Raw genomic sequence first — 63,195 nt, 5'->3', positions numbered from 1 at the left:
CTAAGAGGTTTGATCGACAAATTGTCAATTTTTGTTTCAATTTTATCCAACTGTTTTCCTATGGTATGTAGGCTTTGGTTGGTAAAATTGTTTTGTTCAATGACAGGTTTGACACCTGCATCTTCCTTTGGAAGTTTGAACGGTGATGCTAGGATTTGTGTATTCGCAGTACTAATAAGAATAGTTTCTTTTGGCGGGTGACTGGAGGAGACAATTGTCTTGTCTTCTTTAAGCCAATTTTCTTTGGTTATTACCTGTACTTGTTTTTCAGACTCATAATGGTTCTCAACGAAGTCGAAGAAAAATATTTCAAGTCTGTTAGTTTGCATGAAATCTTTCCATGCCTTATGGATTTTTAGTTTTTCTTTAGTAGTGTACTTACTCCTGAAGAAGTTTCGCCGAGAGACATTTTCTAAGGCTTCTATGTCTCTACAGAGTTTTTTACGATCATATTTAAAAGGTTCTTGTCTGGTTAATACCAATAGTTGGTGATGTACTGGTTCTGCATCAAAGTCAGAAGCAGTTGGGGATATTTGTTCTTCCTTATTAGGAATGGATGGGGTATGGTAAGTAGGCTGGACTACTTGGGCGTTTGTCTCAAGTGATTGAAGTTTAAAATTTAAAAGGTCATTTATTAATTCTTGATGGGTGACCAATGAGCCTGTATCTACTGATTTTAATTTCCTATTAGCTAAAGAATTGATTAATTCTTGGTCACGACCTTGCCTATCGTTTGGCATAGATCCAGAGAAAGAATTCCTACTGGAAGCAAAAGATTTAAGTGATCTATTAGAGTCGCAAGACTTTCTGGCAGGACGATCAAAATTAATTTTAACCGTTCCGTCAAAGTATTGTTCTATGTTGTCTAAATTGACGAGACTGTTTTGGATGGCTACCGGCCGACTTTCATTTATCAGACACCAATCTGAAGGAAGATTGATTTCTAACCACCTAATGGTTCTAGGTATTTTAATGTTGGCATTCTCTTGATTGGTTTGGATCAAGAGAGTATGATCCTTCGGACTTTTGGTTAAAGCCTGAAAGTTCATATTTGTGCCAGTGACTTTATAATAAATTCTGTAAATTAAGGCCAAAGGCTGTGTTCCTTCAAGGACTTTATATCCTGAAGTTTTGATATTTAGTGTAAGTGCTTTTAGCATGTGTGGGTCGGATAGACTTATGGTGAGATCTGGAAAGCAATCAAAATGGATAGGTCCATTACAGAGACTGGATTCAACCATACCAAGTATGCTATCACTGAAGTCAGTGAATCTAGCATCGCGGAGACATAAAAGGATAGAGGTATTAAGACCTCTACGTGTTAATGGTTTAGCAGCAATTTGCACTAAACCTATATGGATATAATTATGACCATCTTTCCTATGGGAATTAATTTGTTCTGGGGTCAATAATTGACAAGTCTCATGATCTTTACTAAGAGCATAAGCTTGTTCAACCGTTTTGACATGGTGTTCAGTTTTAAAAGAGGCTAATGCCCATTTCTTTTTATAAATATTTTTTGAAGATATTTTTGGAATATTCCATTCAGAAAAATCGAGACTACTGTCTGTTTGAAATTCAAATTTTTGTTCTTCATTGACAATGTCAGGTATTGTTCCTAAATTTGATCTAGAGCTAGTGCTGGCCATAGAATTAGATCTAAACAATCTACTCATACCAATAAATATCAGACAATCAAAATACAGAAATCTTAACAAGAAAATCTTACTAATGATTCTAATCACCAAGCTCTCTGGGTCACGCGCGCCGCTCAGGCCCTATCCTCCGGGACTTACTGTTTGGGTGACGTCTTACTGCTCAGACCTTATGGTAAAGAGATAACACTAAGAAGATTAATCAGATTAAGATTTACTGGAAAGTAACTGAATGAAATTTAAAAATATAAATGACAGTATTCAGATACTAATGGTATAACCAACCACTTGGCTCTGATACCAAATGGGTGCGGAAGCCATATATGTATATGGAAATGAGAAACTCAAGATATTTGATTAGTATCATATTAGGGTTAATTGGGAATTGTAGATTCATAGAATCAATTATAAGAACATAAACAAATAAAACTAGGTTGAAAATAGGTGTAGTATTCATGCTAAGATTATGAATTAAAATTAATGATGCTGAAATTCGATTGAAAATATATTTATTGAAAATCAAAAGACTTACAAAAGTTTCGTCTACTGACGATTTTTAAGAACAGAATCGGGAGCTCGCAGGCATCCTTGAAGATAAACTAAATTGTAGATATATATATATATATATATATATATAGAGAGAGAGAGAGAGAGAGAGAGAGAGAGAGAGAGAGAGAGAGAGAATCTGGTAGGTCGGTGAGACCGTGGTAGTGGGAAGGATAAGATAAAGTAATGTGGAGCTATGGGTAGAGCATTAGGTGAGCTATCATGATCGGAAATGTGGGTTTGTAGGGAGGAAGGAAGGGGACTCCCAGGTTGCGGTAGATTCATGGGGGCTAGTTGGAGACACAAGGTTTTTTTTAAGGGAACTTTAATGAAAAGCATCCGGTACTGTTCACTTTAACAAAAAACCACATTTTTACACTAAAAAGTCAATCCTGGTACTATTCACTTTACCCTTTATTTTGTCCTTATCATTAAAACTCAAAGTTTTCAAGCCATTTTCATTAGTTTTCCTTTTTTTTAACGTAAGGACAAAAACGATGAGTTGGTAAAACATAAGAAATATTGTGCTAAAAACCTTATTTTATACTGTTAGATTGAAGCCAAATATAAGACTCTTAATATATAAATTATAATATAAATAAATGACCACTTCTTCAATAAGCAATGGAAATAGATGGTATAATGAGTCATGCTCTCTTAACATTCTCATTTTGAGGACCTGTGTGAAGTCTAGGTTTATTATTTAACTTTCCTTATCAAAAGTTGTAAATGATACCACATATGCTCTTAGATAGCCTTTGGTTTTACAACTCTAGTATAGGTTTATCTTGCTGGACATTTTGTTCAAATGCATTGATCGAAGGCAATCCTTCATCACAAAAGGTTTGATCATTCATGTACATTCCATGCATAAACTGAGTTCACTTTGTTTAGTCATGTTGTCTAGTTAGAAATTCTCTCTGATGTCCAGCTGTGAGTCAGCCCATATGGGCTTTCTGACAGCTTTGTCCGAGGTTGAAATCTCAGCCTTAGATTTGCTCAGTTGAGCTATGCATTGACAAGTGTCATTTGTCCTTATGTGGATAGAAATCTGGCAGCTCTCATGATAAAACCCTAGTTGCCTTCTTTATTTTTTTGGCTAGAACATTTTACATTTGTCAAAGAGTGAGTTTGAGCTTAGTGCTTCTTTTCTTAGTTGCCTAGCCACAAACCGTTCTCATCCATTAAAACCCCAAGATCTTTGTGTATCTAGGTTACATTGGTTCTCTTGTTTTTGTGTTGTGTTCTTGATCTAGCTTTATGGGTTAAATTTCTCAATTATATCAAGTTTTGGATTATTGTTAGTTTCTTCCTTCAAGTGTTTGATTGGAAAAACTGACTGGTTTTAAATTCAAATTTCATATCAGTTGCATTGATCGTGTTGGTTCTTGGTGCCACAAAGTGATGAGCTCAGGAGGAGCTGCCACTTCATGAAGATCGAAGGAGTCCATCTTGTGTAAGGCAAGGTTGCACAAAGTATAAGCTGCTCCGGTGAGCTTGTGTGGATACTTTGTATGAATCTTGCTTACACTGTGAATTGGACTCAGTGAAGAGTCCCCGATTTTTTTAACCCAGAGGTGGGTTTTTCCAACCAAAAACATTTTGTGTTGATCATTGTTTTTCTCAGCTTTTATATCTCAATATTTGTATATGAGATGCGATCACCATAGACTGTCCTTACAACTAAGTTAATCAGTGTTTGAATTTGTACTGAATTGGATCTTAGTTAACTAGGAACTTTTCAGTAATTCAAGTCTTTAAATTGATTACTTTCGTTGTTAAACTAATACATCTGATCTTAGTTGACTGGTGTTGATGACTAGTCAGATAAGCATACATAGATTTTTAAGTGCAGGTTATTCTGCCTAGTATCAATTTCAACCTGTGAGACAAATGCATCTTAGGCACAAAATTATATTAGTTTAGATTCAAAGGCATATAATATTTGACAACTTAATAAGCAAAATAAGGAAAATGAGGTTTCTAATAGTTCACAGATTTTAAATTGGTTTTGATTTATTAAGTTATAAAATATTTAACGTTTTTAGATCTAAACTAATATAATCTTGTGAATAATATGCATTTGGTCTCCGCATGTCCTCAAAATGAGGACCTTAGGCCATCTCCAACCGAAACGGCTAAACATAGCCCGTCCAGAATAGTAGCTCTGAAAAAATATTTTTAAGTAAATCGTGTTAGACCATACTCATATATCGTCTCCAACTGAATGAGCTAAACATAGCCTCTTCAATAATTATTAGTTTTACGCTTATGTTTTAAATTTAGGGTGATTTGTATAAAATCAATAAAAAGTTACAATATTAACAATACATCAACAATATTTATGTTGATTATAAATAGGTCAATCATGTATTATAGTATTAGAATAGGGCTGGGTTCGGTTCAAATCGGTTCCCTTTTTTGCCAAAATCGAAACCGAACCGAAATTTTGGTTCGGTTCATTTTTTTTCGGTTCGATTTTTTCCGGTTCGGTTTCGGTTTTTCTTTCTTTTTTTTCAAAAAATGAAAAAAATTGAAATCTTAAATTTTGTCAAAGTGATAGTATTAGTGATAGTATTACTTTATCACTTTTCATTAGTGATAGTATTGAGCAAAAAAGGAACCTGGATGCTAAAAATAAAAAAATAAAAACCTTGAAAGTTTAAAGCGAGCAGCCCCCATGCAATCTGAGAGTCAGTCAGATTTTGCGTGTTTCCTTTTCACCCGTTGCCATGACTGACTGATAGGGATCTAGATTCACAGGGAAGCAAATTATGAAAAAGAACTGAATAGATTTTAATTAATTTACCACACTACAACTAATGCCACGTTTAACATATAAAACTAAGAAAAAGTACGTATTTTAGGTCAAACCAGTAAGTAGCTAGTCATCATTATCCGGAGAGACAAACAGATAATTAAATAAACAAAATAATAAAAAAAAATATTAATTTAATTAATTCGATTCGGTTTGGTTCAGTTTCTAGACCATTGAAATCGAAACCGAACCTGGTTCAGTTCGGTTTTTTCAATTCAGTTAGGTTTTTTTGTTCGGTTTAGTTTTTTTGGTTTTGGTTCGGTTCGGTTTTCGGTTTTTTTAACCCATCCCTATTAGAATGTATTTAAAATAAACAAAAATTACAGAATATGCCACTACATCTGGCATCCACTTCAACTGACACACCCTTTCTCATATTTTCTATATTTTGGAATAGGTCAATACAGATTAACGCAGTGTCTGTTTTCAGTTTTCAATTTTTTATTTTTTTAACTTGGATTCAAACGCTGCATTGCAAGCCGTTTCCTAATTTCGTTTTTTCATCACTCACACGTCCTTTCAAAAACACTCTTTATCACATGCATAAACACAAATAGTTGGTGGGCACACATTCCAAGTTACAAGCAAGCAGCAAGAATAGATCAAACTCCCTAACCTCGAATAATTTAACCTTTCAAACTCTTCCCTGGTCAACCCTCATACCTGCAGTTGCCCCAGTCTTCAAAGATATAACTTGCAAAACGTGTAGCAACCCAAGTTAGCGAAGCTTTAGTAGCCGTGTCCGTAAAAAAAAGTTTAAATATGTGGCGTATCAGTGCAGCGCAGGCTACAACACCAACATTTTTCGGCAAATTCAAAGAACCATAGGAGCAGTGTTGGTTGTATTACAGAGACTAGCACAAAGAACCAACTTCACGTGCAGAAAAGAGAGGTTTTTTTGGAGAAAATATCATAAACCTTTTTATGATTTAATGGGGCCAAGAAGTAACTTTGTAACTATTTGAATGGGCTTGAAACCCATGTAACATTCTTCATTGACTTATGCCTAATTAACAAAAATATTTCATTGATTAGGTCCAAAATAAAAGTTGACTATTAATATATGGTTCGTTAGTAAAGTTTTTATTGATTGTTTACTAAATTTCTTTTAAATTTATTGGTTATATCGTTGGATGGTTTCAAATCTAATTGTTGAATTTGAATCAATTATTGTGAATGAGGATCGAGGTCCCGAAAAAGGCCTAAGAGGATGGCTACATTGGCCAGGCTGATGTCATTATGGCCAAATAATGACATAGTAGACTCCATAAAATTATAATCAGCCATCAATTAGAGATGAATTTTCAAACAAATCAAGCCATTTTTTAATTTTTGGATCTTTAGCCTTTTTAATGGGAGATGTCTTATAAGAGTAGGACTGTGGTATAATAAAGGGTAAATTACACTTTACCACCTCAGGTTTGGGGTCGATTTCAATTCCTTACAACATCTTTAAAACATTTCACTTTCATACCTCAAGTACTATTTTATTTCAATATAATACATCCGTTACATTTTCCATCCATTGATCAGTTAAGAGCTGACGTGGCTGCCACATTTGTGCCACGTGGCACACATTTGGCAGCCACCTGGCACAAATGTGGTAGCCACGTCAGCTTTTAACGGATCAATGAATGAAAAATGTAACGGATGTATTATATTAAAATAAAATAGTACTTGAGGTTTGAAAGTGAAATGTTTTAAAGATGTTGTAAGGAATTGAAATCGACCCTAAACTTGAGGTGGTAAAATGTAATTTACCCTATAATAAATCAGTGTCCTCCTATCTCATTGAGGAACCAAGATCTTCTCTGGATCCATTCCCTAGGGATTTCGCAATCATGTCTGTTCATCGTATATCATGCGGTCAGAAATCATTTAAAATTTAAAATTCAAATATAAATAGTACCTAACGAAAATTAACCGCACGATATAAAATGAACAAACAAGATTGCGGAGAGAATCCTGGTTCCTCATTGAGGACCCATACTCATATCACGTGGCCCTCATGGCATCCCCATATTCTACTAACTTAAACTCCATCCACGTGGCTCACATGGGTCCACACCGATCTCTAAATAAAACTATACTGTACCAATTAAATTCCCTCTACGACTGAGCATATCGACACTTTATCAAACCCCCCAATCCCGATCGAACTACCAAAACCCACCGTGGCTTCTCTGTAATTAAAGACAAAACGAGGTCGTAAAACAACGGAAAAAACTCGTCTGGGAGCACACGTGGCGGGTTTAGCACCAGATGCAGCAAAAGCCGCTGTGCCGCACCGCAGAGAAGCCACGTCAGACAAAGGGGAGGTAGTTCCTTTCTGTCTGTTTCTATTTGGACACGTAGTAACCATTTTTCTTCTTCCTTCTGCGTAACCTCTCTCACTGCCACAACTCCGCAAGCAAGGCACTCAACTCTCAAAACGGTGCGTTTTCTTGGCTCGGAGTGGTTTCGCTAAATCTCAGATCTGGTTCTGGAGAACATCTCTGCCTGAGTTGTTGGTAAGTGATAACGGTTATTGATTATTTCTGTTTGGTTGCTGAGAAAATGAGGGAAAGTGAAGGAAAATGTGATTTATTTACAGGAATAGTAACTTTGCTCTTTTTCTGGTTTTGTAGGAGTTTGGTACCGGAGAATGTGATTTAGTTCCAGGAATAGTAACTGACTGTAGACTGTGGAGAGAAATTGGAGTTCGAAATGGCGACTGATAATGAATTTCATCAGTCTGATATGCTTTCAGACCGTCAACACTCCCAGGTACTAATTCTATATACTTTCACTTCCTGAATTTTCTGTTTGGTTGCTGAGAAATTGAAATTTTAAGTTTAGTGCATGAATTGTAAACTCTAACGTTGATCTTGTTGAACTTGAATTCTCTGTTTGGCTACTGAGAAATTGGAAATCTGAATTTAGTACGTGAATTGTTTGACTTGTTGCTTAAGATTTCTTATGACATTTTTTTTTTCCTATTTTAATTATGTTTTGTGGATGTTGGAGTTTTAGATTATGTGTTGTAGATGTGATTTGTGGGATTTAACCGTTCGAAGGTTGCTACCATATGATTTTGTTGTTTTCATATAAAATCAGGATGTATCTATCTCTCAAATTTTGGATCATGGTTCAATATCCTTTGGAAGATTTTCTGTAGAAACACTTGCGTGGGAAAAACGTTCTGTCTTTCGGCACAACAAATGTCAGGAGGAGCTCGAAAAATACAAGTCCAATGGATTGGTTGCTCAAAAGAAGGCTTACTTTGAAGAATATTACAAAAAAATTAGAGCCCTCAAGGTATTGCAGGCGGAGCATCAAGAAACCACTGAACCTGATCTTTGCCCGGATGGGAAGATCAATGCCTCGCAGTCCGAAAATGACAATTGTGATGACTTATCTCAAGTGACAAAGTTAGGAAATGAGACAATCGCTAACTTGGGAAGCGTAGTGGATAAACCAGTACAACTAAACTTGAGTGACTGTAATGACAGTACTAATAAGGTTACTGTGACGGAAGAAACCAGTAAGACTCTATCAATTGAACCGGAACATGATAGAATTGGGGCTTCCTTATCACCCACTCCATCGGTCACTAGGAGCTTGAAATCTTCCCAGCCTGACAGCCCTGTCTCTGACCCTGTCAAGAATGACGCTAACAAGCCAAAGAAACATGCATCTCCTGTATTAAAGTCTAAGGTATTATCTGGTCTCTGATATACATATCTCATTTCTAGAACAACCCAATCTTTGTCAACTAGGCCAAGGAACACAGATTACATCTATCTTAAAATGTTTAGTTTTGAATGTGGATCATTTAGTGGAGCGTTAAATGTCAATTGGTCTCCACAGTCAAAGCGTCATCTGGGCACAAAAAAAAAGGGCATACACAAAACATATTAGAACTAGACAGGTACTACGACAGGGTTATTAACACTTCCATAGTCATTTTATCTTCTGGAAAGAAGAAAGACAGAATTCAAGGTTCATTGACCTGTTAAATCGTGGTGTACGTTTTTACTTGTGCCAAGTGTCCTATGTATTGACCTCTGAATTAGCTTTCTTGAGTTCAGACTTTTTCTTGAATTCTTGTTATGCTTTTGAGGGGTAATTTTGGTTTGTTTTTTCCTAGGGTAATGCTGCTTTTCCACGGAACAAACCAAAATTGGACTGCAAAGTTACTAGAGCCAGAGATGATGTTAAGGCATCAGAGGAGTCAAAACCACATCCACCTCATCATTCTACTGCCAAAAGAGATAACAATCTTCTTCCTAGCAAGTGTAACACTCGTAGCTCAGCCACTGATAATAATTTCAACCATGTTTCCGCACGTAAACCGCTCACTGAAGTATGCTCCAGTGCCACTGTTCATCTTGCATCAACAAGAAGTAGATTGGTGTCATTTTCTCCTAGTCGTAGAAGTCATCCAAAAAAGGAAACTTCGAATGGCAAAAATTTGGTGGATACATTACGAACAAATCCACCAGTTCGTTCACGATCTGTCCAGGTTGGTCATCTAGTTTCCATTCAGAATTATAATTTCAAGCAGCTGTTATGCTGATAATTTTTTTTCTCTTTTAATCTCTTTATGCAGAATCCATCAGAACAGAAATCCGTTCCTGGTGGTTTGAAGAACATAGCTATAGTGAAACGGTATGGTTCTCTCTCTCTCTCTCTCTCTCTCTCTCATTTGACTAGTTGGCCATTTCAGGAGCTGTACTGGAGTTTCTAGAAAGCCCTTAGACTTGGGTAGTGAGCAGATGCGACCAAAGGTTGGCCTATCTGAAAACCAGAGACCAAAATCAATGTAATGCATGTTATTTTTTGACATATTGCTTCCTCTAGTATATCACATTTATTCTTCTGTATCTATATTTTTCACTCTCTCTCTCTCGCTCTCTCTCTCTGTCTCTCTCTCTCTCTCTCATTCATTAATTTGACTAGTAAATTTGATAATTTTCAGGAGCTGTATTGGAGTTTCTAGAAAGCCTTTAGATTTGGGCAATCAACAGATGCGACCGAAGGTTGGCCCATCTGAGAGCAAGAGACCAAAATCAATGTAATCCATGTTATTTTGTTATTTGTCGACCCATTGCTTCCTCTAGTTTCTCACATTTATTCATTCATGTGTTTCTATTGATGCTTACAAAGGTTTGAAAATGAAATAGTTGTGCTGTTAATAATTACAGGTTCACAAACAAACCTGCCAAAAATAAAGCGAACCAAAATTTTGGTGCTGACTATGATCGCAAGAATTGTGGAAAAGAACGAAAGCAAAAAGAGGTAATCATATAATGGATGTGGTTGGTTTATGCATGGACTATGTGTTGCTCTTGAAAGTTGTACATTCTCAGTCACTGGGATTAGTAACTTGAGAGTGCCCCATATTACTTTCAGCTTTTCTTGTCTAAATATGTTTTTCTAGTTTTTTTCTGTGAACATTTCTTTCATTATTTGGAGGATGTTCTTGTTTTCTGTGAACATTCATATAATGTTGTTCCCCTAAAAAGCTAAAAGCCAATTGACTTTAGCCCTATCTTTCTTTACCATGAATTATGAAGTTGTTTTGTCAATGTGTGGTGAAGCCATGGTGCTGTGTGGTGAAACCATGGTGCACTTACTTGGATATCAGGATATTGGAACTTCGCAATTGAAATACAGTTCTGGTTAAATGTTATCCGTGATGCTTCCCAAGTTTACAAGTTTAGATGGTTGAATTATCGATGCATTCATGATAACCTTGCGTGAAAATATAACAAATGAGTGATATAGAATTTTTCCTTATTTAGCATGTTAACTTGTTACTAAGATGGACCTTAAGTAGACGACTAGCTAGACGCCACATCCTATTGTAATGTTTAAGAACTTTTAAATGGGGATCGTTATTTACTCCAAAAAAGTCTTCCTGCACAGCAGCTCCCTGTGAATATTATGAAACAAGCCAAGATCTTATTATATTTGGTTTTGAAGTTGATAGTTGTTAGTGAATGTGCTTTTCTTTTCTCTATTTTTCTAAATTTCAGTACCATGTAAATCTCATGGGAGTGTTGTATAATGTGCAGGGAGATGAGGAAAGTAACACTGCACGCAGAAGATATCCAAAGTCTGCCGCAACTGTGGCATCCAGTACTCGGAAGAATGTAAAACTTGTGCATAAGGTTGTTTCTCAATCACAGTTTTCTATTTTACAACTTATTCGTGTGTCTCAGAATTGTTAATACTCGAAGATGTTTTGCTCCCGTAAAATTGAATTTATTCAGTCTTTATGTTTCTTCCGATAACTAACCAGATAGTGCCAGTGGGCACACATATTGTGACTTAGCAAAGTAACCAATTTGCAAACACTGTCATCAATTTCAGATTGCAGAATCAAGTTCTGGGACTCTCCCATATACTTGAAAGGAACCAAGGTACAGTTCGAGTTACTGTGTAGACTCAAGATGCTGAGCCGGGACAATAATCTCCAAAGCAGTGGTGATTAATGTCCTCTACGAAATCAGTTGGGCGCACGCAGCAGGATGACAAAGTGTCGTCACATTTAGAATGCAAAAGAGTGCAAGAACGGGCGAGAACCAGTGCAAGAAATCCGAATGTGCAGCTGGAGAGGTTAATGTAAGCCCTTCTGAAATGCCTGATACATTAGCCTCATATCATAATATGCACCTGAAACAGTTACTGGATAAGAATATAATTTCTATGTCTAACAAATATTTTGGAGGCTAACGTCAGATGAGATCCCGAAATTAGATTAGTTGATTTGTAATTTAAAGAATGTGTATACATAAAAGAAAAGGGAACAGAAACTGCGAGTGCCCTTCAAGCTTCTGGAGAAGCAAGTCTTAAGTGTAAAATTAGTGGCTCTATGTAACGCGTTGAAGATATGTTTGCGCCGCAAGACACGAATTGTGGACATGTTTCCCTTCGCAAATTGCCACCATCATGGCAAAAGACCCGCCATTTTAGCTTGAGTTTACAATATCTTGCGAGCAAGCTGTGAACTGAAGTGCTAGAGCAACTGTATTTAACAGCTACATCAATATTTCAAAGGTTATGCCATCAGGTTGACAATTCCTTTCTGGCAGTTGTTCATATGGTTTTGTAGCTTCAGCAAACTTATAGTTCTTGCATAAGCTACCACGTAGATAATTGTAAGTTTTGACGTCTGGTTCACAACCCGCTTGCCTCATCTCATCAACTATATCAACAACTCTGCCTAAATTTCTTCTCCGACAAGTTTCTCTTATCATGATCATGTAATAACATCTCTTCTTCTCCGTCGGAACCAAATTCGCGCACTGCCGCAAGTGGTGGAGATGCTCAAATCCGAGTAACCTGTAAATAGAAAACAACTGTGAGCAAGTACAAACACACTCTGACGTTCAAGTTAGTAAGCAAGTATAAGGCTTAAGTAGTAGGCAAGAGAATTAGAGTGTAGATTGCGTTGCCAGAGACGAACCCTAGATGAGTGTATTTATAACGGTTGGGAGAGAGATCTTTTTGAGGATAGAATCCTTGTTGCGAGAATCTTATAGGATATCTAGAAGTACATATTGCACCCTCTTAGGAGTTGTGATTACTTGCGGCGTACACCAATTCATAGTTTGTAAGAACTCTAAGGCATATCAAGATTTGACTGATTCCATACCCGGATCAAATCCTATGTCTTGCAGAACAAGGATGGTTGGTCTAGTGAAGTCGCACAAACTTCGCCAATTGCTTCGATACAGAGTAACGAAGCAGTCGAGTTTATGACCGGACTTCTAAGGTCATTCTAGAAAAGCACTTGAATGCAGAAAACCACTTTAAGTGATTCTAAAACCTAGAAACATTTGTTCTAAAAGCGCTTTCAATCATTTTGAAAAGCACATCAAAACGAGTTTTATATATTCACATTTAAAGAGCAAAACTAATTGTGTTTCATATTGGTGTGTAGGGGATGATCACTGCTAGGTTCATTCCAACATGTAAATAGATATCTAAAATTAACCAAGAAAACCTAATAACACCTAGTGGATGAAAATTTATAAAATCATATGAATTCATTCCAACCAGAATATTATACATCCCAATTTGGGATTCACAAACCTTCAACCAAATATAGCAATCTCATCAACTTTGTACGAATGCAGACTTATCCAAGTTTCGACATTGACGAATATCGATGATTTTTTATGTTTGGACATTGACATTTCTAACAAATTCAAACATTTTCGATTTGTTTTGCAGGTTTAGACATTTAGGTTTGACTATAGATGAGTTAGGTTTCAAGTCCCCCTATTTTTCCTTGTATCATTATTGTTTTCGTTTTTAGAAAGGTAAGGTTTATGTCCCACCTTCATGTACATGTGTGTTTTTTTTTTCTTGTATTATGATGGGTTAGGTTTAGGGATGGGCAACGGTCATGGTGAGTGAGTAACTGCGGTTATTTACCTATAACAATTTATGTTCATACCCGCATAACCGTTTACCCGTTAATTTATTGCATAAATGGTTATACTCATACCCATAACCGTTTATCAATGGTTAACCATACCCATAACCATGTACCAATTTAACCATAACCGTTTACCCATTTAACCCTAATCATTTACCCGTTTTTGAACCCGTTTATCCTTTTTTACCCATATTTTCACCCGTTTACATGTTTTTTTTTAACAACTTGAAAATTACAAAAAAAAAAAACAAAATTGTCATAATTTTCGTTTTCTGACAATTAAACACCGTTATATGTACATTTTAGCATGCATTTCCTTATTTTAATCATTTAAGTCCTCATACAATTCCAATAATTGAAATAATAGTTTACGAATGATATTTTTCTGCTACACTCAAGCAAGTCTTTAATTATAATTACAAAGTAAAGCTTCTAAAAACAAAAGGTAGTGATTATCTTGAATACTAGATTATTCAAATCTCCAAAATATTCCGATAAATACCCGTTATAACCGCCATCTCTTAGCTTTGGAAGATCGGTTAGTACTCCCTTATAAGCATTTTCAGAAGCTGAAACATGATTCGTAAAGACACAATAACCATTTCCGAATAGCATCAATGGCAACTGAAACATGATTTAAGAAAACCATTTCACTTCATTAGTCAAAACACACAATAATCATGTGCGCACCGATTATTTTGTAAATAGATACCCGTTATAACCGTGAAAAATTCAAAGCTCCAAAATTTTACATATATTAAATTAAAAGGAAAACTAATGAAAATGGCTTGAAAACTTTGAGTTTTAATGATAAGGACAAAATAAAGGGTGAAGTGAATAGTACCATGATTGACTTTTTAGTGTAAAAATGTGGTTTTTTGTTAAAGTGAACAGTACCGGGTGCTTTTCGTTAAAGTTCCCTAAATTAAATGGGTAAATGGATACCTGTTATAACCACGGGTAATACCTATAATCGATGGATACCCGTTATAACCGTCTATTTAAATTTCACGGATAAACGGTTATACCCATAACCGTTTGTTCGTCTAAATAGTTACCCATAACCGTAACAATGAACTTTAAATAGGCGAGTAACAGCGGTTGCTCAAACCCATAAGTATTTTGCCCCATCCCTAATTAAGTTTATGTTCTTCCTGACTAGATGTAACTCCTTTTATCCTTATCAAAAAAAAATTATTCGTACCATCGAAGTTTTATAAAAAAAAAGAATAATATTCCAATTCAATTCCAACTTGTCACGTTTCCATGGCAGCCGGATTTGATTCTCACGGAAAGAACGACGAGCAGTGAAAAGGACAGAGAGACAATAAGCAACCGGTTTTCAAAAATGGCACTATTTTAAAATTTGACAGCGACTCCGGCGACCCGTGAAAAGGGAAGGAGACGATGAAATATTTTGTAACGGCGACATAATATTCTCTGACAACATCAGAATATTTCGTCAACTTAACTCTAACGCGGTCGACTTCACTCGCCTTCAGCCACGATTACAATTTAACTTCAATAAATCTATTTACATAGTCTTAAGTCTCGACTAGTACGTTGGACCGCATCTTGTAATTAGATATAACAGGACTAGACCCAATGTAATTTGTGTTGTAAATGAATATTACCGAGAATGACTTTTCAAAGTAAAAATATCATTTTCGTTAAAAGTAAACATTATTGAAATTGTTTCGTTAAAACCCTCTTTTATAAAACTACATTTAAAAAAAAAATTAATCATTATAAATCGTTTGAGTAACTCCTCAATAATTTTGGTATAAATGGGAGCATAGCAAATAGCAATGGCACGAAAGATATTTCAATATGCTCATAATACAGGCTGATACCAAGTTGTCAAGTATTCATTCACTTGTGTATGACATATAATGTACATGCTTGTGTTTTGAACGCACTGAGAATCTCACCATTGGCGTCGAATTTATGGGTGTTGGGAGAGAGAAATGGGATTTTCGTCAGAAGACTATGGACTTGTTTGAAAATACTTTTAAAATGAACTGAAAATGTTTTTAAAATGACTAAATGTATTTTTGGTGAAATGAATTTTAAGTTCAAAAGCAATTTAAGTGTTTTTTAAAGAAAGCATCATGTATATACTTCTTCCAAAAGATATATAAAGTGTTTTTTCAAAATCAACTTAAATTTTTACTAAAAAATTAATTATAAAAATATTTTCGTAAAAATATTTTCGAGCATTTTAAAAATGTTTTCCAAACCAGCCTTAGGTTTTTTTCGTTCAACGTGAAAAGGCCCGAGGCCTCCACACGAACGGTCGACATTATAATCACGCTACGAAAAGTAAGCTCCACTCAAAACACGCCACGTCACCAAAACCTAGGGCCTGCGGCAGACCACGTTCCCTTCCTCGCTTCTTCGTCTGGAAGATTCCACGGAAAATAAATAAAATTGGAGAGAGTTCGTTGCGGTGCGTCTCTGTCGAAAATCAAAATCTCTCGTCTGCAAACCCTAACCCTGATCTCTCTCCTCTCCCGCTCTCTCTCTCTCTCTTTAGATTTCTCGAGAAATGGCGTCGTTTGCCGAAGCTCCACCCGGAGATGCCAAGACCGGAGAGAAAATCTTCAAGACCAAGTGCGCTCAGTGCCATACCGTCGAGAAAGGCGCCGGTCACAAGCAGGGTAATCTCATCTTCTCGCCCTTCACCGAACCTTGATTTTTTGGTTTTTAATCTCGATGATTTCTTGATTTTTGTTTGGATCTGACAATTATAATCCCTTTTTGGCATTTGGTTTTTGGATTTGTGTATTTGGATATTTGTTTCGATTGTTATTTGGATTACTGATTCGATCTCTGCGTGCTTGTTTAGATCTGATGGATGTCGTTATTAGGCTATTCATATTTCCATTTTCATTGTAGTTTTTTCAGTTTGGTGCCTGAGAAAATTGACGAGAACTAGATTTTCAGTTGTTATGGTTTTACGCCGATGGAATTGAGCGGTTCTAGTAGTTTTAGGTCTAAATGTTGATCAATTGTCCTTGTTTGTTCTTGAGTTTTCGATTTTGGTTAGAAATGATTAAATTGCTATGTGAATTGTGCAAGTAATTCATAAATCAATGACGAAAAAGGTTATTTTTCTCTTTGATCTGCGATTGATAATTCGTAATCTGAAGGAAAATTATGTTTGTTTGTTAAGAGTTATCGTGCTTTGTGATTGTTAATATACAGAACGTTTTGATGCTTCTCGACATTACTAGGAAATTGTATATGTTGCTTTAGGTTGACGAGATGAGCTTTGTTTATAACGTTTTCGACAAATTTTGATTAAGTTTGGTTGCATCATTAATGCTTTTCTTTTCGATTAAGTTTTGATGCTCCTTAGCATCCGTATATAAAATGAAACCCTGGCTTGGTGATTGCATAGACTTGCATTTATAATTTTTCTATTTATGCGAACTAGCTTGATTGTTCTGTTTCTATATCTATTGATATTGATACGTGCAGTCTTTGTTGGGTTCAGTTCAATTTGAAGTTTGTTTATTTTTTTATTTTATTTTTTTTTGGCTTGAGTAAATTTGAAGTTTTTTTTAAAGCTGTTAACTTAGAATTGTTAAAACGTTCAGGACCCAATCTGAATGGACTTTTCGGAAGGCAGTCTGGTACGGGTGCTGGATACTCGTACTCTGCTGCTAACAAGAACAAGGCTGTGACATGGGAGGAAAATACCTTGTATGATTACTTGTTGAACCCCAAGAAGGTATGCAATTTTCTCTATTTGACGTGCCTCATGACTGGCGATTTCAGTTACTTAGAGCATTAGCTTACAACACTTTTAACCTGTTAGGTTCATACTAGCATTTAAGGTAGACATGCATCGTCAGTTGACTGGTAATTGCACATATCAATCATTCATGCATGTAGGTTCCATATTGAATCCGTGTGACATATAGGTGAGCTCACAATAAAAAATAGTTGAGATGTACACGTGTAAGCGTGTTGGTAGGTGGTATGTTCACATAAAAGAACGTGTGCAAGTATGCATATGGAGGTTTTCTTTTTTCAATTGACAATTTGAATTTATACGAGCATGAAATAAAATTTTGGTTAACATATACAAAACTGTTGCTCTATATGAAGAGCAGCTGGGAAAAGGTTTGGCGAATTAACAAAATATGAAGGATTTCTTTTGTTAAGTAAATTGTTAATTGAGTGCTGTTCCCACCTATCTTCTTTTCCCACTCACCCTGTGTCCTCGTTGCCATCACATTTTCATTAAATCCGGAGTGGGAAAATAAGACCGGTTTGCGATCAACATTCTTTATTCGTACACTACAATTGTCACTTCATATATAATTTTACGTAAATTCAGTGTTTGTACTAGATCTAAAAACTTCTTATGAAATTTCCCGTTTTGTTAGGAAGCTAGCATGTGTTAGATAGTGACAGTTCATTGATGTGGACAATCCAATGTTCTTTTAACTTTTATAACGAGTGAAGAATATCGGTGTATGTTTAACTTGTGCAGTTGAGTTTGTTCTACAATAATCCTAATCGGGTGTAATTGTTGTTATGCAGTACATTCCCGGAACCAAGATGGTGTTCCCTGGATTGAAGAAGCCGCAGGAGCGCGCTGATCTCATTGCATATTTGAAGCAGTCTACTGCATAAACATTTTCATGTCCCATTTTGCAGTAGTTAGAGGTGGTCACTTGATACGAGGCGGACGGTACTATTTTTTTGCCAATAAAATTTAAAATGGACGTTCAATGTCTGCAATTCTTGTTTGCAATGTCGAGCTTGCTTTTGTTTTTATAGGAAGGGGTTGCTGTAATTGCTGTAATTGGCAAACACAACATATTCAATTCAATTAAGACGGTTGTGACTAGATTTTGTGAATTTGGCGAAAATGCCAGTTTAATGATGATAACTGCCGCATTGTGTGTAGCAACAAGTCCAAATCTGTGCTAGAAAATTGCATTTGATTCAAGGTTTGGACTGAGATGGCCGACGGAGTCCTGGAATCTGCAACACAATGTACCATATAAACAAGGTTTCACGAATCGAAAATATCACAAGTACAACAAATCTCCATACGTTATATGACGTTTTCTATCAGGATGTGAATACTAACCTCAACTCCACGAGGGCCTATGCGATTACGAGATACAAAATTAGTTACTAGTGTTGCAAATTCATCAGGTACATCTTCCTGCAGAAATTTGGGACATCAAAGTTCTAGTTTCCTTTTTACAGATTGGAAAATGTAACTTTTTCACAAGGCAAAAAATACATGGAAGATAAACAGAACACATACTTGTATGGCATGCCCGGTATGTCTGACGACAACCATTTGGAACTTGCCTTGCATTTGACCAATTGTGAGAGCTCTGTTGCAAAAGAAAGGAAAACCCAGCCTACATCATTCCTTGATTGCAGTCATTTTTCTTGACCCAAATAAATTCTGATTGTAGCAAGGCACGCACGCACAAAAGAAAACCAAAGAAATAGACGTACCCATTTACATGGAAGTGCCCAAACTATCACTTACACGCAAATAAACAAGTTTATCTACCTAACCAGCCGATCATCTCAGACTTCTCAGGGCTATAACATTGTGTTTTGTATGATATGTTAACACCAGGATATTCACATATAGAAGTTTAAATAACCAGTACAAAGTAATGTCAAAATCTTGTCTAGTTAAATACCACGTAAACATGCAAAATAAAGTGGATACTTAAATCCAATACAAGCATTTGACAAGACGATATCTCAACATGGACTTGAAGGTTTTCCAAGTTTTTTATATTAATACGAACCTCAATCCTTTCCCCTTTTCGACCAAAAAAAAAAAAACTATTTATCTTTCCCACCATTCCTGTTGGTAAAAAAAGATTAGTCTAAGTTTGCAGCCAACGGTTAAAAGTAGATGCCCTCCCGTTCATGAAGATTTCCTATCCTAGTTTGCCGTGTGTCAAACATTAAACCTATGAGTGGGACCCAAATCCTAAACCATTACGCATGACATAAATTTGTTAATATGCATGCTATATGAGTGTGGTAACATAGAACATCTCTAAAGACTCTGTCATCACGAAATCGATATGATTAAAAATATCATCACAATACTTTTTTTAGGCAAGTCAAATGGAAAGAACCTGTCTAGTCGGTCTGTTCCAGCTAACAGCAGGACCTTTGGAACGGGTGATGACAAAAACTTTTCTGAAAGGCCTTCATACCTGTATTTGAGTAACTATATTTACTGATTTCAACAGGAAATGATTTGACACAAAATCAATCACAACGATTAAAAGCATCTCCATGTATGATACTTAACTGAGTTTTATCATTATGCTACCATGGTTATCAAACATTATAAGACATAATGATAGCTCAAAGTGATGCAGGTTCATTTAGATCTCTAACTCCTCCATCCAAAGATTCCAAACCCAACTAGTGTAAACCCAAATAATATTGGAATGAGGGCCTGTTCAGCAGTGCTTCTAGAAGTCCTGAAAGAGCTTTCAGATAGCCAAAAGTATTTTTGATAGCTTTTAGTAGAAGTAAATGCTTTCTATGTTCTGCACTTTTCAGTGCTTTCATGAGAAGCACCAGGTGGTTTTTTATAGAAATTTCCTATGTGCTTCTACCAACAGTATTTATGAGAAGAAGTGTTTCCTACAGAAGCACCCTGAATCCGTCATATGAATAAGTTGCAATAACAAGCAAGCCATGCTACATTCTTGATGCAGCACAAGAAAACTGTGCACAAGGATGCAAAATGAAATGTTCCAACTCATAAATCTTACATAGTTGCGGGCAAGTCTGGTTTCAATTGAAATGCCAACAAGTAGCGACATGGACCCTGACCATTTGCCAAATTTTAAATGGATTAACGAAGTTTGGACATACCAGCTTTTCCAATATTGTTCTGTTTCTTCAAGTCGTGCTCTATAAATGTAACTGCAGAACAATACCAAAACTGTGCCTGTTATGTACAGGACTAGGATTAACAGAGACTTGAAAAAAGAATACAACAATGGATCATGCAAGTGGATAAATTATCGTAATCTTACAGTAATTGTAAAGGAGCAGTATATTGTACATAATACATAAATACTTACCATTTCTTTGAATCATCATACTTTAATGTGGAAGGTATTGACACCCGAGCAGACTCAATGTTTCTTAAAGAACCTCCCCTCACACTCAATTCAATCTACACAGGAATAAAGTTTCAAATTCAGCGTAAGGATTCGTCCCAATCTATTATCTTTTTTCATAACATGTATATGAGGGAAGCCATTTGGTTCTGACAATCTCCATTTTCCTAGTTTTCTCAACAATTTTATTCCAAATTACTTTACTTCCCTTGATCATGAAAAAGTATAACGAATGCTATGATCGTAATTCAAGGAATTTAAATAACTCTACTTTCCATTGCAGGCATACCAAACGAGAACAAAAAGTGATTTTAAGAGTGAAGTCCACAATAAAACAGAAGGGGAGACTTCAAAATCCCTCCTTGAAATTGGGGCCAATTCCAGTGTCCACCCTTAACCCTTTTCTCTTTGGTGCTTCGGAGATGCTAACCAATAAATTCAATTAAACACTGTTTTCCCTAAACCAAAAAATTCAAAAAGCCCTTTTCCTCAACCAAATATGTTAATAGATCATTATGATTGTAACATGCTCGTGATTTTCCACGTAAAAATATGGAAAATACCAAATAAAACAATATATTAAAAAACTTTTATCTTGCAATGGTTACCAGAGCCTACAACCCGCTGGCACTGACATCTTCAGCACCATCAACATTGGTACAAGATGAAGTTGAATAAAAGAGAGAGATTCGTAATCTGATTTATAATATTTTGGGGCCCTGAAATGAGAAAATGGCATGTGGTCTAATATCCTAGTGGATAGGTTGTTGGGCTTTCTACCTATGTGTCCCGGGTTTAAAACTCCCCCCTCCCCTTAATTATTGTAAAAGTTTCAAACTCTCCCCCCCCCCACCCCCCCCCCCCCCCACCCCTCCCCTTAAATTTAAAAATAATAAAAAAAGAAAGAGAGAGATTTGAAGAAAAAAAATTGCTGCCATAAGAGTTGACAAAGGTGATCACCACAACAACATGATCATCGCCAATCATATTCAATGGGACTGGAGTGGACTACATTTGCGTAGAGTATGTGTTTGCAGTAACAATCAGTTGTTGTGGGGTCCTAAAGTTGGAATAATAATCTGCACCATAGGACTAATGTACAAGAGTGGATGTGGAGCTCATGGTAGTTATGGGGTCCTAAAAATTTGGTCTTTTTGTTGTTAATTCATTAATCAACATTTTGTCCTGGAAATTCGGAAAGAAATTGCACAATGTAGTTGAATGGATTTGTTTGGTAGTAAGGTTGAATGTTTAGGCCCCACATTAATCACACTTGAGGTCAGGAAGAAATTACATTGACCCCTAAGTTCAAGGATGCCCCTTGAATTATTCCCTAACAAGACATATACCTTGATCACATTCAAATGTGCATCCTGCCATTAAGAATCTTTGTCTTAATTTGTTCATCTTCAAGTGTAATGCCTCAATTGCAGTGCACTTTTTGAACAAAATTGTGCTTCAAGCCACTCATGCATGCAAGAAGGTACAAAAAGTTAGAATCATTAGGGTTTGAAGATATACCGCTTTTTCAATGCTTGAAAAACGTTGTACCCGGCTTGATAGGATTTTCTGCATATGAACCAACGAAGCCAAAGCTGTTCCCTGAAATATTTACAAATGCCAGTGTAATTTGACTGCATGTATGCCACTAAAGGCAACTAGTCACAAACAATGCTGAAACTAATTTTCCAGTAACCAAACCTCTACAACATCAACAACAACCAGCCCAGCCAAGCTAGATAATGCTTTCTTTGCGGCGACATGTACAGCAATTGACCCTCCCATACTGTATGACAGTGACATAAGTCATCAATGATTAATGTGAAAATTTGGAAAACGGTTACTATATAGAGCTTAAGAAAATGCAATCCGGAATTTTTCAATAATCATTAATATGCTCTTTTACCAAATAAATAAAATTAAAAAATTAAAAAAAATTAAAAAAAAATGTCTATTCCTGCAGCTAATAGCAGTATTCAGATAATGAGCTACAGATTATTTCATAAATGTTGCATTCCTTCAAGCCCAAAACCTCAGGAGTATTTCATAAGTATGGTAATGTAAGTCATTAAAACGAGAGAACCCAAAGAGTTGATTACTGATATTTTTTATACACCTAGTAAGTGTTAAATTTACTTCTCTCAAGAAAAACATCCGAACTGAACGTAATGTACTATGAAAACTTCAACGGAAAGTATATTATTAAAAAACTACAACCTGTGGCCAACAAGCACAATTGCAGGCGGGGAATCTCCATACATTGCTGTCACAACAGCCAGAACATCATTGCACATAGTCTGCAAATAAGAGAACAGATAAGCCTACTAATGGAGGAATATATGGTCCAACCAACATAATTTAAGTTCATCAATCCTATTTTGACAGTATTTTACCTCAATGGAAAGATCGGTATCATTTGCAGTGGTTGATTTTCCATGTCCTCTCAAGTCCATGGCAACTACCCGAGCTTTCTCCTTAATTTTACTTGCTGACAAGGCAAATGAGAGCCTGGGCAAATAAATCATGTAATCTACCATAGCATACCAGATTTTCAAAGTATCCAAGCATAAAAATAAATACAATGTGCCAATGAAACTAAAGCATACATCGAAAATAGTTACCATTCAATGTTCATGAAACTATGAGCTAATTCAAATAACTGCACCACAATAATTAGATTATTACATCAAAATGTGATTGCTTTCCATGTAAACATGCAAACCCAGAAAGAAATAGAAGATGTTTCAGCTCAAACTGAACAATTGAAACCCGAAAAACCAAATATTCATTCAAACATACCCTGAGTAACCACCTCCATGTAGACAGAATACAACTGGTCCATCAGTTCCTGCCGTGTATAAATGAAAAATCTGAAACAACGAAAGGGTAAGCACATTTGAAGATCATAAACACGTAGCGGAATCGGAAAAGTCAAAATTCTACACAGGCAGACTCACATCATTGGATTCCGGAATGCTGATATCATCCTCTTTGTCGAAATACTCCGTCCAATCCAAAGCTGAGTACTTTTCTGAACTAGTCCTGCAACAACAACAACAGCACGTGAGAAAGCATTGCATTGTGATGCCCTCGAGACCCAGAAGCTGAAATATGAAAATTGGAAGTGCAGGGAGGCGAGTCGAGAAGAACAACTCACTGAGTGGGAGGGCGATCGGGACGAGGTGAGGCAAAGGCAGGGAGAGGTCGGGGTTGGGGTGGAGTTTGCTGTTGATTGTCTTCGAGTGGGTCCTCCGGAAGCGAGGTGAGGTTTGATGAATCCATGGCCGTGGCTGCAATAGATCGGTTCGGTTGCTGAGGTCAGTGTGGGACGAAATAAAAACCAGACCAAACCCAACTCCCCGTTCGATGCGCCGGTGACCGACTGTTTTCTCTGTGTTCACAGTTTCACAAACTTAACTAGGAAGTTATGAACTAAAAAATAAAGAGTAAAGTTTGGGTTTAGTTCACTTTCACCTTAATTAATTGATTTTGGTTTACGAACTAAATTTAAATTAGAGTGAAATTGGAGGATAAATTCCAAATTTTACTAAAATAAAAATAAATCTAAACGTAAATGGGTGATGCTAGACAAACTATTTATTTGAATTATATTTTATAGACCACATAATATAACGGTTGATGATTGGATTCCTGATTTAAATTATTAACCGCTACATCATATAATCTACAAAATATGATATAGCAATATAGTCTCTCTAGTATTTTCCTAAACGTTATATACAATAACAAAAACATAGTAAAAAAATATTAATTATGTAGGTCTCATAAATTTTAGGTATTGGATACCTGAAAAATAAAGGTATCTCATTAATATAGGAGTTTATTCTTGTTGGAGGACTTTTAAGTCGAGGTGGACTTAGGATTTGCAAGAATTCTTTTGCCCCTCTTGGTTCGCTTTCATACCAATTTCCGGAATATCTCAGAAAAATTAGCACATCTTATGAAATACCCCGGTTAGATCAATGACTCAGAGATGCTGTGGTTAAGTAAATAATGGCTTGCTCAAGTGAGGCATGGTGTGGAAGCTAGAAGTTTATTAGTTTAGCATGAGAGAGGGTATGCATGAATGCATGGTGTTCTAGGTTGGACAATCTAATCTTCCTATGATTCTAAGAAGGCTTCCCTTTATACTGATAAGATTGAAGGAAGGTTAAGTAAGACAGTACGGTTGCGGGAAGGTGATCATCCCAAAGATTCGAGGTCCTTTGCACTTAGAGAGTGATTTAATTAGATTGGTGCAACACAACCTTGGATCCTCCTCCTAATATTCTATCTATCTCCTTTCTTCTTACCTGTATTGCGCCCCCTCTCCCCTTTAAGACTTCTGACCTCTTTTTTATAGGTGAATGATTCATTTCCAGGCTTCCTAAGGAATCTATAGTTATGGCTAAGTCTTTCGTTCCTTTCTCTTGGCTTTATTACCACCTTCCTTTTTGGTGTAAGACAATTGAACGTTGTTGTTCTCATGAAGTCTGTGGTGCACCTTATTCCCGATGCGCTACTTTCCTGGGTCAAACGATATTAGGATCACAATTCACCTAAGGATTGGTTGGCTTGCTAGGGAAATAAGGAAACTAGGTTTGTTCTCTCTTAAACTCACCTACATGGACTTCAAAGATTGTGGGCTTGGATCTTTGGGCTCCTAAGCAGCCCAAAGTCTTCCATAATCTTAACTCCGCTTAGGCTCGATAAACTTCTATAATCATCCACATCACAATTCACTTGGCAAGCCCCAAGCATGTGACTTGGGCTTATTCTAGCATGAATAGTAGTTAGCATGATAGAGCTTGGTGTGATGAGTATGCGTGGATTTGCATGGGTTTGGCGTGATTTATACAAACGTCCAGTTTAATTACCGTAGCATGGCATGATTGTGAATATTTTCCTTTCTTGATTTCGCACCTTTGCATGTGTTTACGCTTGCTTGGGGCTTGTATGACAATTATCAAAATAAGATTCAAACCATACTCGAATCAAATCCAAATCAAAATTCGATTTCTTAATATTGTTGTTCCAATTGTTCTCTTGTATTCACGTTTGAGTTTCGGATGGTTTGTTTTGCTATCATTTATAGTGTCATATGATGTTGATAGAAACCTTTGTTAATTGGTTTTTGGGTGCGTGTGGCAAAGGTCTCTGAACTTTACCCCATGTTTAGTTTGTGTCCTACAACTCTATTAGTTTCTCTCATCCTCCAACTTAACTTTGTATTGCATGAGTGGTTCTTCAGTCCAATCTCTCTCTCTTTTGTCAAATTTAAAGGAACAGTGGTCTGTTTATACAAAAAAAATCTAGTTTTATTGAAAAATGAGAAGAGCTTGACTCAAGGTTAAAGAGGAGTTTCTCTTTAAAATACTTCGTGGTCTGTTCACAGATTTTTGTGCTTATAATAAAAAACGTTTATATCATTGTTTGAGCCCAAATTTACACCATCGGTCTGTGCAATCAAGGCCGTTGAGTGAGCATAGCTTCTAACCGTCAGATGGAAGAATGAAGATGATTTGGTTAAAAGATAGCATTATGATTTTTATCATAATTATATTTTTATATTGGAGTAGAACATCACGGTACGAGTTGGGACTTATCGCGTGGCATGGGTGGTAAATGGTGATGATGGGCGTCATCTTACGGATGAGATAAGGAATGGCAGAGGGTTGGTTTGCATGCATGAATCCTGCCAAGAATCTAATTGCATCAACGTGGGATTTGATAATCACCTAAAAGAAAAATAAGAGTTTTTGGATATTGGTGAATAAAGAATAAAAAAAACCTAAGTAGGTTAGGTTGTTTGATGAGTTGTCAGACGGATAGGCTTTTTTGGATGGGTGATGGCTTTGGTTTTTTAAAGATTTGAAAAGTCAACCTTTTGAAGATAGGCGTGAAGCCAATGCCCCATATCAGTTTGAGTTATAGTTGGACTCTGCAAGCACCATCAGGCCGTGCCAAGCAGATATCCAACGCTATAAATACATGAGGATGTGCAACGTTGAGGGGACCTCCAATTCAACACACAATTGCCCTGCGCAAACTCTCTCAACAACTGAGATTTTTATTTTCTCTTTTCGCTGACACATCTTCCATTGGCATTAACAGCACTGTGAAAGCAACCGGTGATATCTTAAGTCGGCATAGATAGCTCTGTCACCGTAGAATCAGCCGGTCTCGCAGCATCTTCCGTTGGCATCAACAGCACTACGGCGAGGACGGTTGATTACCTATCCAAGTCTCGGTCGAGAAGGATTTATGAATCCTTATTGGTCGAGGTCATCTCATCAGCTTTCTCGGCAAAGTGAGGTGTTACAGTTATTACATTCGGCACATTGAAAGCCGAATTTGATATTGAACTTCGTAAGAATAGTAACCTTGTCTTCAGGTTCGAGAGCCCAAGAGGCCGAAGACGTGTTCCTTTCTCGGCCGCAATCACAAGACGCAGAAGTCAGCCGCGCACCTAACGCAACATCAACAAATTTACTCCTCGGCCGAGCTCGGCCGACGAGTTGGCACGTCCGCATTCACCGAAGGACGTAGTTAGCTTATAGATTACTCGGCATGCGCGCCACGTAGGCTTGATAGTTTCTAGGGTCAACAATCATAAATCACTATGTAAAGATCACATATGCAAAAAATCAATTAAAACTAAGATTGTTCAATCAATCCTTAAGAAGTTTCAATTATAAACACGAAGTTCAGTGAATAAGTCACGAGATATTTTAAAGAGGAGTTCCCTCTCAATCCTTAAGGAGCCAAGTATTTCTCTTAAAAAAAATCATTTTATTGTTTGAATGAAATTTCTATTTTACTCTTCAACTTAACAGAAAAGTTAACGGAGTTAACAAAATGAGTTACTAGTGTAACAAATGGTATAATTTGAGAACGAAATAAACTATCACTAAAATTCAGGGACGAAAACTAAACTCGTGGTATAAATGAATAAACTTTGCTACAATTCAGCCACTGCTTTTCTAAGTTTAAAGTCTTTTCTTTAGTTGTATCAGCAAAGAGAAATCTTTACTTGTGTTGTATCTTTTGTGAAAGTTCATTCAGTCAAATTGTTCTAAACATTTCCAACAAACAAAAGGTAGAGTAGAGTGTTTCGTGTTGGAAATTAGTTATATATTTTATTATTATTTAAGGTTTTCTTGTCGGCCAAGGATATTAGAGTTTTTTGTCCATTAAAGATTAGCGTTTTGCTTTAGTTTTCACTATATATAGTATATCTTGTATTTGTTCATGAAATAAATCATTTACACCGTAGCCACTCAGGTTATGTAGTCATCATGACAATCTTTTGTTCACTTAATAAAATTATATTAGTGTATACTTAGTTTGTTCGTTTGTTAGTAGTGCACTCTGTTATTCAACTTGGTATCAAAACATGTTTAATCATTTGGGGTTGAATCTATCCTTGGTAGCTAGTTTGTTTTTCTTATCATGTTCTCTTCTTCGTTATGGTTTGTTTTGTCGTTGTCACTTAGGCTAGGGTTTTGTAGTTTGAAAGAAAAAAAAAATGAAGCTTTGTTGCACTAAGCAGCCGAAGTCGCATTGAATCTAGATTCGACCTACCTACCTGCCTGCTACCTAGTCTCGTCACTCACTGCTGTTCCTGTCCCTAGAATCCGCCACTATCTCACGCCTGGCAAAACCACCTTGCCTCCCCACAAGCACCACCTTTTCTCCTGCATTTGGCATACTTAACTTAACCATCCACCACCGCTGCTGCTGGACCACGACCCGCCACTGGTTTTGACAAAGCTCAAACTCGAGAACCACAAACTCGGATTAAGTTCGTCTCGACCTTGTACCATAGCCACTACCTGCACGCCGTTGCACCATGAATCAGACCCATATCAAACCCACTTACACCTGCACCCAGATCCGTAGACGTCGTCTCTGCTGTCCCTCATAATCGAGAATCGAATCGCCTTAGTTATGCTAATTTTGCTAGTTTTGAAATTCTTGTTCGTATGTTTCGTCGTCCACACTTTTGCTTTCTCACCTATTAATTTCCAAGTATTTTTTTTTAATTTTCTCTTTAATTTCCTTTTTTCAATTATGTAGTCTTATATGCAGTGAATGGGGTGTCAACCTTTTGAATTCAATATGTAATGACCATGTTGACTACTTAGAGTGGTTGTACACGATTTTGCTTTTGATCGTTGGGGTTTAGGTACTATGTCCCCTTGTATGTTTTTTCTTCAAGTAATATATTATGGGCGTGAGGGCCTAGCCCCCTAGCTTCGACTGGGTTCCAGCCCTCTTTAAATATTTCTTTTTAACATATTTTACAATTGTTGCACTCGTTCACCCAGAAGGAAACAAAAAAAAAAGAAGGAAAGAATTTAAGGTTGTTTCTGTGATTGAAGGAAGTCCCAAGAATATTTTGACAAAATAAAAAGGAAGTCCCAAGAATAAGGGGTAAAGGAAAGAAAAATGAAGGAAAGAAGCCAACATGATTCGCTTTGGATCCTTTTGGTGAGGATTTTGGGGATCTATGAATCGTGTTCATTCATCATACATTGTGCGGTTAGTTTTTGTCAAGTACTGTTTATGTTTATTTTTAAATAAAAATATTTAAAATGATTTCTGATTACACAATGTACGAAGAACGGACACAATTTACGAATCTCCAGGATCGTCACAAAGAGGATCCGAACTCGGAAATAAGACATTTGATTGGTTATGATTGAGGCCCACATTGGCCTACTGTTGGACTATGTCTACATTGTTTGGTTGAAGCCTACACTTTTTTACTAGAAAGTCTATTGTTGTTGCATACCACAACGATCACTCGAGTGCTTAGACCGGTGACCGCTCGAGTGACATTGTGTAACTAATTATAAGTTGGATTGCCTGTTTTTGGAATCTTCTTGCTTGTTTGCTGGAATTGGTCGCTTGTTTACTCGCTTGAATTGCTCACTCGCTCGTTTACTTGCTCGCTCGCTTGTTTTGCCGTGTTCGCCTAACGGAGATTGCATCCGCATCTATTTGTAGGCAAACTCATGACGTGTCGCCATGAGTTTGACCATGAGTTTGTTGGAAACTAGTTATTTATTTTATTAGTATTTAAGGTTTTCTTGTGGATCAAGGATATAAGAGTTTCTTACCCGTTAAAGATTTAGGTTTTGCTTTAGTTTTCATTATATATATAGTAGTGCTTGTATTTGTTTATGACAAGAAGTCATTTACAATGTAGCCTTTTAGGTTATGTAGTCGTATTTCTTCTAGAGGCTGGAAAGACTCACAGAGACTATGAAGTCGTATTTCGATTACTTAATAAAATTATAAAAATTTATACTTAATTTGTTGGTTTGGTAGTCGAGGGTTTGATATTCGAAAAAGGATATTCTCCGAATCTATTCCACATAATCCTTCTCATCATACAATTTGGGTCTTTAAAATTTGATTCAAAACAAAAGTTATTATACTTTTAAATTTGAGCCTGTGCTTTTAGATGTAAGGAATCCGGAGTCCCCTTCCCTGATATTCAACTTTCCCTCACTTTTCCTCACTTTTCTAGAAACCAAACAGCGAATAGCCATTGACAGACAAGTATCAAAATTGGAATCGAGATCGACTACAAACACAACACATTGCAAAAAAATAGACAAGAAAATGCCTGATTTCAGACTCGGGCAGCGAGTCCACTCAGCGGGCGATCCCCGTCGAATTGGGACGGTCAGGTACTTGGGGCCTGTCCAAGGGTATTCGGGCACATGGGTCGGAGTCGATTGGGACAGCGGAGAGGGCAAGCACGATGGCTCCATCAACGAGGTTCGTTACTTCCAGGCAACCTCCGACCGATCCGGGTCCTTTGTTCGGTCCCAGAATCTCAGCTCTGGCATTACGTTGCTGCAAGCTATCCAGCTCCGATACCGAGGTGACACCACTCAAGAAGAAGAGGGTATGTCTCTGTTTCATCAGTTTCGTTTCTCACTTGTTCCGTTGCTCCGAAAACAGCGGCAAATGCTAATACATTAGTTGTTAACTCGTATAGCATTCCTCGATTTTTGCAAGTACGAATTTTTAGTTGATATGATAGCTACTGAGACAATGTTTGCTATGTGCCGTTTGCTCGAAATGGGTAGCATTCACAGAAACTGACGAAATTCTGTCTGATTATTTTGTTCCTTGTTATGTTGTAGATGAAATGTATGTCCTTTCATCGAGCAACAAGCGTGTCAATGTTCAACTTGTTGGAAAAGACAAAATTCAAGACAAGCTAAGTCGATTAGAGGAGTTGACAAGTGCATCTGTATCTTTTCTGGGTGTTAGCTCTCCTGGAGACCCGTGTGATATTCGTACTAATGTTCCAAGTAAGTTTTAGTTGTATCCACTATGAACCTAACGATTCAATCCCCTGAGAACTACACATTATCCGAATGCATTAGTTGTGGAGCCTTGGAGCCCAAAACTGTAGGGTTAACTGGTTGACCAATTACTTATGAAATCAAATAAGTTTGTTTTTGGTTGAGATATGACCCCCACAAAAATATATGCTAGTTTTTCAGTTTGAAATAGTCCTATGTGTTTAGGGTCACCACAACTAAATACATCGTTTCCAGTTATTCCAGTTCCACCCTTGTCCCAATTTATTTCATGATTTATGAGTGGTTCTCTAAAATTGGCTTGTGATTGGATGTTTTGCATTTATTTCCTTCCTAGAAATATTCCACACACACTCACATGTTACCATTTGCCATAAGGTTCTTGTTCTAGCCTGGTCCCATCTTCTTAAGTTGTTCTTTCTTAATAGAATCTAGTAAACAATCAGACTGCATACTTGTCTGTGCGGGTGCGTCGACAGATGTAGACTTACTGGAAAGATGTTTATGCTTTTATTGCAGATTTGAAGGAGCTTGACTTGACTGGAAATCTAATTTCAGATTGGAAGGTATATGCAAAATATCATGCAAATCCAGTTTTCTTTTACCCCTTAATGGAAATCAGTTCTGGTGTGCAAGCACATTCTTTTGAAAAGAGGATACAACATGTTTGTTTAAAGATACATTTAATGCAATTATACTGATTTGAGTGACTTGTTATTAAGTTCTTTTGATAATCAGCCAATTTGTTATTGGATCATGTGTGTGGTTGTTTGTACGATTTTCCAGTCTCACTTAATAGACTTTCCCTAGTGTACACGTTTGATGCATGTATTTTCTTTAACAGATTTGTTTCTTAAGTTGCCTGGGGCTAACCTACTGTGTTTGAGTTAATCTTTGCTTGCAGGATGTTAGCACGATCTGCGAACAGTTGCCGGATCTTTTTGCCCTCAATTTATCTTACAATTCAATGGCACAAGATATTGTTGGGTTGCCACATTTAAAATGTATTCACATTTTAGTGTTAAACAACATTGGCATAAATTGGACCCAGGTGCCTATTTGAGTTTATTTCTCCTTTTACCATTCCTTCTCTTATTGGTTTTATTTTTACTACTTGCTTTTCTATATCAATAGCTACGTATTGTCTGTTCAATGTCACAGGTTGAAATACTTAAACACTCTTTGCCAGAAATTGAAGAACTACATCTTATGGGGAATAAAATAAGCACCATAGAGGTACGCCATCTGAACTCTTGATGCTTGTTTTATGTTCATTTAATAGCTTGATCTGAAGTGACAAAAAGAAAAGTTACTATACATGTATTTTATATTGTTGTCATATCCTCTACGGGTGTTGAGGTAGAGGAAGACATAGGAAAACTTTGGAAGAGACCCTAAGAAAAGACCTAGAGTACTTGGATCTAACGGAGGACATGACACAAAACCGAGCGCAATGGCGTTCTAGGATTCATATAGCCGACCCCACTTAGTGGGAAAAGGCTTTGTTGTTGTTGTTGTTGTTTGTATGTATGTATGTATGTAACTATGTATAGAGGAAAAATCACCTACAGGTGATTTTTTGAAATACACACACACATATACATACATACATATATATGTATGTATAGATGCAAGGATGTATGTATGTATACCAACTCACTGAGTATCAGCTAGCTGAGAATAGTCTATGATGTGACACTACGCTATTTTCAGAATGTAAAAGTTGAAAAGAAAACAACAACAACAACAACAACAACAAAGCCTTTTCCCACTAAGTGGGGTCGGCTATATGAATCCTAGAACGCCATTGCGCTCGGTTTTGTGTCATGTCCTCCGTTAGATCTAAGTACTCTAAGTCTTTTCTTAGAGTCTCTTCCAAAGTTTTCCTAGGTCTTCCTCTACCCCTTTGGCCCTGAACCTCTGTCCCGTAGTCACATCTTCGAACCGGAGCGTCAGTCGGCCTTCTTTGCACATGTCCAAATCACTGGAGCCGATTTTCTCTCATCTTTCCTACAATTTCGGCTACTCCTACTTTACCTCGGATATCCTCATTCCCAATCTTATCATTTCTCGTGTGCCCACACATCCCACAAAGCATCCTCATCTCCGCTACACCCATTTTGTGTACGTGTTGATGCTTCACCGCCCAACATTCTGTGCCATACAACATCGCTGGCCTTATTGCCGTCCTATAAAATTTTCCCTTGAGCTTCAGTGGCCTACGACGGTCACACAACACGCCGGATGCACTCTTACACTTCATCCATCCAGCTCGTATTCTATGGTTGAGATCTCCATCTAATTCTCCGTTCTCTTGCAAGATAGATCCTAGGTAGCGAAAACGGTTGCTTTTTGTGATCTTCGCTAGATTGCTCCGGTCATTAGTGTGGATAAGTATATAAATGGATAGAGATAGGAAAGCAAACACAAGATGTACGTGGTTCACCCAGATTGGCTACGTCCACGGAATAGAAGAGTTCTCATTAATTGTGAAGGGTTTACACAAGTACATAGGTTCAAGCTCTCCTTTAGTGAGTACAAGTGAATGATTTAGTACAAATGACATTAGGAAATATTGTGGGAGAATGATCTCGTAATCACGAAACTTCTAAGTATCGGAGTGTGGTGTCGTCTTGACTTGCCTTATCTGTCTCATAGGTAGATGTGGCATCTTCTCTGGAAGTACTCTTCCTCCATCCAGGGGTGGTATCTTTAACTGGTGGAGATGCACAAGGTAATGTATCAATTTCACTTGAAGCTTACTTGTAGTTTCAAGCTTGGTCAAGCGCGATACAAACCATGTAGTAGGAGTCCCCCAAGTCGCCGAGCTAGGGGGTCTGCTGAAAGAGGTGACAGACAAGGTAAGCAATCAGAGCTCCGACTGATTGTTCACCTTCTCCCCATCTTGCAGCAGCATGAAGGATAAAGAGAAGAAAAATGAGAAGAGATGATATGAGATACTTTTGCTTTTGAAGAAGTAACTTTCCACAGGCTTATTCTTGAACTGAGCTGGAGGGTTTTCTGGTTTCCTCCAGAGTATAAGGCCGACTGAAGAATTTGAGGGTCAAAACAAGTCCATCAAATCTAGAGTACGTTCCACCCTGCTGATATGGGATACTTTTGCTTTTGACAGAGTAATGGATGTATCGGCACGTGTGCTGTTACGCTTGTCTCCACATGCTTCCTTGTATCCTTCGCACTTGCCCTATCTGTTCCTCAAGCAGATGCGGAATCTTCCCTGGAAACATAAGATGTTGAAGATGAGTACTCGAGAGCAATGCCAGGTAAGTAATCAGGTAAGGGGTTCCAGGCAGTCAGTTCCTGGCTGGAAGCTTGATTCCAAGTGCTGACTGATTGCTCTCTTTCTCCTTGTTTTGCAGGTAAAAACAAGGCCAAAGGAAAAGACAGGGAAAAAGCATGATATGGGATACTCTTGCTTTTAACCCTGATGATATGAGATATTCTTGCTCTAGTATAGCTTGTTTGCAGAGGTATTATCGGGGGGAAAGAAAGCTGAATATTTCGAAAGGCTTCGTTGGGAGTGCCCTCTCAGATATGATGAAGGGTTGAGCATTTTTGCAGGTCTGCCTGTCCGTTGGGGATGGAGGTCGACATATATAGGAGTCTCCCTAACAACAAGTAGTAATGCTATTCATTTACCCTGCTTGGTCATAGCACGGTAGTGGGAGCTGCCAGTTTCACATGTTTTAACTCTGTCAGAGCACTTTGAAAAAGTGGTCTGTGGTATCTGGCTCTCGAGATTCGGAGAACGATGCCTCTTCGATTTTTGAGAAAGCAATCATGCTGGGGGTCTGGCTCTCGAGATTCGGAGAGCAGTGTCTCTTCGATTTTTGAGGAAGTAATCATGTTGGGAGTCTGGCTCTCGAGATTCGGAGGGCGGTGCCTCTTCGATTTTGGAGCAAACAATCTTGTTGGGAGTGTTGTCTCGAATGTGAGTAAAGGTTGGGCATGTTTGCTAGTCTACCTTGCCCCGAAGCACAAAGGTTGACACACAGGAACTTTCCAATTATCTAGCAATGGTACTGTTCCTTTACCCTATCTTCGCTTTTGAGAAAGTAGTCATGTTGGGAGTCTGGCTCTCGAGATTCGGAGGACGGTGCCTCTTCGATTTTGGAGCAAGCAATTTTGTTGGGAGTGTTTTCTCGAATGTGAGTAAAGGTTGGGCATGTTTGCTAGTCTACCTTGCCACGAAGCACAGAGGTTGACACACAGGAACTTTCCAATTATCCAGCAATGGTACTGTTCCTTTACCCTTGTGGGTAATAATATAGTAGCTAGACCTTCAAAATTTATGTGTCTAAACTTTGTTAGTGCTGTTTCTTTGCTATTCTTTTACCTTTCTTGGTCAGAGCGATGTAGTGGGAGCTGCAAGCTTCACGTGCTCAACTTTGGCAGAGAACTTTGGCAAAGTTATCTGTGGTACCCATGAGCTATTGTTGCGTGTGGGAAGTGGGTGATTGAACAGTAAGATTCATGTGCTTTCTACTTCACCAGAAGTCTTCGACAGAATGCCCATAATTTCTGCAAAGCTGAGTGTGCGTGTGACAGGTGCTGACAAGGCTAGAATAGTAGGTGCCTCTTCAATTTCTGAGATCGGCCCTCGTGGTCTCTGAGCAGCCCAGCTTTTGAGAAAGCGAGCGCCTCTTCGATTGATTTGGAGAACGATGCCTTATCGATTTTTGAGAAAGGAATCATGCTGGGGCTCTGGCTCTCGAAGATTCGGGGAGCAGTGTCTCTTCGATTTTTGAGAAAGTAATCATGTTGGGAGTCTGGCTCTCGAGATTCGGAGGGCGGTGCCTCTCCGATTTTGGAGCAAGCAATCTTGTTGGGAGTGTTTTCTCGAATGTGAGTAAAGGTTGGGCATGTTTGCTAGTCTACCTTGCCACGAAGCACAGAGGTTGACACACAGGGACTTTCCAATTATCCAGCAATGGTACTGTTCCTTTACCCTCTCTTCGATTTTTAAGAAAGTAGTCATGTTGGGAGTCTGGCTCTCGAGATTCGGAGGACGGTGCCTCTTCGATTTTGGAGCAAGCAATCTTATTGGGAGTGTTTTCTCGAATGTGAGTAAAGGTTGGGCATGTTTGTTAGTCTACCTTGCCACGAAGCACAGAGGTTGACACACAGGGACCTTCCAATTATCCAGCAGTGTACTGTTCCTTTACCCTTGTGGGTAATAATATGGTAGCTAGACCTTCAAAATTTATGGGTCTAAACTTTGTTAGTGCTGTTTCTTTGCTATTCTTTTACCCTTCTTGGTCAGAGCGACGTAGTGGGAGCTGCAAGCTTCACGTGCTCAACTTTGGCAGAGAACTTTGGCAAAGTTATCTGTGGTACCCATGAGCTATTGTTGCGTGTGGGAAGTGGGTGATTGAACAGTAAGATTCATGAGTTTTCTACTTCCCCAGAAGTCTTCGACAGAATGCCCATAATTTCCGCAAAGCTGAGTGTGCGTGTGACAGGTGCTGACAAGGCTGGAAAAGTAGGTGCCTCTTCGATTTCTGAGATCGGCCCTCGTGGTCTCTGGGGAGCCCATCTTTTGAGAAAGCGAGCGCCTCTTCGATTTCTGAGATCGACCTTCGTGGTCTTTGAGCAGCCCAACTTTTGAGAAAGCAAACGCCTCTTCGATTTCTGAGATCAACCCTCGTGATCTCTAAGCAGCCCAGCTTTTGAGAAAGCAAACGCCTCTTCGATTTCTGAGCAGGCGCCTCTTCGATTTCTGAAGCTCCGTCGAGTGCAGATTTTTATAGGGGCTGACATTAAGTTCCAAAGCACACTTGAATCTCCACCAGTAGAAGCTTCATTCTTGCACTTCTAAGATCTTGATTTGTCCGACCTCTTCTCTCTTCAACACCTTTGAAAATGTCTGGCCCCTCCGACCGTCGTTTTGACTTGAACCTTGTTGAAGAGGCAGCCCCGCCTTCTCCAGACAACATATGACGCCCATCCTTCGTCTCCCCTACTGGTCCTCTTACCGTTGGGGATTCCATGATGAAGAATGATATGACCGCTGCGGTGGTGGCCAGGAACCTTCTCACCCCAAAGATAACATACTACTTTCCAAACGGTCTGATAAGTTAGCTGTTAAGGATTCGCTGGCTCTCAGTGTTCAGTGTGCAGGTTCTGTGTCTAATATGGCCTAACGCCTATTTGCTCGAACCCGCCAAGTTGAATCATTGGCGGCTGAAGTGATGAGTCTCAAACAGGAGATTAGAGGGCTCAAGCATGAGAATAAACAGTTGCACCGGCTCGCACATGACTATGCTACAAACATGAAGAGGAAGCTTGACCAGATGAAGGAAACTGATGGTCAGGTTTTACTTGATCATCAGAGATTTGTGGGTTTGTTCCAAAGGCATTTATTGCCTTCGTCTTCTGGGGCTGTACCGCGTAATGAAGCTCCGAATGATCAACCTCTGATGCCTCCTCCTTCTAGGGTTCTGTCCAGTACTGAGGCTCCAAATGATCCCCCTCCGGTGCCTTCTCTTTCTGGGGCTCTACCGACTGCTGAGACTTCTCCTAAGCAACCTTTGTGAAGGCTCCCTCTTGTGTGTTTATTTTGACTCATGTATATGTACATATTTGTAGCTTATCGGGGATATCAATAAATAAGCTTTCCTTCATTTCAACGTATTGTGTTAAATACACCAAAGCCTTCTTCGCTAAGTTCTTTGAATTTTCTTTTGTTGAAGCTTGTATGTTGAAGCTTTCTGAGTGGAGCATGTAGGTTGGGGTAGTGTTCCCTTAATTTCCCGAGTGAGGAAAACTTCTCGGTTGGAGACTTGGAAAATCCAAGTCACTGAGTGGGATCGGCTATATGAATCTTAGAACGCCATTGTGCTCGATCCTGAGTCATGTCCTTCGTTAGATCCAAGTACTCTAAGTCTTTTCTTAGAGTCTCTTCCAAAGTTTTCCTAGGTCTTCCTCTACCCCTTCGGCCTTGAACCTCTGTCCCATAGTCGCATCTTCTAATCGGAGCGTCAGTAGGCCTTCTTTGCACATGTCCAAACCACCGTAACCGATTTTCTCTCATCTTTCCTTCAATTTCGGCTACTCCTACTTTACCCCGGATATCCTCATTCCTAATCTTATCCTTTCTCGTGTGCCCACACATCCAACGAAGCATCCTCATCTCCGCTACACCCATTTTGTGTACGTGTTGATGTTTCACCGCCCAACATTCTGTGCCATACAGCATCGCCGGCCTTATTGCCGTCCTATAAAATTTTCCCTTGAGCTTCAGTGGCATACGGCGGTCACACAACACGCCGGATGCACTCTTCCACTTCATCCATCCAGCTTGTATTCTGTGGTTGAGATCTCCATCTAATTCTCCGTTCTTTTGCAAGATAGATCCTAGGTAACGAAAACGGTCGCTCTTTGGTATTTCTTGATCTCCGATCCTCACCCCTAACTCGTTTTGGCCTCCATTTGCACTGAACTTGCACTCCATATATTCTGTCTTTGATCAGCTTAGGCGAAGACCTTTAGATTCCAACACTTCTCTCCAAAGGTTAAGCTTTGCATTTACCCCTTCCTGAGTTTCATCTATATCAAATAGAATCAGGCATAAAATCCGAATCAGGCATAAAATACTTGTTAAATCTTTATCAAATAGAAATGGTAAGTTATGAATGAGTAGGTAAATCTGTAAAGAGGAAAGGAAAAGATGCCATGGTAGGTTCATCTCAAGCCAGTAATTCATTTTGTTTCTTCTAAAAAATTTAGGGGTTTCAATTTTTTTTTCTTTTACAAGAGCTTTTCTCCTTAATTGCATAAATATTTTATATTACTGTGTTTATTTAAATTTCAAACAACTCAATGCATTTTGACTGTTTACTCTGCTTTTGGACTCCTTTATCTGCCAGCCTGCATCATCTTATGCAGTTCAGGGATTTGATCACTTGCGGCTTCTGAATCTGGAAGACAACTGTATAGCTGATTGGAACGAAATCTTGAAACTTTCCCATCTAAAATGGTTAGTAAGAATTTCTTGTTTCTTCCTCAACAGTAATTATATTAAAATCGGGGGGATTGGGGCTGGGAATGAATCTTAGGTTGGTCCTGTTTCTTACAAATGAAGAATATAGACTTAAGGTAGGTTTTAGGATGTCTTGGCTTTGTGATTGAGAAATATAGATTTATCTACATCTTTTCGAGATCCCCTTTTAGTAAAAGTTTATGCATGAGCTACTTTGGGGTTAGCTGGAGTGAGGAGTTGGGCTAGTTCCTCACTTCACAGCATAATGGGAAAAGTCATCTTCTGGTGGTTGAGCGGGTACAGTCCTTAAACTTGAAAAAAGTGGTTCGGGTGTAGTGTAGAGGCTGCCAAGAAAGCATTAAACCTCTATCTCACACCTGTTGGCCGGATATGTAAATATTCTAGTTCAGGTTATTAACCTCTGGAAAAATTTATATGTGTGTGTGGGGTTGGGGGTGGTTATGATTTGGGAAGACATGCCTTTGACACACATTTTGACACCCATTTTATAGGTCTTACTTCGATTGTATTTCAACGATCCGAATGTTCTATATCTTAGTACATAGTTCATAGTTTTGAGAATATTGCGTTTAAGAATGTGAAAAATAGAACAAACTCCGGAAATCGAAAACAAATAACCAAGATAAATAACACCAAGAATTTACGTGGTTCGGCTATATGTGCCTACGTCCACGGTACATCAACAACAATCTTTCACATTATCAATAATGAGTACAACCAATAATCTTGCCAAATCTCTAGAACCAGGACTTGACGAAAAACCTGAAAGAACAAGAACAAGAAATACACTGTCTCTTTTCTTTTCTCTCACACACACTTTACAATATTCTCTCACTCTAATCCCTTTAGTGGTATACAATTTATTGTTTTGCTCCCCTTAAATTCAAAACTAGTACAATAGCCCCTTTATATAGACATAATAAAGGTCTTCTTCAATAAGGATTATTAATCCTAATTGGAATCTAGTTTTGAATCCTACTCCAATTGAGAAACTAACTCCAATTGGGAAAACAACTCCAATTGGGAAAACAATTTTATCCTCCAAGTCTATAATTCCTAATAGACTTAGGACAACTCATCATGGGCTGGAAAAACCCAACACATAGATCATCCTTGCAAAAAATTAGACAGTTCTTCAAAGACACACTAAATTTAATCCAACGGTCATATGATTTCGAATTTTGGTATTTTTAGTAGACATGATCTTTGAGGTAAGACAAAAGATAGATGGTTGGATTGTCGAAATACATTACTAAGTGGGCCCCACACGTGTGTCCCTAGATCGTAATCCACACATACACACACACACACGATGCTACCTATATTGATTTGGTAGACTAGAGGAATATAGAGCTTTAAGTAGAAAAAGATCTACAAGGGCAAAATGTTCCTCAGTTCTGATGTTGCCATATTTTCTTTACAATTTTCACAAAGTGGTTTCTTCATCCAGCTTGGAGCAGCTTCATTTGAGCAATAACAATTTGAACCGAGTCTTTTATCCTGATGATGGCTTGATGCATGAACTGCTAAATGGTTATGAATCACCCGAGAAAAACCATAAGCCATTTCAAAATTTGCGTTGCCTTCTTCTTGGTAACTTATCACAACTTTTCTATCAGCACTCATCCAACCTTCATGTAGTGATTTATTGCTGATTCATTATATGCTCCAGGGGGCAACAACATTGAGGATCTTGCTTCTGTTGACTCGCTAAACTCATTCCCACAACTAGTGGTAAGATTTTGTGTGAGAACAATCATCATTTGTGTTATTAGACCTGGTGACTTTCAGAGAGATGCATGCTGCACATTTTCTGCAATATAAATTGAAACTGGTCCTGCACGTGCTCGCCATATTGAATTAAAAATGTGCCACGGTAGATTGTACATACATTACTACTCATTCCATGTCCTCTAGCTACATTACCATTCTATATCCTCCAAAGTCTTTCAGTTTCCATGTCCAGATATTGGGTTCTTTTAATTGGTATTTAGTTTATACTCAAGGTCAATCTACACCAGGCTGAGGGGAAAAAAAAAGGAAATAGCTATGTGCACTCTGCCATACTAGGATTGTTTCTTCTCTTGCTCCTCACATGCCACTTGAGCCTAATATTTGAAGTTTACTACCAAAGAGAAAAGTCGTATTTTTTACTAAAAATAATAGGAACAACTTAACATACTCCCTTTAGATTGGGTTCAACTACCTATTTTTTTAGGAGTTGAACTCACAACCTCACACTTAACAAGGGGGAGACATGGGAGAGGCACGACTCCTAGATGCGCACGTATTTCAACATGGGCAACTTTTTAGTTCATATCAATTACTGGTTTTCTTTTATTGGAGTTTGTGTTAGTAAAATCAATCTGCTTCTCCTCTTGATCTTTGACATAAGATAATTTGCACAAATCTAAGTTATGGGTAATTTGACTACTTTCCTATCTCATCATATTTTCTGGTTTGCTTATTTTTCTGTTTCCAAAGGATATCAGGCTCTCTGACAATCCAGTGGCCGATCCTGGACAAGGTGGTATCCCAAGATTTGTTTTGGTCGCCCGTTTAGCTAAAGTTGAAATGTTGAATGGGAGTGAGGTAAACCTTGAAGTAGTGCTGCAGATTTTCTTCTTCGCATATACAATAATCTGATATGATTGTCTAACATATCTTTCAGGTAAGTCCTCGTGAAAGAAAAGAGTCAGAGATTCGGTACGTCTCATTCTTCTCATGTCTCCTTCATCTTTTGTTCCACCAGTAATGCACACTTTCATGTAGAACTGTAGGTTTCTGTAGTCCTGCATATTCATGATAGGAGATTGCTTCTTTAGCCGTCAGGGCCTGTTCAAGCTCTCTGCATGTCAGTTCTATTTATTGTATTCAGTGATTCATAACTTTCTGAGAGCCTCAGACTGAATATTTATCTTCGTCATAAAGGCATGGATTACTTTTGTTGTTTTAAAGCTGACTAAATCAGTCAGTTAGTAACTTAATATAGTTTCGATTGTACTGTGCACACATTGGTGATAACTGATAAGGGATCATAAACTGCATAACTTACAGTTACAAAATTACAATAGTGTGAGGAGTACAGTAAGTTGTTATTGGAAGGTAGCATTCCCTAAAATCTTGGTTCAAAAAATTATGACGTCTTGATGGTGATTGTGGAATAGATGATTTAGTTATCAATGGACCCAAATAAGCTATGTGCAAAGCAATTTGTTCATATGTGAATTTTCTCTGAACTGTAATTGTTTTGGAGTGCAGGTATGTTCGATTAGTGATGTCAAAAATGCAAGGAAATACCGAAGATATCCAGTGGCTTCATCCCAGGTATCTTGTTCTCTTTTAAAGTCTTTTGTACATTCTGTTTTAAAAGAAAAAAAAGATCATGAGTGGCGTCCTAAATATTTGTTCTGTTCTATGCTGTTCCCGAGATCCTTTACTTCTTGTGCAAGAGCATTGTTGCTTGCAAAATGGCTATATCAGTTTATGTGGACTCATATTACGTTGCTTGCATTGTGAGTTTCATGTTTCAGATTACCATAACTGACTGGTTTTGGATGTCTTTTGATATTGTGAATTCAAACTCCATTGAATTATCCAAACTTCTTAATTGACTTTAATCGCTTAAGCATATGACCATACTTTTGCATGTTTAAACACAATTGTTGAAGGATCCGGTAAGAGCTGGGGCAAACATATAAATTTAACAGTCCTAAACTGTCGTTAGATATGATAGTAGAACTACTATTCAGCTACAAATCATGATAGAAGTGATGCAGGAGCATCAAACCCTACTATACACAGACCACATCATGCTGTAATGTTATGGTTTTTGGATAGTTTACTACAGCTGTTTTGATGATGAGTCAGCATCATTTGGTCTCTTGTATTTAACTATATATATACTCATTGTACAGATTCAATTGAATGAATGCGAATACAATTTTCCCAATCTCTCCAATTTCTTTGCTTTCCAATCTCGCCGCTTTCTAATCTCTCTTTCAACAAGATATTCATCTGCCCCCATGAATACGTGCATTCAAGTGCCTTGGGTTTGGGACATTAATGCGATTATTCTTTACCACCAAGAATGCTTATTCCTTGATATTTGAATCAATAGTTAAGTCCTTCGCTTCTCATAAACCTATGCTTTGTTACAGGTTTGCGGAGCTTAAGGTTTTTCATGGAATTGAGGATGAAAAGCCACTGGTTGGAACAGCAGGCCCTCAGAAAATGTCTTCAGGACTTCTGTGTAGGAACTTTATAACTTTTTATTAGCTTCTTTCGTGGACTAGCAATCATGATATTCAAACCAAGTTTTAAATTTATGCAGCTATTACTCTCAAATGTGTGGGAGCATCTATTGGTGAGAAACCATCATTGGTGAAGAAACTGCCAGGCACCACAACAGTTATAGTCCCACATACTCTCTCTCTCTCTCTCTCTCTCTCTAAATTACCTGTCTTGTTGGTTGTATCCTTAAAACTCTACATTTTTTTAGGTTGGAAAATTGAAAGTTCTTTGTGAAAGCTTTTTCAAGCTGAAGTCTATCAAACTGAAATTGTTTCTTGAAGAAAAGGTTTGCCCTCCTTATTACACAATATATCTTCTGTCATTATTGATTTATACAAGATCGATAAGTTCCTATTGCGGAGAATAGTATGTCATCAGACTGTTATTTCTACCAGTTGCTTTTGATAGAGAGAAAAATTGTCAAGCTCTCTAACATTCTTCTTTGTTTGAGAGAAAGAGACATTTATTGCTAACAATAATGAAACACTCTAATACTCAAGCATATTTAGAACCAAAAGAGAGAAACTCTAAGTTACCCTCAGTATAAAGTAATATGCATGTTCCAGTTGCTACTTCCACTGATTTATAATTCAAGCTGAAAAATTTCATGCTACATTGCTAAAAAAAATTCGAAATCTATTGCTCTGATCACTTTCTTGCTCCTGCGGTAAATATTTATTTACCTAAATTGTCAGGGTTCTCCACTGCCATTATTGCTTGATGATGAAATGGCAACTTTGACGGACCTTGGGATTGGAAATGAATCAACCATTCTTGTAGATGAAGAGAGTTAAGAGAAGTATCTGCAGCGAAACTCCTTATGTTTTTGTGATCTATAAAACCCATACCGGTTAGGATATGACCTGTTGCGAATTTAAGGTACTTGTGCAAGTATACGTCTTTTCTGATTTTCAATGATTTATTTTCATATGGATGGTTTTATACTTTCGACGCACCCTAGGTTCCTTACCGTTATTTCACTACTAATTTGATTATTTACTTGACAACTTGGATTGCTACTGTTAGATTTTCAAGCCACATCTGCTCAACGGCCAAGATCAACTTATGGGCTATGCAGAAGCAAGGTAGTTACTGCCAGTGTGTTATTTGAAGCAATTTAAAACTATCTACTGCCGATGTCACTCCATGAAACAGCTATGTAGGCTGTAAGTGACTTGATTTGAGTTTTACAATTGGTTTTTGTTTAAGATAACTGAATCGATAATTATTCAAATCACCCAGATATCTGAGTGACATTGGCGATCTGCTCAGTCACGTTGCCTATATTGCTCACTGACACTACTTCTCGGACCCAAATATTTTGAAATATTAGTTTCTCTGTTGGTCTTCTCTTTTCCTAAATTTTGCCCCTCTTGAGTTGAAGTTTTGATCAAGCAGAGTTAAACTCGTAAAAATATCAGTATTAATTGTTTTCGATTAGCATGATCCCTTCATTTCTCGTCCTTTGCACTTATCTTCGAAGTTCAAATATGCCTCCTAACTATATAGGCTAATTTGTTTGTTTTCGGTCGCAAGACTAGTTAGTTAGCTTGTTTGGTTGCTGTCTTTGACGGGTTTGGCTTTATGTTCCGTTTGGCTAAGTGTGTTGCCTTCCTGTTCCTTTTTAATATGTTTCTCATTCCGTCGAAGAACTATAGAAGAGTATGAAAAAGGAATGTAATGGACGCTCCAAGGGATAAGGCAAGTTGCTAGGAAAAGGGCTAGAAGCTTCGTTAATTGTTTGCATATACGTCATTTCATTTCATAGGAAGAATATATGGTATCTTTCTCGACATTTGCCTTACTTTGAGCCAGTCAAGTGGTTCGGTGGAAATGCGGTAGAATTCCAAGTCAGGTATGTTCTTTGGTCTTAGGTTTGTAAAACGAAATTGCCAAAAACAAGGGTGATTCCCTGGCTGAAAACTTTGAGAAGACGTCGATTGTGGTCAGGAGCCTTTTCGGGCCCCACTCGGGATTAATCCTACCATTTGGAGTGTGGAATTTGGCAATGAAAAAAAATAGTATCCTCATTCCTTGGGTTAGCAGAATGCTGAAAATGTGGGTTGCCATCTTAGTTGCCTTTGTCTATTGAAATTTCTATAAATAAACAAAAAATTAAATTAAAATAAGAGTGCGATGTGAGAAGATTTGTTTATAAGGAAACTTGTGCTCCTTTTCTCCGAGATTTGTAACACAAGTGGTGCCTTGGTTGAAAGTTTTGGGAGAATGTGTCATTTGATTGTTGTCAGGAGTGGTCGAAATGCTTGTAGTCTTTTCGTGCATCATTGGGGATTAGTCCTACTCTTCGAAGTGTGAGATACCTCAGGTTTTAGCCAAAAAAAAGTAACTCCAAGATTTGTAATATGGTTGAATTAACTAGTTTTTAGTAGCAAGTTGTGGATTGTTCGCCGTAATGCAAGAGACCTTTCCACCAGTGGTAAAAGATCACTTGCAACACCATTCAGTTTTTTTATTATTGTAACTTTTAATCAGCAACCATTTCGATTCGCAAACAAATTGGCTCACTTACATTTGATCAAATTCAAATCTACCAACGATATACTTGCAAAGACTTTTGGATGTCACCAAATGTCTACAAAAGTACATAATCTCTCATCACGCGACTAATCACGATAGATTAAACATGTTTGCAAATTTTGAGAGAAACGAGGGAGAAAATGCATAACAAATTGTTTATGTAATTGAAGGTGTTTTTGAATGTCTTATTTGACGTATTATTGTTCCTTGTAATGAAGGTATTCCGTAGCTGTCACACATAGTAAGATCGTACATTATAAGGAAGAACAACTTACATGGTAAATACATCTATATGTAGACAAAAAGTTGCACTTGTCTTTATTTTATTGGCATAGGATACCACTATAGCAATGTGCTCGTTCTATGAAAGTTATTCTTGTGAATGGGTGAAATCAAAATACAATGGAGTCTCATAAGAGATATTGTATGCGCGACGCTCCACCACCCTAACGTTTATGTTCCGAGAGATGTATTGTATGTCATGGATACATCACTACGGTGACACTTTATATTAATAATACAAAAAGAACGACGCTCCACCACCCTAACGTTTATGTTCTGAGAGATGTATTGTATGTCATGGATACACCACTACGGTGACACTTTATATTAATATTACAAAGATGTTTCTTAATTTATTTTCATATTCTTACATTATTGACATAAAACATTATCGTAATACCATGGACCAAAATATCAATAATATCATCATCATTTTTTTGAGATGACGATATTTCGTGACTTATCCCCTTAATTATCGTTAATATATCGTGAGATGAAACCCAAAAATACTTGAAAATTTCTGAAAAATCTCAATCTTGTGCATAGAGGGATTCGAACTCCTCCCATTTGACTCCTTCAATGCTTTGACCACCATATCACTTATGTTTTTGTGAAAATATGCTAAAATATATATATATATATATATATATGGTTTTGTTTTGAATTCTTTATGCAAGAAACAAATTTGCACGTATTCCAAATTTTTTGTGGTATTATATTTTAAATTGTGTCAATTAATTACTTAGTCAATGACATGTGTTTTTAATTTTTCTATTTTTTATTTGGTCACTTACATGTAGGGTTGGAAAAAATTTCCGAAAATCCCAAACCAAACTGAAAAAGTCCCAAACCTAAACCGAAAAATCCCAATCCAAAACCATCCCGAAAATACCGAAATTTTCGATATGGGATTGGTTTCCAAATCCCATTTGTTTGGTAATCCCGAAATCCCGAAAAATACCGAAGTATTCGGTTTCCTATTGACTTTTGGGTTTTGGTTCTTGAAAGCCATTGCTATGGTTGCTGACTACTATTCACAATACACTTACTCTACACATAGAGATGATGAAGATAGTGAAAATTTTGAACCTCATAGGAACTCTATGTGGTACTAAGTCACTTATGTATCTTACCATGCAATGTATAAAGTGTAAAATATTATACTAATTCATTATATATAAATGATTATGGTGTGTTTAAACTTCTTTCTTTAATTACTACATATTTTCTACACTCACAATGTTTGTCAGCTCGCTATATAATCAACTTAAATCAGTTAAATCCATCCTGCAATGCATTTCCTTCTAATTTTTTGTAATAAACTAATAAATAATTGACTAAATAAACATTCTGAAAAGTTTCAATAAAAATTTTCAAATTTTTCTTACATTTTCCGTGGTTTTTATTCAATTTTTATCGATATCGATAATATCCCGATATTTCTATCAAAATTTTCATATTTTTAAATTATCGATATTTTCGATATTATTGATATTTTAAATCATGTGTAATACTTCATGCAAATCCTCATGTTCCATGCAAAACTTTCTCCAAGTAAAAACGAGAATACAGTGAGCCACCCGGCAGAGTCCAAAGTTGATTTAAATGCTTTTGTCCTCTCTATCACTCTGTCAGTGACACTCCTCTCTCTCTCTCTCTCTCTCTCTCTATCTGAGTAAAAGTATAATATGTCACCTCTATCACTCGACCAGAAAATGTGTTGTGTGTGTGAGTTTGGATTTTCCCTAGGCGTTATTGAGAAGTACACAATATGCACACCCCACAACTAGCCCTTGTCCTCCTCTCCTTTCCAACCACATATTTCAACAGAAAAAAAAAAAAAAAAACAGAAAAAGAAAAGGGTCGGCAACTAAAACACAAGGAATATTTCTCAACTGGTACAGCTAGCTGCCTGTGTAAGGAAGATGAAGCCAGTTCCAATGCTCAAAACCCTTTTCATTTTTTCTCAAATTTAGCTACTCAGCTTTCAAGTGAGAACTTTGGCCTTGTGGGTTGTGTGATTTAGTTGCTGTGAACACAGAAATCCCACTAATGTATGTTGTTTTTTCTTCCCAATGGGGGTTGTTGCAATTTCTAATAAATGATGTTGTATGCTTGAAATTGGAATTAGATTTGGTTCTTGTTATTGTTTTCAGCTGTGTTTTCCGTCTGCAGGTTCGATATCTTCCGCATTTACTACTCACTGTGCTAAGTATGTTTTTTTTTTTTTATTCGAGCGATATTCTACTTTTAACTCCGCTGTAGTGTGCTGAATACTAAATAAAACTCTGTTACTAATAGTTTTTACATGCCGACAAAGTTTGGTTATATTTGTGAGCAAGTGGAGTTTGATTACTTTTCTTACTATTATTTTTGCCTGTCGGCAGAACACTCCAGGCTTGTTTTTTTTCAACCCGCTAACTATTTGGTTTGCAAAGTATGGTTCTGAATCTTACAATTTAGTTAATTGCACCACCGTTAACTAGCGCAAAAGTTCTCATTACGTGCAAATGCATAACCAATTCCGTTGCCATCATGCACGATATTGTTTTTTCAAAACCTGTGTATTGCTTGGATTCTGCAGATACAAGTTTTAGATGTATGATAGATAAAGTGTGTGTCATTCGGTTTACTCTTGATTGTTTCGTGCTTATGCACTGATCGTTCTTACTTTCCTTTGTACAGATTGGTAGAGTTCATACGTGTTTTAGACATTAACGATGTTGAAGCAATCGCCGAGTAGGAACCAGAGGTCAAAAGGCTTCAAGGTGAAGCATGCCGTACAGATATCTCTGTTGCTTGCCATCTGCATCTGGTTGCTTTACCAACTCAAGCACTCCCATGACAAGAAAGCGTATGAAGAGAGCTCTGGAACGATATCAGGAAAGATGCAGAAGGGGGATGCAATAATAAAACTTGGGAGGCGCGACCTATATCCCCGAGTGGATGAAACTTCCTTGGATAATGGAAGGCACAAGGAAAAAGAAGATTCTGAAGAAGAGATGGACGAGAGTAAATCGGATGAAATAGACGGGCATGATTTGGAGAGAGCCGAGGAAGAGTCTGAGGCGGTCGAGGATTTAATTGATGAAGAAGATACGGAGAGGGAAGAGGAGAGTGAGGAACAAGAAAGTGATGAAGAGATTCTCAAATTGTTAGATGATCAATCCCGGAGCGAAGATACAAGGAACACTGAAGAGATGAGAGAGGAACATTACAAGGCTGATGATGCGTCCGGTGCTGTGAAGCAGAACATCCAAACTTTAAGCACTGAAATTGAAATTGGAAGCTTGCGAAAAGTGAAGGAAGAAGAGGTAGAAAATGCGGAAAAGATTGAAGTCGAGAGAGAGATTAAAACCAATGGTATCCTCGGCTTTATAGTTGGCGGGGCAGCTAAAAATGCTGTGCAGAGTGAAGAAAGTGGTAAAACATATTCATCAATCAAAACAGTTGAAGAACTAAAACTGAGTAATGATTCTCTTAATGGAACAGAGATGTTACCAAAGTTATATCGCGATGCAAGTCGAGCTTCTGGCCAAGGGCACTTGTACCTGGAAGCTTTTCTAAGCCCCAAATCCAAGGATCTGCAGTCAGGTTCCAATACGACTCTCTCTTTAACCGATGATTTAGATGCAACCAAGCGAGAAGTGGCAGCAACTGGTTCCGAAACTGAAAGTGTTGTATCGGAAGCAACTGCCAAGCTCGCGAAAAGCTCTAATCCTAGAAGTACCAGTAAGAAAGATGATGAAGTTGGCAATGTGCAGTCTAATGCATACGGTAGGGTGGAGAGATCAGTGGGAAGCTTAATGGCACTGGAAACCAATGAAAATGTTGGTGCTGTACGAATGAAGTTAATGAATCCCATTCCTCGAATACTGGAAACTTTAGCGGAGATCGTCAGACCTGGAGCAAACAACATTGAAGGTGCAGCTGAGTGATGGTTTGTGGCGAACAAGGTCAGGTTTTCCGCTCGGGTGTTCCTTTTCCATAGCATACATGCCGGTAAGGTAGATGAGCAACTGTACATACGATCTTTCATCGATGCGTAGATGATATGAAGATATAAGTTAATCAGGACTCATGGCAATAAGTTTAAGCAGATTAGAACCAAGAACAAGTGAAATGTATCCACTGAATGATGGAAAGTGAATGTTATTATATGACCTTACAGAAATTAGACTTTGTATCTTTAAGTTAGTAGGAATTCGACACTCTGATTACTGCTTTTATATTTGAGAGCCTTTTGGTTGTTGGATTGGATTTTTCTTTAATACTTCACCGTATTGAATGATACGAGAAATGAATGACGGAGATTGGAAATAGAAGATCTAAACAATCACGGAGATTAAATTTAATGGCCAAAACACGTGTAGCATGGAATGATACATGGCATTGTAGCTACACCTGATGTATTGTGGACTAATATTTTGTGGGTTGATAGGATTTATAGGTACTTGCGCAAAGAGGTTAAAATCACACAAAATACTTGCAAAAGAATAAGGTAGTTGTAGTATAAACGGCAAAAACAATGTCGTTTTCCTTTGGGATTATATAAAACAATTAATGCAAAACCAAAATCTTAGTTAATTATTTGCGAACAAAGATTGGAAAATGTTGATTTTGACTTTAAAAGTAATAAAAACGAATTTTGATAAAAGTAATTTAGGGAAAGCAACTAATAACCAATTAAAAAGGAAACAAATCAAAAGGAAAGGTTTTTGAGAAACAATTTTGGAAAAGTTATCCATGCAACTTTGAAGATTAGGTTTTCCTAATGCATATTCTACTTGTGGCATTCAAGCTAGAATGTATATTAAACATGCAATCCGTGACATTCAAATCAAATATAAACATGCATGACTTATTACGTTTTGTGAAAACCCTTTGAAAAACCATGCAACCCCCAAGACGTGGCATTCGCCATAGGTGAAATTACAACTATTAATCACAAGAAGCAATACTCAATTCCCCGGTGGCATTCTGATCAAATTGCATTTGATTACTTATCTAAACATCCTAATTGTTGCGAATCATTAAGACACAAAGACAGTTTAAAGGACAATGACATGCATGCATAATACCATAAGCAATTAAATAAAAACTATATATTCATGCTAAGGCTCAAGGCTTCGCCCTAGCAAAAGAAAATTAGCTATGCATACCCATAATAAAAACCACAAAGTCTTTATTGAAATAGAAAAAGAATGAAAACACCTTGTAGAATAAAATATGAAAATCTCTAAAGCTATGCCCAAATTCTTCTCTCCAATCTTGCATACATAGAAGAAGAACCCTAGGGCCGGCCAAAAGGCTTATTTATACTACTCTAAATAAAATCCTCCTAGTAAAAAGTCTTAGAATAAGACTAGGAAACATAATCCTAAATTAACTTAGTAAATTCGCCCAAAAATATGCACAGCCACGTTTTGGACCCATAACAGCTCCAAAACTGGCCCAATATAGCTGGATTTAAAGTTTGGACTATTCTGAACACTTCTCCAGAAGGTCACAAACCCATCCAATGTCATCTTGGGCTCCAAAAACGCAATTCAAGCCCACAAACGTCACTTTCTAGCAAAACACACTGCTTCTTTAATAAATTTCCAGAAAATAACCGCTTTGTAGAAAAATCCCAAATTTTGATATGAACAAGCCAAGAGACACACGAACGTCCTCCAATTTGAATCACTACAAAATTCGTCCGTGTGGTCACATTTTTCTCTACAGGAAGTCGAATGTCCTACATTGAAAATATAAAGCAAAATATCAAAATTCTATCAAAATAATTACCAAATTATACTAAGAATAGGGTAAAATATATAATATTATATGGACTCATCATGGGTTTTTGAAGGGTTATATTTTGATATATAGTTGTTTGATAAATCACATGTGATTCCACACTAGTCCTGAAGCAACACGAAACTATAAAAAATTACAAGCATAATTTCTTGAAGAACAAAGTTTTAGAGCACCTGTTTAGAGAGAAATCTCAAAGGTATTTTGATTAATTGTTGAATGTTGAGTTTACATTGGGAGCGAACACTTATAAAGATATAAACTCAGCCTTGGAAAGGATCAAGATTCTTTGGAACAAACAACAACAATAATTGGACGGGAAACGAAAAGTTCGATTTTTATTACAGAACTTAAAATGTATTTTTGAAAGCCTAAATAGCCTCGAATAGCTAAAATCCCTTATTCATCATTGCAAAGCAGTGTGTTTGAACTAGGTCGTCGTTTTCATTTTGGGAAGGCATAGTGAGCCCAAATTGGAACTCGGGCACCAAATTTAGATATTCCCGTTGTACTCCTTTGTCTTTCTTTATTTCATTTCATCTTCAATTCATTTGGTCATTTGTTTTACATCAATAAACTGGAATGGGATGTAACAAAAGTAACGACAACAAACAAAATCCAGAGCACGTCCAATCCACTCTGATTAGAAAGAGAACAGAACAAACAAGTTGAGTTGTCACGTGCTCTACTGTTACGAGTTGTGTGGACCAAAAATAATTTTTCCACAAGTGATAAGATTTTTTATTTTCTTTTTGTTTTTTTGTTTGTTTTTAAATTTACTATTAGGATGGGACTATTTAGTATCCACACACCTATTTTTACTTCTAACACACTTCTTTCAATTTTCGGCCGTTGATTTGGAAGAATTGAAGAAGATCAATGGACAAAAATTAATAAAGTTGTGTGTGAATTGCACTACCCTACCGTTATCAAGGATAAAGGGAAAATTCGAAACTATTATCTTTTTGCATTGTAATGATTTGAGTATCAACTACATAGCTGCTAATTTGGTGTTTCATGCTTGAACGAAGCCCATTGAGTTTGATAATCATTTTGTTCATGTAAAGTTGGGCACTCACAAAGTTAAGTTCATTCCTTCGATTGATCAACTAGCAGATATTCTCACCAAAGACCTTTCCAAGCCAGACTTTCACTTTTTCGTTCCAGACTTGTCACTTCAAGACCGCCAAGTTTGGCGGTGGCTGTTAGTATAATGGGCTAGCTTTTGTAAATCTCTGCGGGTTTAGGACTACTTGTACTCCAAGTCAATTGACTAATATATATTTGTACTATTGTGAATCAATGAAATAAAATAAAAAATTATAATTCTACACAAAGATTCGAACCCAACCCAGAACGCATGAATGGAAACCCACAACCAATGTACCATGATAGTGATTGTTCACAATTTACTATTTTGAGTAGGAGTTCTTAAATCACTTTTGGGGATTTTCAAGATTAGAAATCTCACACTCGAATTGAATTATCTGTTTAGGTGAATAAATTGAGAAACAATATCAATTTACCTAAATAGTTATATTTCTCCTTCTAGTGTCGGAAGAGGCCCCAAATTCGAGTCTCTTTACTCCTTTGAAATTTTGTTCAACTAAATTAGGTTTTGATCATAAATTCGACAAGCTTCCGAGTATGTCAATTTTTACCTATCCCTAAAGAATTAGGGTATACACAAAACAAAAGAAAACACAATCCCAGACATGGAGCAGGTGAAAGAGTAGCCCGTCTCCAGGTCCGTGAGAAAAGTCCACAATCCTTAGTGCTGACTGTATTCCATATCACACGAGAAATAGTGCAGTTTTCAAGTAAATGTTACAAAAAAGGGTCTATAAATTAAAGGGAATTTTAATAAAATATTCTCGGTAGTGTTCATTTTTAATAAAAAATCACATTTTTATCTTTAACTATCATTATTCTCTATACTTTTAAAAATGACTTTTCATTAAAAGGGAAGTTTTTTTTAACTTTTCGTTAGTTTTCCTTAAATTAAAGAGTTACACGTACGAAATAACATCAAGTTTAAGTGGACAGATTTTTTGAATTTGGTCCCGATAAAGTATACAGATTTTGTTGAACCAACAAGTAATTGTAGGGAAACTTTTATGCTCACTAACTTGGCACACAAGCATTGTACAAATTTCAACCATATGAGGTTTTATAACCGTGGATAATTATTCATACTCGTCAAGATGGATAATTGCATAGTCGTATATCCGTCTAAAATTAACTTGTGTGTTACTTTACCTCCTACCAACAAAGTCCGCTAAAACTGTTTATGTGACTGTTGACCCTAGAAACTACAAAGCCTACGTGGCACGCAGGCCGAGTAATTAATGAGCTAACTACGTCCTTCGGTGAATGCGGGGCGTGCCAACTCGTCGGCCGAGCTCGGCCGAGGAGTAAATTTGTTGATGTTGCGTTGGGTCGCGCTACTGACTTCTGCGTCTTGCGATTGCGGCCGAGAAAGGAACACGTATCGGCCTCTTGGGCTCTCGAACCTGAAGACAAGGTTACTATTCTTACGAAGTTCAATATCAAATTCGGCTTTCAATGTGCCGAACGTAATAACGTGTAACACCTCACTTCGCCGAGAATGCTGATGAGATGACCTCGACCAATAAGGGTTAGAAACCCTTCTCGACCGAGACTTGGATAGGTAATCAACCGTTCTCGCCGCAGTGCTGTTGATGCCAACGGAAGATACTGCGAGACCGATTGATTCTACGGTGACAGAGTTATCTATGCCGACTTAAGATATCACCGGTTGCTTCCACAGTGCTGTTGATGCCAACGGAAGATGTGTCAGCGAAAAAGGAAAAAAAGAAAATCACAAGTTGTGAGAATTTGCGCAGGGCAATTTTGTATTGATTTGCAGGGGGCCTTTGGATGATGTGCAACCTCTTCTATTTATAGCAATGGCTCCCCCCAAGGTCGAGTTAAAAACCTACTCGGACTAGGTTTCCTTTCCCTGATCAGCATCAACTCGACCAGTCCTACCTTCACTAGGACTGTGAACCTAGTCCTTTACCTGAGTCGGATTCGCTTCCGGGTCCTGCCGAGACTCCTTATTGCACTAGGATTCGACCTCTTGCGTTATGACCTAGCCGACCTAGGTTTGGAGGCCCACGTACTGAACGATCCGTGGTATTCTTGCCGCAAGGCCTCCCGGGCCGAGAATGACCCTACACTCGGCCCAAACTGTTATTTTGGGCCCAAACAGTGACACAATTAGGAAATTTGTATCCAACTTTAGCTCAAAACTCCAATATGAGTTTTAAATCTTACGTGCATCAGAGATATTTTACCTGCTATTTAAAAATGCTTAAAGATGAGAGATTATTCAATGGGTTCAAAACACAAACTAGTAGCTACTTGTTATTATATAAATTGTGAATTTTTTTAGAAGTGTGCCTTCAATTATATAATTATATGCCGTGTACAACTCTTACACTAAGCACACTGAAAAATCTTTCCTCATAGAAAGCAGAGTAACTCGGTAGTTAAAGTGAGCCTATAGTAGCCACTTAGTACCACGGTCTAGTAGTATTCGTCTTTAATTGTAAGTGAGAGGACTTAGGTTTGATTCTCGTTAAAGACGAATTTAAATCATATTATTATTAATTTATTGTGAGTAATAATATCTTTTGTTAAAAATAAAAAAATAAAAAAAAATAAAAAGCCTTTTGTTTAAAAAGAATTGAGCGTATAGTAGCCCACATGGACTATGCCCTAGAGGCCTAGACAACAAAAACGCTTTTGATAGCTCCCTCTATCGCTGGTCTTCCACCCGGCCCAATCCAACAAAAGACACTGATTGCTGCTGCAAAACTGCAGGGTGAACGTGACTCCGACTCCGCCTCGTGATTATTTCTCGAGTCCCGACGGTAAAATTGTTATTGTTGCCCACCAGTTTTTGTACGTATTTCTCGAGTCCGCCTGGTTGTCGCCCACCCCTACTGGTCGGCCTCATTGTGATATTTTTAAGTCCATTTCATGAACAAAATAAAATTGGTCCCCACTTCAATACCAAATTGCATAACACACAACACCAAACTCATCCGATGAGATTCATGGCACCCTATGCTACCAACCCTTGGAATTTGCCCAAATAATAGGCCTACAATTATTAAAAATGAAAGTTAATGAAAAAAGTTTGAAAACTTTGAGTTTTAACGAAAAAGATAAAATAAAGAGTAAAGTGAATGAAACATTTGACGATTCTTCATGAGAATACTATTACAATTACCATACTCACACTACTACAAAAGGGCCTTATAGTGTTAGTAGGTGGCATCGGTTTAATATAATATAGTGGCGGATAAGACAGTTGCGACACTAACTGAAGATGACGTCGGATTTACTGTCGCTTATAAGCGTCATAAAATGTCTACGTCGCTTTTAAACCGACGTAAACATTTAATGTCGCTTATAACCGACATATATTTTAATAATTTTAAATACTAGCGTCGCTTTAAACAAAACAGTGTCGCTTTTAAGCGACGTAAAGTATTGGTGTCGCTTTTAAGCGACACAAAGTATTGTTTTTAAATATTTTAAAGCCTGCGTCGGTTCTAAGTAACATAGATTTTAGTTTTTTTAAATATCTATGTCAAAATGATAGATTCTTGCTAAATTTCCTACAGTACAATCCGACATTACATTGTTTTATGTCGGATTTTTGCTAAATTTCCGACATAAATTGGGTTTCTTGTCGGTTTTTGCTTCGCCACTAATAAGGTATATTGTAGTAGTGTCAATGTTTTATTTGACACACATGGATAAGTATTTAGGTTTTCAAATTAAATAAGTTTTTCTAGAGATTATCTAATAATAATGATAAAAAAAAAATGATCAGTTCGGATCATAATGTTTGTTGTACAGTAAAATAATATCACATCGTCATTAAAAGAAGGACAGCTTGAGCCAAAAATTATTTTATATCATTTGAATATTGTATTACGTTAAATACTTCTACATTTCTTATTATGTTATGAGATACCTGCTCACTTAACCAATATCCTAATTCTAGAAGTGAGCTAAACTAACAAGGATCCCGTAGTTTAAATAATGGTGGCTGCCAGCACCAAAAGTCATAACAAATCACAACAAAACTATGATATTATTCTTCGACGCCGAATATCATTAATCCTCCCAACCAAACAAAGCCAAACACCAGTCCATAAGATAATCCCTCCAACAAAGTCGCATTACAGCTATCATCCACATTAATTAACAATTCGTGTGTTCATCACGCTACTTATTACGATTGAATGAGTTTTAAATTTTAAGATTGTATTTATTCACTACACAAATCTCGAAATTTAAACTGATCTAATAGTGATAAATGGGATGGTGAGAGCAAAAATATTGTTTGATAGTTTCAGTTTTTTAAAACTGAAAAACTGAAAACGAAAAAGTAAACTCAATGCTAGATTTTAAAAACTCAAGTAGTAAACAAGATTTTAGTTATAAAAAAAAAATACTGAAAACGAAATGATTATCAAACGGACCCTGAATTTAATTTGTATTGAACCGGACTAAGCACATAGTTATCAACAAAGTTAAGAAGATATTTCACATTGCATTTGTCTCACATAAAAAATGAGTGTCATACATACTATTTGATTGAGCAATGCGCATGGCCCTTTGTATGTTTAAATTTTGGTTTTTATAAATTTGAACAAGATTAGAACTCACACAATATGTGTGTAAATATGAGAAATTTAAAAAGGGTAAGGAAATTTAATAAATTGGTTTACATGGAAGGAAGAAAGGGCATGTTTACAAATTTGAAACTAGAGTAAGCAAGAATCAAAGTCATGCATTTCCGTCAAGCTATTTACTAACTGTCTAAACTCGGAATGAAACATGTTATATAGTACTTTCCACATTTTGGTTGACAAAAGAGTTTTGTTTTTGTTTTTTGTTTTTTTTGGTAAAAAGTATTCGATAAATACCAAGTTACTAACACAATGCCCCTTAATGGATTCGCCACCAAACTGTTTTATCGTCAAATGACATTACATTATTAAATTGAGATGACATTATGTTATTAAAATTGAGATGATATGTTTGATGAAAACATTTTATGTGACTCAGAATAAAAAAACATATGAGAGTTTGAACTCAGAATGCGATAAGCTGAATAGAAAAATCTAACTACAAAAATAAATTTAACCACTAGAACAATCCACCACTTGTATGAACGACCGTCCCTTGCCCAAATCTTCAACACCTCCCTCCCACCTTTTCAATTCCATACATAATTGAGTATCCATAAACTCAAACATTTAATTACTACTTTATACTAAATTACAAACACAGAAAAGTAACTAACATAAAATTAATTTAAGCGTTTTAGCTGCCAACAATTAGATCACAAAGCTAAGCCAACACTCCAACTAATTCATTAATCCAAAACTAAACTAACATCAAATTTTTTTTTTCGAAGTCAGTAAACTACAATATCTTCAAATAAAAATACAAAAATTGCAACCAAATCAAACCCTCCATTTAAAAAACTAAAAGGGAAAATTAAACACAAGCCACACGATTAAAAACAAAGCGTGCCCTGTCTACCTCTCTCACTATATACACCTACACATTCTCTCTCATCAGTCTGTTTGTTAGTAGTACTAATAAAAATCAAATTTTCCACCAAATCCCACTCCCTCCAAAATTACAAGAAAAGGTCCAAAACCCCATAAAACGACGACGTGGCCCTATCCGAGTCAGCCGACCAGATCCGACTGCTGACACAGCTCCTTCCTCAGCCGCTGCGAGAAAAGCCTGCAAGCGTCCATGCTCAGATCAACGGCTGCGGCCAATGCCACGAAAGCCGCTGCGTCCTCCGTGCAGTTCACGTGCTGCACGCTCACCTCCACCGCAGGTTTGCTGCACCTCCCTTCACCCTCCACCTTCGCCGACATCACAAACCCTCTGTGCATGCAGTAAGGCCACAACCCGTACCCGAAGTCCCCGCTCCCCCTTGGGCTACAACCCGGAGAAATTGGGCCCAGTCGGTTACTGGACCCTGACCCCAGATCCAGTACGAATTTCCCGCCCTTGTTTAAGCTGATTGTGGACTCGGCCAACACAATGCCGGCGCCGCTGGTGTCGGGGATGAGTTCAAATCGGTATCCAAGGCCGTCAGCGCCACCTCGTTCGCGCCAGGCCTCGAGACGGCCCCAGGGCTTCCAGGTGTTGTCGCCCGGCCGGAGAATGAGCCAGGAGCCAGGGTTAGAGCGGCTGACGCGGTCCGACCCGGGGGAGGCCACGAAGGGCGTGACCATCGAGGCTGCAGCGACGGGCGACCCGGAGAGGTCATGGACCGTTATCGACCAGCCCTTTCGTTCCTTCCCGGGTCGCTCTCGCTCGCTCCCGAACGAGCTCAGCCAGCTTCGAGAGCTGCCTTGTTCCGACTGTAAAGACCTGAAAACAGGGGCAAAATGGGAATACAAAAATTAATTTGGGATTTGAGCCATTGGCATTCAAAACGCAACGAATCATGAATCAAACAATTCGAATCTGTTAGAACCCTATCTCTTGAAAATTTAGAAGATTAGAGGGGCAAAATGGGAATAAAAAGACATTAAACAAACGTTTGCTTGGATTAAAAATTGGGCTTAGAAGCTACGTAAAGAGATTTAACGAGATCAGAGTCCGCTTGAAGGATTCAATTCAGACGAACATGGAACAAAACGTCGTCGTAAAGCGAACAGAAAATCACACTGAAACCCTAAACTAGGAAAAAAGGGAATTATACCTGGATCTCTGAGTGCGGTCGGCCGAGGTTCGGAAGCTGAACTTGCAGGTGAAGACTGGCTGCCGGATGTTGCCTCGGATCTGAAACACTTGCGGGCTGCACTCAGGTTCGCCGTCGAACTGGAAAACAAATCTCGGGTCGGGTTCGGCCTTCACATTCAAATGGAACTGGGTCTGGGCCGCCGACCCACCCTTATTGGGGCCTTTCCCCACGGAGACCCATCCGTTGTGGAAAACGCTGGGCTTGGACTCCGTTCCCGCCAGATCCAACGGCACCGAGACCCGGCCCAAAAGCCTCCCGGAGTTGACGCCGCAGGTGGTGCCCCTGCGGCCGGTGTATATGGAGATTTTGAGGCAGAGCCTGGATGCGAAGATGGACTTGGAGGCGAGGCGGTCGAGATCGGACTTGCTGAGGTGGAAGATGGCGGCGGTGGCGGGGTTGTCGAGGGTTTGGGTGTCGGGAGGGAGGCAGGGGACGACGGCGTTTTGAGGGGGGAGGTTGAGGATGTTGAGCTTGATCTTGCAGAAGCATGGGGAGGAGGAAGGGTGAACGACGGAGCGAGCGGGCTTGGAGGCGACGGGGATCTTGAGAGCGAGATTGCCCACTGTGACCCGCACAAATGGGCATGGATCCATTTCTCACCAGCAAAATAAAATCAAAGGGGGAAATGCTAATGCGCCTATGCCTCTCTCCCTCTCTCCCTCTCTCCCTCCCTCAGTTGAGTCTTAGGGCAAATGGTGTTGCTGCTGCCATTGATTTCTGGTTTGGATTTGGATTTGGTGTTTTCTAAATAGGAAAGTGCAAAGGGGGATAATTGTGGGAGTGTATTTTTCGATTTATTTATTTTGGGGTTGGGAGACAGCTGGGTACAGCCTGGTATCACTGCCAGCTCGGACCCAAGGTGACGTCATTTTCAGGATTGTGGATGAATAGGAACAAGTCTCTCTCCTCTCTCCCCCTCCTCTAGTGGGACCCCACCTATCCAGACTCCTGAGTCTGACCAACTCTCTCCCTCTATCCCCTCTCTCTCTAACCCAACTCACACCCGTCCACTCACTGCACTCAAGGGCTGGTTTGGTACTACCAAGTTTAAAAAAAAAAAATTAATTTTGCTGTGCTATGAGAATAAACTTGTTTTTTATGCTTCACGTTTTAAGTTTTTTTTAATTTAAAATTGTGAAAATAAGTTGTTTTTAAGTGTTTACCAAACATTTTTCTGAGCTCAGCTTTTTTTTATATCCATTTTTTATAAAAGTATCTCAGTACCAAAGCAATACTCAATCTTTAATTTCAATTTTCACATTTCCTACATGACGATTGTGCCCCTGCCTCTGCCTACAAACCCATCTTGTGTTCTTCCTCCATGATAATTAGTTTTTTTTAGCTAAAATCATTTTAGCAATTAGTATAACTTTTTACTTTTGTTTTTTTAATTTGATATTGATAGAAATGATTATTGAATTTTTTCATCATCAATAATTTTAATTATTATGTGAAAAATCTTTATTAAATAAAAAATAAAATGACAAAGGCACTCAATTTTTATCAAATGATAGGAGAGAAACACCAAAAATTTGAAAACCAAAACGAAGACTTCGTATTAACAAAAGGGTCTAATGATTATTAAATTTCTCCAGCTATGGAGTGGAGGGAATCTCCGGCTCTCTATGTCAAGTGTGCAACTCGCAAATCTGTGTGCTGCTTCTTCCTCCCCCACCCACACGTGGAATCCCTGTGCCTCCTGATGATAGCCCGGCAACCACGTGTGTCCTACTCATTAGTTAGGCATGAACGCAATTGCTGTTATTTATTTTTATGTGATTTATTTATTGTTGCTTTACTACCAAACGCTGTTGAATCACAGGTGATGATTCCCTCTAGTGCCACGTGTTTTTCGGCTGCCTGTGATTCACAAGAATGATTCATTTATGTGAAACCGGTACATTGTAACCTGATGGCGATTCTAATGATACGCTGTCATGTTAAATTAAACTGCCTTTAAATTTCGTAGTTTTCAACATTTTATATATGAAGTATTTTTCGTCATAAAATTATATCTAAATTATTAATTTTATGACAGTTTCATACATTCGTTAATCTGGTTGTTAAATCAACTATTAATTAATGATGTGACGTCTACATGAACAATGATTGAATGTCACGTGTTAATATGCCCGCATGTGAATATTAAAAAATATATAAATTAAAAAAAAAAAATACAATCCTTCTACCTCACACACCGACCCCCCTCCCCCTCCGGCGATCCCATCCAAACCCTCCATCCCTCCAATCCCACCCAACCCTCCATCCCTTCTCTCGCCCATCCAACCTTCGTCCCTTCTCTCTCCACAGCCGGCGCCGGCGTCCATCTCACTGCCCAACTCTCTATCCATATCCAACGGTGGGCTACACACTCCACATATCCAGATCCGGAAACTCACTGCACATCCGCGATCCGGCAACACACTCCACATCTCCAGATTCGGAAACACACTGCACATCCACGATTTGGCCTTGGAAGATAGAGAGAGAAACTGAGATATAGGAGAGAGAAAGAGAGAAAGTTCAAATCTGGGGGAGCTAATCAGGTTTCGGGTTGTCGGGGTCGACGGAAGGTGAACTGGCGTCAGCTGTGGAGAGAGAAGGGACGAAGGTTTGGGTGGGCAAGAGAAGGGATGGAGGGTTAGGTGGGATCGGAGGGATGGAGGGTTTGGGTCTCCATTCACTCCCCATTCGTGTCAGTACCGCCGTGCTTCGAAGCCGGTCTCCGCTGCTGCTGCACCGTTACCATCTCATCATCCTCCTCACTCCCATTTGCCATCATCGTCGCCACACAAGATGATCTCGCTGCCGCCGCCGCGCTTACAGTCTTCCAGTTGGGGACTGGGGTGCTCGAGCCACCTCGCTTTCCGACCAGGATTGCCCTCTTGAGTCTGTACCTACGGACCAAGGAAGACGAGGAGGAAGGCGAGCTGCCGCCGCTCTTCCTGATCTTGCATTGCCTGTCGATGACCAAGCTGTGGCAATGCTGGTGGTTTTTCCAAGACATAGAAATTGGAACAGATGACTGCAGAGTGTGGAGAAAATGGTGGATTAAACTTTAGGGAAATTGGGGTGTGGGTGAATCTTTTGGAGCAAATGATGGAGACCCAAATGGAAGATGTTAAAGATTTGGGGAGTGGATGGAGGGTTTGGATCGCCGGAGGGGGTGGAAGGGGGGTGTCGGGGTGTGAGGTAAAAGAAGGATGGTGTTTTTCTTTTTATTTTATTTATTTGTATTATTATTATTTTTTAATATCCAAGTGGGACCAAAATGAGATATAGTGCCCAATCATTGTCCACAATAGGTATCACGTCATCAGTTAACGGTTAATTTAACTGTCAGACTAATTGATATATGAAACTGTTCCAAAATTAACATTTTAGGTATGATTCTGGGACCAAAAAAAAACCTTCATGTATCAAATGTTGAAAACCACAAAACTTGAGAGTAGTAAACTGATATTTACTCTAAAAACTTATATATGAAATTTTATTAAGGT

The 63,195-nt window shown here is 38.0% G+C and overlaps 6 protein-coding genes across 12 annotated transcripts; 4 read left to right on the top strand and 2 right to left on the bottom strand.

Moving 5' to 3' along the window:
• Positions 1-7,370: 7,370 nt before the first annotated feature.
• Positions 7,371-12,105, top strand: LOC114821696 (protein WVD2-like 7). Of its 2 annotated transcripts, none has more exons than XM_029094804.2 (10): positions 7,371-7,529; positions 7,647-7,785; positions 8,116-8,715; positions 9,149-9,523; positions 9,611-9,669; positions 9,728-9,823; positions 9,980-10,075; positions 10,206-10,299; positions 11,079-11,174; positions 11,377-12,105. In XM_029094804.2, the coding sequence occupies exons 2-10, from the start codon at positions 7,726-7,728 to the stop codon at positions 11,413-11,415; spliced, it is 1,515 nt and encodes a 504-aa protein (XP_028950637.1). In that variant the 5' UTR covers positions 7,371-7,529; positions 7,647-7,725; the 3' UTR covers positions 11,416-12,105. The 2 variants fall into 2 exon arrangements, with proteins under 2 accessions (XP_028950637.1, XP_028950638.1); XM_029094805.2 differs by having other exon boundaries at positions 7,389-7,529; positions 9,614-9,669.
• A 3,393-nt stretch (positions 12,106-15,498) lies between these two features.
• Positions 15,499-18,364, top strand: LOC114821521 (cytochrome c). Its single transcript, XM_029093942.2, has 3 exons — positions 15,499-16,110; positions 17,053-17,186; positions 18,005-18,364. Exons 1-3 carry the CDS (start codon positions 15,999-16,001, stop codon positions 18,095-18,097), a joined length of 339 nt encoding a protein of 112 aa, XP_028949775.1. The 5' UTR covers positions 15,499-15,998; the 3' UTR covers positions 18,098-18,364.
• Positions 18,326-24,047, bottom strand: LOC114821520 (uncharacterized). Of its 2 annotated transcripts, none has more exons than XM_029093940.2 (13): positions 23,750-24,047; positions 23,550-23,634; positions 23,392-23,462; positions 22,986-23,100; positions 22,810-22,889; positions 22,294-22,378; positions 22,114-22,194; positions 20,554-20,648; positions 20,342-20,392; positions 19,588-19,668; positions 18,744-18,816; positions 18,561-18,638; positions 18,326-18,451 (listed from the first exon to the last, which is right to left on the bottom strand). In XM_029093940.2, the coding sequence occupies exons 1-13, from the start codon at positions 23,872-23,874 to the stop codon at positions 18,413-18,415; spliced, it is 1,059 nt and encodes a 352-aa protein (XP_028949773.1). In that variant the 5' UTR covers positions 23,875-24,047; the 3' UTR covers positions 18,326-18,412. The 2 variants fall into 2 exon arrangements, with proteins under 2 accessions (XP_028949773.1, XP_028949774.1); XM_029093941.2 differs by having other exon boundaries at positions 22,986-23,080; positions 23,750-24,037.
• Positions 24,048-30,054: 6,007 nt separating this feature from the next.
• LOC114821594 (tubulin-folding cofactor E) lies at positions 30,055-44,616 on the top strand. The gene is made up of 16 exons (XM_029094439.2): positions 30,055-30,514; positions 30,756-30,926; positions 31,458-31,504; positions 31,843-31,989; positions 32,100-32,174; positions 38,828-38,937; positions 40,412-40,554; positions 40,634-40,695; positions 41,446-41,553; positions 41,633-41,667; positions 42,223-42,288; positions 43,122-43,213; positions 43,295-43,371; positions 43,463-43,540; positions 43,950-44,133; positions 44,281-44,616. Exons 1-15 carry the CDS (start codon positions 30,226-30,228, stop codon positions 44,046-44,048), a joined length of 1,599 nt encoding a protein of 532 aa, XP_028950272.1. The 5' UTR covers positions 30,055-30,225; the 3' UTR covers positions 44,049-44,133; positions 44,281-44,616.
• Positions 44,617-47,717: 3,101 nt separating this feature from the next.
• Positions 47,718-50,303, top strand: LOC114821654 (uncharacterized). 5 transcript variants are annotated; one of them, XM_029094636.2, is made up of 3 exons: positions 47,924-48,128; positions 48,250-48,286; positions 48,760-50,303. In XM_029094636.2, exon 3 carries the CDS (start codon positions 48,795-48,797, stop codon positions 50,010-50,012), a length of 1,218 nt encoding a protein of 405 aa, XP_028950469.2. In that variant the 5' UTR covers positions 47,924-48,128; positions 48,250-48,286; positions 48,760-48,794; the 3' UTR covers positions 50,013-50,303. The 5 variants fall into 5 exon arrangements, with proteins under 5 accessions (XP_028950464.2, XP_028950469.2, XP_028950466.2 ...); XM_029094631.2 differs by lacking the exon at positions 48,250-48,286 and having other exon boundaries at positions 47,718-48,128; XM_029094633.2 differs by lacking the exons at positions 47,924-48,128; positions 48,250-48,286 and adding an exon at positions 48,385-48,511.
• A 7,970-nt stretch (positions 50,304-58,273) lies between these two features.
• Positions 58,274-60,669, bottom strand: LOC103402092 (uncharacterized). Its single transcript, XM_008340833.4, has 2 exons — positions 59,654-60,669; positions 58,274-59,319 (listed from the first exon to the last, which is right to left on the bottom strand). The coding sequence occupies exons 1-2, from the start codon at positions 60,286-60,288 to the stop codon at positions 58,620-58,622; spliced, it is 1,335 nt and encodes a 444-aa protein (XP_008339055.2). The 5' UTR covers positions 60,289-60,669; the 3' UTR covers positions 58,274-58,619.
• Positions 60,670-63,195: the final 2,526 nt, after the last annotated feature.

Source organism: Malus domestica, chromosome 15 (assembly GCF_042453785.1).
Source record: "Malus domestica chromosome 15, GDT2T_hap1".
Classification (NCBI taxonomy): Eukaryota; Viridiplantae; Streptophyta; class Magnoliopsida; order Rosales; family Rosaceae; genus Malus; species Malus domestica.
The sequence above is the reverse complement of the archived record's forward strand: the minus strand, read 5'-3'. Positions and strand labels throughout refer to the sequence as shown.

Bases quoted from the DNA above. Each gene is read 5' to 3' on its own strand.
- LOC114821521 (XM_029093942.2), top strand. From the start codon at position 15,999: ATGGCGTCGTTTGCCGAAGCTCCACCCGGAGATGCCAAGACCGGAGAG. The intron at 16,111-17,052 runs GTAATCTCATCT...TAAAACGTTCAG, and splicing joins AGGCGCCGGTCACAAGCAGG to GACCCAATCTGAATGGACTT. The intron at 17,187-18,004 runs GTATGCAATTTT...GTTGTTATGCAG, and splicing joins ACTTGTTGAACCCCAAGAAG to TACATTCCCGGAACCAAGAT.
- LOC114821594 (XM_029094439.2), top strand. From the start codon at position 30,226: ATGCCTGATTTCAGACTCGGGCAGCGAGTCCACTCAGCGGGCGATCCC. The intron at 31,505-31,842 runs GTATATGCAAAA...CTTTGCTTGCAG, and splicing joins ATCTAATTTCAGATTGGAAG to GATGTTAGCACGATCTGCGA. The intron at 38,938-40,411 runs GTTAGTAAGAAT...TTCTTCATCCAG, and splicing joins AAACTTTCCCATCTAAAATG to CTTGGAGCAGCTTCATTTGA.
- LOC103402092 (XM_008340833.4), bottom strand. From the start codon at position 60,288: ATGGATCCATGCCCATTTGTGCGGGTCACAGTGGGCAATCTCGCTCTC. The intron at 59,320-59,653 runs GTATAATTCCCT...CCCTGTTTTCAG, and splicing joins GACCGCACTCAGAGATCCAG to GTCTTTACAGTCGGAACAAG.
- LOC114821696 (XM_029094804.2), top strand. From the start codon at position 7,726: ATGGCGACTGATAATGAATTTCATCAGTCTGATATGCTTTCAGACCGT. The intron at 9,824-9,979 runs GTAATGCATGTT...GATAATTTTCAG, and splicing joins AACCAGAGACCAAAATCAAT to GAGCTGTATTGGAGTTTCTA. The intron at 11,175-11,376 runs GTTGTTTCTCAA...CATCAATTTCAG, and splicing joins ATGTAAAACTTGTGCATAAG to ATTGCAGAATCAAGTTCTGG.
- LOC114821520 (XM_029093940.2), bottom strand. From the start codon at position 23,874: ATGGATTCATCAAACCTCACCTCGCTTCCGGAGGACCCACTCGAAGAC. The intron at 22,890-22,985 runs GTAAAATACTGT...TCTTATTTGCAG, and splicing joins ATACCGATCTTTCCATTGAG to ACTATGTGCAATGATGTTCT. The intron at 18,452-18,560 runs GTTAGTATTCAC...ATTGTGTTGCAG, and splicing joins TAGGCCCTCGTGGAGTTGAG to ATTCCAGGACTCCGTCGGCC.
- LOC114821654 (XM_029094631.2), top strand. From the start codon at position 48,795: ATGTTGAAGCAATCGCCGAGTAGGAACCAGAGGTCAAAAGGCTTCAAG.